At 51.2% G+C, this 70213-nt stretch overlaps 2 protein-coding genes across 2 annotated transcripts in view; one reads left to right on the top strand and one right to left on the bottom strand.

Annotated features, from left to right (window-relative positions):
* SEC22C (SEC22 homolog C, vesicle trafficking protein) overlaps positions 1-17283 on the top strand; it is a 30917-nt gene extending 13634 nt beyond the window's left edge. Inside the window, exons 2-7 of the mRNA XM_058555806.1 lie at positions 621-829; positions 4270-4433; positions 6396-6575; positions 9140-9258; positions 10502-10567; positions 12256-17283. Of these exons, the coding sequence (XP_058411789.1) occupies positions 648-829; positions 4270-4433; positions 6396-6575; positions 9140-9258; positions 10502-10567; positions 12256-12456 (912 nt within the window). The 5' untranslated portion in view covers positions 621-647 and the 3' untranslated portion in view covers positions 12457-17283. The remainder of the gene's footprint in view (positions 1-620; positions 830-4269; positions 4434-6395; positions 6576-9139; positions 9259-10501; positions 10568-12255) is intronic.
* An 11303-nt stretch (positions 17284-28586) lies between these two features.
* On the bottom strand, positions 28587-61750 carry VIPR1 (vasoactive intestinal peptide receptor 1). The gene is made up of 13 exons (XM_058555791.1): positions 61669-61750; positions 50832-50940; positions 45829-45936; positions 39475-39581; positions 37955-38058; positions 37346-37478; positions 34827-34980; positions 34219-34279; positions 33946-34012; positions 33481-33572; positions 30800-30929; positions 30521-30562; positions 28587-29872 (listed from the first exon to the last, which is right to left on the bottom strand). The coding sequence occupies exons 1-13, from the start codon at positions 61744-61746 to the stop codon at positions 29681-29683; spliced, it is 1377 nt and encodes a 458-aa protein (XP_058411774.1). The 5' UTR covers positions 61747-61750; the 3' UTR covers positions 28587-29680.
* Positions 61751-70213: the final 8463 nt, after the last annotated feature.

Here is a 70213-nt window from a genome sequence, read left to right as displayed (position 1 = left end):
AGCTCAGTCATCATTTTGAAGACTGGCTCTGTATCAAACATTTGCAGAAATTCTAGAGGACATACTATACTATCTCAGTTTCATTTTTGCCTTCTGCTGTCCTTGCCACCAGCTTTAGATTAGGTGCTCAGAATCTCTCCACTGCAGGTGAGGATATGGCAGTTAAACTGCTCAGCACCTACTTCCCTGGGTGGCCTGAAAGGCGTGGGTCACTGGACCCCATCCCTGCTGCTTCAGTGTCAGGCTCATCCTGTCCCTTTGTGCCCATCTTACTTCCTGCATCTCGCTATCCACTGTCATTGCTGAATCATTTCGGTCCTGCTTCCTTGCTTCTCTATTCCTTTCTCCCTCATCCCAGTTGGTTTAATTCTGGAAAAGGAGAGGTTCCTCACAGAGAAGGAAAAGGACGACTACGAGTGAAGAAGAGACAGGGAGGATGATGAAGGGAAGACAATTGGGAGTGACGAAGCAATAGAGGGCAGGGAAATGATAATAAAAGCAACATTTGCAATTATAGTGGAGGTGAGGGTGAAATAACCCAGAGTGGACGTGTAGAGGGCAGGGGTGGCTCTGGCGCCATCATCTGGCCCTCAGTAACAAGGTGACCTTGCTCTCCTCAGGTGTCCTCATGACTTCTCTTGTGGACCATGTCCATGATCCTTTTTGCCTGTGTGGTAAGGGTGAGGGATGGACTGCCCCTCTCGGCCTCCACTGACTTTTACCACACCCAAGATTTTCTGGAATGCAGGAGACGGCTCAAGACCTTAGCCTTGCGACTGGCCCAGTATCCAGGTCGAGGTTCTGCAGAAGGATGTGACTTCAGTATACAGTAAGCAAGCGTGTTCTCTTTTCCAGAACGTTGGCTAAATTTGGGTTACTTTTAACCATATGTTGAGGTAACATTATGCTAATCACATTGTGTGTTAAAAGAAGATCTGACCTCAGCAGTCTGAGTTTGTGTGTATTTATAAGAGAATCCAGGGGACCTCAAACATTGCTGCTTCACGTCCTGCCTTTGTGTTAGTGGAGTGCTTGTGAGCATTGAGAGACCCGGGTTCTACCAGTTTTCTGCTGTTAGTTTGGTAGTGTTTTCTGTATTAAATGCAGAGGTGGAAAAAAGGTGAGGAGGGAGGAGATGCTAGATTAAAGTGTGGGGGAAGGAAAAGGATGAGAGTGAGAAAGCCAAGAAAATACGAAAAAAGACTTGACTTAGAGTTCTTGCTTTCAGTTTTTGCTTTTTTAATTTTTTCATTTTTTAAAAAAATTTTTATTATGTGACAGGAGCGAGGGAGTGAAAAATGAGCAGAAGTAGGTACTTCTTCTCAAGGAACTTAAAGTCTAATGAGGGAACAAGAGAAATATTAATTGAATATAAGGCAGTGGGGAAAATGCTCCAATGGAAGTAGGAATCAAGTGGTTACAATAATCATAGTAATAATAGCTAATGTTATTGAGTGTTTTCTATATGTCAGACACTATTCTAAGAGCTTTTTCTGGCTTATGAGGTAGGTAATAGTATTATGCCTGTTATACAGAGGAAAAAACTGAAGCTAAGTGACTTAGCTAAGGTTGTACTGTCAGTAAGTGGTAGAGCCAGGATTTGAATGCTGGCAACCAGGCACCAAGCTCTGCTCCTCATGTGTTATATCATTTCTTGTTCTAGGGCTTACAGCAAGAAGCCATTCTACAGAGGGATCAGGGCAAGGCAGGTTTTGAAATATCAAAATGGCTTGTTATAGATTTTACATCATTGTGTTCCAGTATTTAGGCCTTCACTTACCAAGTCCCTTTTGCTCCCCTTGAATAATAAATTTTTAGTTGACCTGATAAAGTGGGGTCCTTTTAGGGGAAGTCAGTCTCAGAATCAAAAACAAAAGGACAAGTCCGGGCCTGACTCCAGGCTCCGTGTTGTTGTCTGGCGAGGAGGGATGTGGCCTGAAAGGGGTGTCAGACGGCAGGCACATGTAGCTGTCACCCTGTGGTGTGGGCCCCGGGTGCTCAGGAGCAAAAGCTGAGCCTCATCTGCCCACGTCTGCAACTCCTTTCTCCGGGTGCCTGATACCACCTTCCTTGATGGTCCCATCCTCATTATGCTGTGATTATCTAACATTCTGTGTGAACCTTGTACTGTTCCTCAAATAGGAAACATTTTGTCTTAAAGAAAGAAAAAGTCTATGACTGCAAATGAAATTCTGGGTACTTCAGTAGTTTTTTGAAAAGTGAAATATAAAATGTTCTACTCATTTGTATTTTTAATTAAATATTCACCATTATTTTCACAGAGGAAACGGAGGTTTTTTTTTTTTCTTACAGGTGAGCAATACCATAGCTTATTTTATGATTAAGGAGTTGAATTATGTTTCTAGGGCTGCCATAACAAATTACCACAAACTGCCCTAAAACAACAGAAATTTTTTCTCTCACATTTCTGGAGGTCAGAAGTCCGAAATCAAGGTATTGACAGGGCCATGCTTCCTCTGGGGCTCTAAGGAAGGATCCTTCCATGCCTCTCTACTACCTTATGGTGGTTGCCAGCAGTCCTTGTCATTCCATGGCTTGTAGAAGCATTAATCCAGTCTCTGCTCCTTGGTTACATGGCCTTTTTCTCTCTGTCTCTGGGACCAAATTTCACATCAGTCATGGACGAAGGCCCACCCTAATACATTATGACCTCATTTTATCTTGATTACATCTGCAAAGACTGCTTCCAAACAAGGTCATATTCACGGGTACTGGGAGATCTTTTTGGGGGACACAATTCATCCCAAAAATAGGGGTCCGCTTTCAAATAGAAACACCTCCATTCTGGACAGACTTAGGCCCTTCTGGGAAATTCCTTATATAAGGAGGAAGTCATTATTTTATTTTATTTTTTTATCCTTTTTAATTTTTATAATCCTCATAATTTTTTAAAATTATGAAAGTTTTTATATAGAACCTTCCAATTACAAAAAGGTGCTGGATCACTATAACCTAAAAACACTACCCTCCTGCCAGAAACACCCAGAAGTATGGGTAAATATATAAAAAATTATTTTAAATGTGTAGCTGAGCCTGAAAGAAATCGCAAGGCGCCAGAAATGAAGGGAAAACAGAATATCAGGTGGTAAATGGGTGAGCTGATGTTGAGGCTCATGGGTAATCAATCATAGTAAACTTGGGGCTTGAAGGAAGAGGGCTTTGGACTTATGTAGGGTGAGGTTTCGGAACAAGACCCATGCATAAAGGAAGGATTCTTGTCAGGCTCCAGTGCTAGTGGAATGACGATAATCTGCCCACCAATATAGGGGTGACTCATCTCTGCTTGGCTTTGGATGGGAAGGAAAACTAAAATCTTACCTAAGAAATTGAAACCCTGCCCCTGTGTAGGATTGGAGTTTGAGTTTGTACTCCCCACAGTCCAGGAATTCCCAAGCCAAGGTTCAAATATCAGCATTGATTCCAGACTGATGACACTCTTGGAGTAGCTGGCCAAAGCAAATGCAGAACCACTCTGGAAGAAGTGTGCTGCAACTCAGGCCTTCAGAGATTCTTACTAAAAAAAAAAATACAGCTCCACAGTAATGAGCTCTCGGCAAAAAATGACAAACACTAGAGGAAATACTCCACAATGAATGGGAGTCAGTAGACACCACAGGCAGGAGAACTAGAGTCCCCAGAACTTGAAATGATAGCATGACAGTCTGAAAAGGAGTAGAAAAGGAAGAAAAACCCTGCATTTATTTTGTGAGACCAGAATAACCTTAATACCACAACTAGATGAAGACAGTACAAGAAAGGAAAGTTATAAGCCAGTCTTACTTTGCATAGACACAAAAGTCCTAAACAAAATATTAGCAAACTAAATCCAGCAGTTGTGATGTATATAAATATGTAGAAACTCACAACCAAGAAGGTTTTATTCAGGATGCCAGGATGATTTAATGTGAGAAAAGCTATTGATGTAGATTAAAGAAGAAAAACATTTTCCTTAATAGGTGCAGAGAAGCCTAAGGCTACTTCCCTAATGGAACATGCATCCCTCATGCATGAAACAATAAGAGTGATCACACACTGTCAGTGGCAAATACTGCTATACGTGTTAGAGCAAGTATAAGGAAGGCCCAGTCCCAGGTAGGTCTAGCCCGAGAGACAATATATATGCAACAAACAGCTACAGGACTGTTCGAGGCCAAGCAAGTACAGAGCGAGGCAAGGTTGTATCTGGGTGTGGGATGGGAATAGGTGGGTCTGTTCCCTGGTAATGTAGATGTCGCCCTTTTGTTTCAGTTTTTCTTCTTTGGGGGATGTGGCCTGCATGGCTATCTGCTCCTGCCAGTGTCCAGCTGCCATGGCCTTCTGCTTTCTGGAGACCTTGTGGTGGGAATTCACAGCTTCCTATGACATCACCTGCATTGGCCTAGCCTCCAGGCCATACGCCTTTCTTGAATTTGGTTTGTAACCCTCTTTCATACTAATTGTTCTCTCTTATGGCATGGTATGTGCAGAATTTACAATTTAGATTTGGTTTTGACCATGAGGGAAAACCATTGGAGGTGCAATAACATGTCACTGGAGAACAGCCTTGTACCACGAGATTTCACAGCACTTGAAGTGGCCTGGAAAGCTTCGAGATGTAATGATCTGGCTTTTCGTCTCCTCAGAGCTGGGGGCAGGGTGGAGGAATGGTGAAACCTGTGTAGGTTATTCAGCACAGCCCTTTGGAGCAGGGGTCTGCAAACTGTGGCCTAAGTGCCAGCCGCCTCTTTTTGTAAATAAAGTGGGACCCAGCCATGCTCGTTCTTGTACACCTTGTCTTGGCTGCTTTTGCTCTCCACTGGCAGAGCTGAGTAGTTGTGACAGAGAGCATATGGGGCCTGTCAGCCTAAAATGTTGACTCTCTGGCACTTGAAGGAATTTTGCCGACCCCTGCTGTAGAGCAGTACTACTCACAGGGTGGTATGCGAACTTGTTCTTCCATCAGGAGATAAGTACAGAAAGTGCGAATAAGTGTTTAGAAATTCGTGTAGTAATTTGACATTCCTGCGATATTGTTTATTGTACTTTATCAGAGTATCAATCAGCAACAGTTTGGAAACAAGAAAAAGCTGGTCTTTCACTCAGAGGTTTGAGAAGCACTGCTCTGGAAGAGGATACTTCTTTTCTAGAAGTTGCCAGGGAGGCCTTGTAGAGGCTCAGGGGCTTTGGAACACAGCATGATAATTATAGTGGATGCACTGTTTTTCTCAGGTGTGATTCAAGTCATTTTGAGCTCTTGGGAGAACGGGAGTAGAGGTGGGAGTTGGGGACGCTCTGTGGTCTCTTTGTAAACAGCCACTGTCTCTGTGATGCTCTTGAACAAGGGGCTGGCAGCATTTGGTCCTAAGGGTCAGGTGCAGGGCCAGCCCCTAGAAGTGTTGCTGCTTATGCTTTCTGGCAACGACTGCCATAGCTCTCACATTCCCTCGTGTAGTCTACTGGCTGGCCCATCAGGGATGGGCCAGCACCCTCTTTTGTTGTCAGTCAAAGGCACTGGGGAGCTCCCTGGTGTGCAGGCCCCAGCCTGGTAGACCTGACATAGACGGCGAGTTCTGCCCCGGAGTGTCCCTGTGAGGCCCTCATCAAACTGCTGCTCTCAGCCCCACTTCTTCCTAGGAAGAGGGCGTGCTGTCCCCAGACAGATCACAGCTGTGCATCCCTGGGCTGTCCGTGGATTTGCAGCTGGTGGACCTGTGTTCTTCTCTCCCCTCCTCTCTGCATGTGCCTTTCTTGTAAGGCGATGTGCTTGACCTGACAAGAGAGCCATCCCCAGCATCGAGTTTGCTCATTATTGGGTGAGAGTAGATGTTAGAATTATACATGATTTTGCTTTGCCAATATCTGTGAAACCTCATTTCAAACGCTTATTAAAACTTGGTAATGGATTAATACTAACATAAATAAACGAATTAAAACCAATACCTTTCAAATATATAATCCTAGTTTGTACAACATATTCACATTCATTTGTAATTTTTTTCTCACATGCCTTTTCTTGAGATAATCAGGTCAAGAATAACTGTCCCCATTTTTCAAGCTTATAAATACTTTGTGAATTACCCAGGATTGTACTATCAGTAGTGGCTGAACTAAGGCTCAAGCCCCTGTCCCCTGACTCCTTCATCACTGAGGTTCTGGAAGGCATTATTGCTTTCTCTGTAGACAGGCTATCACATTTTAATTATTCTGCTTTGAAGAGATTGATGAGACTGGTAATGATATGTAGTAATCATTTGACTTCTGTGTATAGCTTGACACTCTTTAGAATCTGGCTGACTTATTAGCTTGCTTAGAAATGTAAACTTAATTTTGAACATATTATCTTATAACATCCATTGTGATGAAAATGCTCGACTTGAGTTGCTCTCTTTTTGCAGACAGCGTCATTCAGAAAGTGAAGTGGCATTTTAACTATGTAAGTTCCACTCAGATGGAGAGCAGCTTAGAAAAAATTCAGGAGGAGCTCCAGTTCCAGCCTCCAGTGGTTCTCACTCTGGAGGACACAGATGTGGCAAATGGGGTGATGAATGGTCACACACACATGTACTTGGAGCCTGGTAAGTGGCCTGCTGTTGTCTGATGTTGATGAGGTGATGTTACGTATTTCAAATGGACATTGATTTTTTTTACTAGTAAGGTATTTTAGAGGGGTAGGGGCATATAAAATATGTGGGGGAAAATATGGACTGATCTTGTTTCTAGGTGGCTGTTAAACTTGACTTTTGTGAGTTGATCTGAGGGGAGATGGCTCTTATGATGACATTCAGGGGAAGAGTCCCTTGGCAGGTTATTTTCTTAACCAGAGTGAAGTCTGTAAGTTTAAATGTTGTAAAGGAGATTCATTCTCTTTTGTTGGAAGTCACTTATTGAACTGTACAGATTTGTACATTCTCTCTCTCTCTCACCATATATACACATACACACACATACATACATATAGAGATATATATGTATATAATTTTTGTATATATATATAATGTATACATATGTATATAATTTTTGTGTATATGTATATAATTTTTCTATATGTATATAATTTTTGTATATGTATATAATTTTTATATGTATATAATGTATACACATATATATGTAAATAATTTTTTATATTGTATATGTATACGTATATAATTTTTATATGTGTATGTATATGTGTATATAATTTTTTGTATATGTATATAATTTTTGTATGTATATAATGTATATACATATATGTCTAATTTTTTATATTTTTATATATGTATATGTATATAATTTTTTTATATATGTATATAATGTTTTTTCCTTTGACAGTGAATCCTCATCTCATCTTATCTCTTAGTGAAACATTGCATATCTCCGTTCATTGAGAAACTCTTGCCCTCCTTGATGGAGGGAGGGGGAGGCCTATGGGGATGAAAGTGGACAGGAGCCAGAGCCAGGGCTTCTAGTGCTCTCAGTCTTTGATTCTCATGAGACCTGGGGACATCCCTCTATCCTTGTGGATTTCCTTATCCTGTGGAGTACTTATCTAAGAATGAGGTGTTAATGAACATGATCACAATGCCCTGCCTTCCATGACTTAGTCTGGCATTAACACCATTAGCCACTCAATGCCTGGCACATAAGGAAGCATGATTTTTTGCATTCTTTGTTTGCAACTACACACAATTAAATCAATTTTTAATTGAAGTGGATATTTACATTCTAAGAATTCTGTAATGGTGTTAAGAGCTGAATCCTTCTCTGAAAGATAGGGCTGTCTACACTATAGCAGTCTATTTTGTTTTAACTTTTATACTAAACTCATTGCTTGAATTTTAAAAGTGGTGTATTAAAAATGTTCAAGTTTTGGGCTTAACTTTGTGTTTTGATTTAATCTATTTCAACCAATAAATTCCTGGATTGGCTCTCATGCCGATCAATAAGTGTTTGTAATTTATATTGGGAATGAACTTAACTTTTGTGAAAGGAAGACTGGGGTAATTGAACCACAAGCTTCTCCTTTGCCATATCTGAAGACAGAGTAACTTTGTAATATATGTTTTGTTTTTTAACCAATTAGACAATAGGAGCAAATCAGAAAGTGTCAACTTGCCTATCTTTCTCGGACGTTTTACTGTGGTTTGACTCACCCTATTGTCCTGAATCTTTACAGGTAGCATGTTCTGTTCTAACAGGAACTTTGAATTGCTCAGTGGAAACTAGCACACTAACAATAGGCAATCAGTTGGGTTGCAGCTAGATATTTGTGTGTGCGCATGTGTGTGTATGTGGGAAATGTAAGGACAAGAAAGGATGATTTAGAAAGAGTGTAGCAAGAGAATGGGTGGGACACCATATAATTGTGTGACCACCACCAGAACCAGTTTCAGTAACTATCTTTAAAGAGAGAATGATCATTTGTTCTAATTAGAGTTCCAGAAATGGCTTATAGCTTAGATAATCAATGTTTCCCTCCTCTTCCCAGTTATTTTGTAATTTAAAAAATTGCATTTGCTGTGAATTGCTCTAGAAGCACACATGACACTGAATATTGTCCTTGTCGGAGAAAGAGTGGAGCGTTTTTCAAGCTGAGGGTTGAGGTATATGATAGAAATGCTTTCAGAATTTGACAACCGATTTACAAGTAAAGCTATAAATTGCTTTAAATCAGGATTTTTCAACCTAAGCCCCATTGACTTTTGTACTGGATAATTCTTTGTTGTGGGGGCTGTCTTGTGCATTGGAGGATGTTTAGAAGCATTCATGGCCTCTATCCGCTGGAAGCCAGTACCACCCTGTTCCCAGCTGTAACAACCCAAAATATCTCTAGACACTGCCAAACGTCCATAGAGGGGCTGTATAGACCCTGGCTGAGAACCATCACTTTAAGGAGAAAGGAAATTAAGCACTTGAAAAACTTGTGCTTGCTCAGAGTTGGGCCTCTTTCTTGAAGAAACTCACCTTGGATTCACAGATTCATTCTGTCCTTCATTTTTTGCCTTTTTTCCCCTCTAACTACAGCTGCTTTTTAAATTAATGTGGTTATAATTGTGTGTTTAACATAATGAACCTATCATTAGTGGAGGTCTAGTTAATGTCTTTATTTTTCTTTTGTATAGAAATGATTTTCACTAGACACTTGTTTTTTCTCATTGTGAAGCTCCTAATTTCCGAATGGAACCCGTGACAGCCGTGGGCGTGCTCTCCCTTGTTCTCAACATCATGTGTGCTGCTCTGAATCTCATTCGTGGAATTCACCTCGCAGAACATTCTTTACAGGTAACCTTTCCTTTATAGTTTAAATGGAAGGTCACATGACGGAAGAAACTGATGGGCATATATTTTGTTTATAAGGGTATTATGCACTAAGGCTTTAAAATTTTAAAAATTCAAATAAAATTTTTATTTCTAATTTTATTCTTTGTGGTAAGTTACACAAATATGAAACTTGCTCTTTTGTGTCTGTTGTCCTAAGAAGTGAAAGGGGCCTGCTGGGATATTGATGAGAAATGGACAACTTGCTGCAAGGACATCAGACTACCCCATGGCCCTTGGGACCCCAAGGGTCACTCCGGGGGCTAGATTGCTCACCCAGGGCAAAAGTTGGATTCTCAGACTTTAAGGTTCAGGCTGTTTTTCCCCTGGGAAAAGTTGTCTCATAGTCTGGTTCATATCACGCGGATACCACCTTCCCTGTGTCTTTGTCAAAGAACTGTATCACTAGAAGATTGATTTGCCAGCCTGCTCATCTCAAAGCAACTTTCTATTTCAGTGCTTTTTAAATATTATTTTTTAACTTTGAGGTATTTCAAACACTTTTAAAAAGTATAGAACCGTTATGAGCATAAACAGATAGATATTACTTTTAAAAATAGAGCCATAATGCTCACACTGTTGTGTGCAATGGCTAAAGCCTGAAGTACGCAGATGTTGACTCTCAGGAGACTAACGTAGACTGACCTGTTTGGAGAATGGCAGCAGGCCTGTGCTATAAGAGGGTAACCACCTGTTACCACAGCCCATCTGCGGCCACTGTGTGGTGTGGTTCCCACTTTTATTGCTTATGATTACTCACAGCCAGATACTTACCAAGTGTCTCTTTGCACTAGAACAGGTGCCTGGCCAACAGATGGTTAAGACATGGTCCCTGCCTTGGGAGCACAAAGCAGAGTGTGATGACATCCCTAAGGAGGTGGCAGTACCTGGGGGTGGGAGGAATTAGGGAAAGCTTTGTATTGACAGCTGAGTAGGATTTTGAGAGGTAGCAGGGTTGGTTGGGGCATTCCAGGTTGAGGGCTTAGCGCAGATGCACGGGGACAGGAGTGCGCATGGTGTGTCCAGGCCATTGAAACTAGTTGTATGTCAACCCCTGATGTAGTACGTAAACAGGGACTTGCATCTTACTCACCCAGGGATTTTGTACTGTCAACCATACCAGACCAAATGAGGAATCAAGTGCTTCATGTTAGTGTTTCCTTTCATCTAAATATTCCTTTTCTTGTGTTCCTCATGTTTGTTGTAGGTTGCCCACGAGGAAATTGGAAATATTCTGGCTTTTTTTATTCCTTTTATAGCCTGCATTTTTCAGGTAGGTGAAACGTTGATATTTTGGTGAGTGGGTTAAACCCATGGCCTTATTTTGTTCTTCTTCTGGAACAGTTGACAAGTTTCTAGATCTTATTTTTGTTCCACCAAGACTTTGGTTCAAATCATGGACAATACCAAGCTCTCAGTGGAAGTTCCTTAGACCTGTCCTGCCCAATCGTCTCATTTCACACAGAAAGAACTTTGGACTCAGAAAAGGAAAGCCACTTCCTCTAGGCCACAGGGCTTTTGACAGCGGCAGAACAGAAACCAGGAATTTGGACTTGACTCCCAACAAGGGAGGGATGAGATTGGTGTGGGGGTTGGGTTGGGCCTGACTAGTGTGAGGCAGGGTCTTGCCTGGTGCTATTGTCAGGGCAGCCCAAGTACAGAAATGTCCTTCTACAGAAGTAACACATTGTATGTGTGTATTTTTTAAATGCAGGACTAGGTTAAAAAGTTGTTTTTAATAGTGATACTGTCTGACTCAAATCTGTCTTTAGGAAATGAAACAAAAATTATAACATTAACTAGACGGCTTTGATTGTTATTTAGTTATTTTCAAATAAGCTGCATACTTAAAGGGTGGAGTAAAAAGGAGCTTTTGAATCCTCTATAGGCAGAGTTAATTCTAGTAAAAACCTGACGCTGATTCTCTTTCTTCATCCTCCACATGGGCTAGGATTTTAGTACCTTCTCTGCGTGCTTAACCTTTTTTTTTTTTTTAATTAAAATTTCTGTTCTTAGGGCACTTCCTCTCTCTTCCACATACATCCTACAATGGTCGATTTTTAAGAATTACATGATTGTGCAAAAAGAAATTTTCAACTCAAGATTGAAAATGCATTCGTTTATTAGAAAACAAATCTCAAAAACCTGGGGTGTTGCCAGTGGAAGTTTCCTAGAGCCTGCATTTCAGGGCTGCAGGGATCTTACAGCCCCACCTTCATTCCCTCAACTGTGTTCTTACTTGGATAGCTCTTTCGATGGGGGGCTCTCTCCTTCCCACTGGAGCCGTTGTTGGATTGCTCTGTGTTTTGAGAATGTGCTTTTTTCCTTTTCAAACATTGAACCAAAAAGCTGTTTCCACCTTTTGCAGAACAAGAATGACCTCTTTTCTGTGTGATAGCCCTACACAAAATACCACTCTCCCTGCTGTAAGATCTTTTCCCATCTCATGCTTTTGAAGACATGATAAGGAGGATATCTAGGGAATAGTGGTTCCCTATGTAGTAGTAACTCAGGAAAAACTAAGATAGTAAAAGTACAGCTTCTCTCACCGGCTTCCTCACCTGTCGTGACTCCCCTGAAGGAAAAAAATAGTTGGAGGCCAGGCAGTTTTTTAGCATATCCCAGCCTGGCTGTCTGCCCCTTACCTACATCTCTTCTTTCTCTACAGCCCGCAACCTGGCATTTCTGTCTATATTTCTTAAATTTTTTCAAGAGTGCCATGTTCTAATTCCTCCTGTAACATCTATTTCACTTTTCTAAATCTCCACTTTCATCCAATGATTAATAGTGAGTCCAGCTATTATCCAGCAAGTCCAAGCTTCATTGTAATGAATTCAATTTAATAAGCTAATGTGTGTGACATGACACTGTGCATGGCAGGTACAAGAAGTGAATATTTCATCTGACATTGTGGCCATTTTATTATCTCTGACCGGACTTCCTCTTATGGTGTCATTTCAGTGTTATTTGTACCTGTTCTACAGTCCAGCCAGGACTATGAAGGTGGTGCTGATGCTACTCTTTATTTGCCTGGGCAACATGTACCTGCATGGGCTGAGGAACCTCTGGCAAATCCTTTTCCACATAGGAGTGGCTTTTCTGTCTTCCTATCAGATACTGACGAGGCAGCTTCAGGAGAAGCAGTCTGACTGTGGAGTGTGAGGATCGTGTGATGAATGGATCCTTTGATTATCTCATGAGGGTCATCTGTGTTTCCCTTTTCACTTCTTGACTTGACCTCAAGTTTCCATGCTTGAAGTTCCTTTCAACCAAACTAACTGATAACAAGCATTGGAGATTTTTAACAGGTGCAGCTGAAGGCATGAGGTCGCTTGATCCCGAGTCCTGGTTTTGTGCCGAGCGTCAGTGCAGAATCTCCAATTCAGCACATTTACCTAGGACAGCAGAATCTGGGGCCTCATTCAGAAAGAGCATTATTGGAAGATCAGAATGGAATTATTTTTGTCTTTTAAGTTGAATGATGCAATAATCCACCAGATTCAATAGCACTAGTTTTAGTAATTGGCAGTTGTCTCTGAGGAACCACTGTAAAATCCTTATCAGCTTTTCAGTCTAAATGTGACTTGGTTAGTTTTCTTTAGAGGGTCAGCACAGGATGAATTAAAAACTTAAAAATGTGGTTCATAAATATAAGCTAGACATATTTTGTTTACATTTTTTGATAACTTAGGTCCAATATGATACCTTTAGAATATTTAAATATATTTTGGATATAAATTTAACTTATCTTCTTTTAGGGTAAGGACAAACTTAAGTTCAGAAAATGGTTAAGAAAGCTGAGTTTATTTAATTTGTATATAATCTTTTATGGTGGTGGGACTGTGTGGGTACAGAAATGTTTTGTATTTATTTGCAGGGTATATCTGAATATTTTAAAAATTAATTGAGTAACCAATGCTACTGGATCATAAGGTTATAAGCATGAGCAGAAATGAGAATTTTAGGATTCCTTTCAGTGAGCCACAAACTGGAGTAGGTGAGTCATGAGGATTCACACAGTGGCACTCTGCAGACACAGCGGGGAGAGGCTGCTGTCATCAGCCTTGTACGTGGCAGCTGAGTGCGTGTCATTTTAATGATGATGAATACGTGACCCTGTGTACCTGTTCCCAGAAGACCTCCCAAATTAATTACTCCTCTACACCTTTCCTAGTCATCTTAATTAGATCAAGGGCCTCATTTTTTTATGAACGAGAGTTAAGTAGGTATTAACTTTTTTAAAGCTTTATAAAAACATAATTAACCCTCTGCTCTGAAAAGTTACTTTTCTTTCTCTCATTGTCAAAATATTGACTGATCATAGTTTTCCAAAATGTGGATCTGAATAAGATCCCTTGGTCTCCAGAAATGTCAGCCTGGGTTGTCCCGTACCATTCAGGAGGCCACTGTGGGAGTTTGCCCTTTGGATTGTTCTTAGTAGAAGTCTGGAATCTGAATAGCTCAACTACAATCGCATAGAATACTTTGCATTGAATTATGTGGTCTTAATAAATTTAAAAAATCCTATTTCGATAGTTTCTAAAAGTTGAAAACTGTTGCGAGAGTTATTGAACAGATGGGGAAAGCAAGGATGTCATTTTATGGATTCAGTTGTACTTGGTTATTACTGGTGGTGTGTTGTTACTGAGCTACCTTGGTATCAATTTGAAAAAAACAAGTCGATGCGACTAGAAACTGTGTTGGGAAAATGTTGCCATGGTAATTTTATTTTCTTATAATAGAATTTTCTATTTTTAATCAAACAAAATATCTGGATATGAAACTTATATTGGCAGCATCCTCAGATGTAAACTTCAAAATTGTCTCTCAAAGTCATCATTGATCTTGCATCTGCATAATTTTCTGCATACCCAGCAGGTGAATTTTCAGGCTTTCTGGGAGATAATTTAGAAGAGATGGTAAAATAGCTTGCGAAGCCAAGGAGGGGAGAGAAATCCTTTTACATTAGAAGCACACACACAAAAACGCTTTAAAAGTTGGTAAGAACAGCTTTCAGGTATATTGTTTTCTTTTCAAGCCGATGTGTTATTGGTGTTGCCATGTAGCCCTGTACCCCAGATAATCTGGGGGTCTGAGCCTGGGATCCGCATTCAGTAAGTAGTAGAGAACAGTTCTTGAAGAGGAGTCCCTCCTGGTGAATGTTTCCTGCACTGGTGGAGATGTTATCCACACTTGGTTGAATGTGGTCTTAATTAATATCCCCATGGGGTTTGAGATTTACATTTGCAAACAAAAGGGAAAAGATGTACTAGACACACAGTACCAAATAATGACCACATAAACATTGTTTAACCTAAATTTAGCTAAAAGAAGCCTCAGCTCACTGGAGGAAGAGACTAATGATAGGAAAGAAGTTCTGGAGATTTCATCCAAGGGAAGTCCCAGGCTCAGGCTTGACTTGGTTCAGGCCTGGAGTTTTGTAACGCCCTGTGTCATCCTTGGTGCCAGAAATCTGGCTGCTCGTTGCACAAGTTTTCCTCACCCTACCATGGACTCACTGCTGGTCTAGCTCCTGTGTTTCCCGGTGGTTAAATACTACCTGCCCTACTGACCTCATAGGGCTAGATCTGGGTATAGATGAAATAATGTTGACAACAAAACCTTAAAAGTACCTTCTGGTATCAGATGCTGCAAGATCTTGAGCATCAGAGTGTGTTATGTCCCATCCACTGCATCCGAGTGGGAATGGGGCTCAGTGCTCTTGGGCCGAGTTTCCCAACCAAGGGGCCTAAGCCCAAAAGGTTTCCCCTTCCCCAAGTATGCTAGTGAAGGAGACCTGGAGACTGTGGTTTTCTTTCCCCCAGGCTAGCATTACTGTGAAGAGGACCATTCCTGGGTTTCTTTTTTCTGGGTGGAGACAGTTGGAGCATATTTGGGTTGGTATTCCCTCTCGATACTAGAGCCCCCACTGCCTGCGGTGGGAGGACTGTCACCACGGGCTCCCGGATTTGCTTCTCAGTCTTGCACCCCTGTTATCTGTGAATCAAGGCCCAAAATTTTAAACTTCTTTAAGGAGTGGGAAAAGGGTGTTAGGAGGAGAGCTGAAATTATTAATCATGTTTTCTATCGACCTCACCTTGAGCTCCCTGTTCTTTTCCTAGGCGCCCGCATTCTCCAGGTCTCGCCTGCCTCTTTCCACCTCTGCCCCATGCACTCCAGTCCTGGGGACAGAGGCCAAAATTGGAGTCTCTGGAGGAATGGGAAAGCCACCTTTAATTTTAATCGATAGGGTGGATACAGGCGCTTCAGAGAAGGAGCAGATGGCACTGAGGCCCACCCTCTCCCCCGTGCACCCCTAGGAGCTCCAGCACACTTGGGAGTCGGGTCTCGGAGGGGAGTAGCACTTCAGTGGTCAGCACTGCTCAGAGTCAAAGATGACCGCCAGCAGGGCCGGCTGTTTAGGGCACGGGAAGCAGGGGATAGGTGGGGAGCAGAGCTGAGGGCGCTCTGTCTGCTGGAAGACAGCAGCTGCCTCTTAGCATGTGAGGGCTGCATGCTGCATCTTCATCCAGGGCTGCCATTTGCTATTCCTTGGAGGAGTAGGCCACTCATTGTAACATGTAATATTGTAACTGTAACATGCAGGAGACGTGGCCCTTGGAGAACCTGCTGTTTGCACAGTGCAGTGCAGGTGAGGACCGGCAGGGATGGGAGTGTTTATGGCGACTAGATGTGCATGGCAAACCCCTACTCTGACATTGCTCACATTCCAAACGTTCCTACACAGAATCCTGCCCTGGTACAGGGAAGCTCTACCTGTGCACTGTGAGTGTTAATGGTGGTGGGAGAAGAGAGAGTAGACGTGCCCTTGAGAGAGAAGGCGGGAGAAGGAGCGCACTGGTCAGCTGGCCAGAAGGCCTAGAGATCAGCTTGGCTCTTTCACTGGTTCTGTGCCACAGTGAGCAAGTCACTGCCCGTCGGCCCAGTGTTCTCATCTGGGAAATGGTGATAACATCAACCTGCTCCGCTGGCATGCTGTCGTGAGGATAAAAGCGGCAGTGGAGGGGAATACTGGGTGAATCCATTGTTCATGTGCAGGAGAAGAAAGACTTGGAGTTCACCCGATACAGGGAGGTTTTTCTGCATGCTTCAGGCAGCACAGCAGAGCCATGTCTTCTGGCCCTTACAAAAAAGGACATTTTATGATGCTGCAGTGTAAACGGCCTTATTCTACACTCCAGAAAGGTAGCAGTCTCCCTTTCTCCCCCTGGACCTGCCTCCTGCCTTCCTGGCACAGAGCCCTTGGTACCATTGGCATTGGGTTCTCCAGGATCCAGAGAGGCTGGTTCTGCTGGTTGGACCAAACCTCACTGTCCATCCCTGACCTGAATGAGGAGAGCTCTGATTCTCCTGTCTGGGAGCAGTGATGTCAAACTTCTGTTGCTGGGGAAACGTCTTTCGCTGGGAACCTGTGGAAAAGGGCTTGTCAGTAAAATCTGGGAATGGCCGGATATGGAAACATCTGCCCATGTGTACCCATGGCAGAGCTATTGCCCACAAGCGCCTTTTATTTAGGGTAAAATGATCAAATCCATTCTGTTCCTCTAACCTGATATGCTTGGTACATATGACCTTCTTTAACCCTTATGTGGTTCTGAAATTGCTTCAGAAGTGTTATTTAATGGATTATTCATATAACTTAACCCCCAGGATTCTATCTTGTTTAATGGACTTTTCTACTAAGAGAGTAAAAGATTGAGGCTGCTTTAGCCAGAGCAAAACCATTTACTTCATGTATTCATTCTGAATGCTTCCTGTCCATGTTATACAAGTGTCTTACTGTTTCATGTAATAACAAAGATCTATTTTGAGTAAATTATGGGTACATTTTAATAAACTTTCACGCAGTAGTAAAGCCTAAACTTGTGTTAATGTTTGTAAAGAATGTTGTATAGCCATTTATATACTATGTATATATAAATTAAATGAGGTGGCTTCAGAAGCGGGGGGAGAATAAATCTAAGGTGCTTATTAACTTGTGTGTGTGTATTTGTGTGAAAAGTTCTCAGTTATGGGTCCATTTTCCTAGATGGTATGATATGGGCCTGGCATAATGCAGCGTTGGCGGGGGAGGGGGGGGTGGCGTGGGACTGGGGGGTGGGTGGAGGTTGTTGAGAGAATTGAAATTCAGGTCCTCTTGTCCAAAGAGGTCGACAGGTGCAAGGGCTCCAAATAGTCTTCAGCACTAATCCCCAGTTTCTGGAATGCAGTCATCAGTCCAAGAAAGACCTTGGAAAAACCAAATTAGTTGCAGTGCCACCCTGGGGGCTGGGAGGCCTGCCTTCTATGCAGCCTCTGCCTCTGCCTGGCTGTGTACCCCTAGGCAGGCACTTTCCCTGCTCTGGGCTCCTGTCCATACTCAGGGTGATGAAGTTTTCATCTCCCAGGACCAGACTTGTCATGAAATGGCCACCAGGAGGCGTGGCTGCCAGCCACATTGTCAGGTTCCCAGCCCAGGGGACTGTGCTCTTCCGTAGAGCTCTTTCCTGTAGCAGCTGATAAAGTTCCCAGAAAGGAAACAAATTACCAACGTCTCCTGACCATGCTCTAAGCACATTGGGGAATGCATGCTCCAAGCTTCTCTCCACCATCTGTCCTGAATGAAACTCTCTTGAAGGAGGGCAAAGACCTCAAAAATAAACATCTGAGTTATTGAGTTCTGGGATTTGGGAGTTGGCAGAGCCTTTAAATGTCATCTGGTTCAACCCTCTGGTTGCTCAGTTGGGGAAATTGAGGCCTGTCCTAGGGAGCCAGGGACAATGTAGCCCAGATCTCTGTACCCTGGACTGGGTACTAGGTGCTGTCTACCACTTGGCAGTACCCACAAAGAATAAAGGGGGATCTTGGCCCATGAAGGGTGCCCTTTCTGTGCCAGGAGGGCTCGGTGCCAGCCCAGGCTGATGAATTGCCTTCCTTTTTCTTGAGCTCTACCTCCTGATGGGGCCAGGTAGCAGAAGTGCAGCCTGACAGCTGCCAAACATCCTTGAGCAGTGCCAGTGGAGGTCACAGTGAGGCTCAGAGAGAAGGGGGCCATAGCTGGTAGGGAGGCACTGCCTGGCTCTGCGGAGTCAGCTGTAAGATGTCGCTGAATTGGATGTGCAAGGCAAAACCTATAAAGTTCACTGAAGAACGTGAAGGAGAGTATCTTTGTGACCTGGAATATTAAAGTGCTTCTTAAATAAAAATATCACTGGCACAACCTTAAGCAAAACGATTGATGAATTTGATTACACACAAATAAGGATTTCATGGGCAAAGTTAAAAGACTGGGAGAAATTACTACAATGTCTGAAACCAATAAGGGATTAATATACAAGCAATTCCTCTAAATCAGCAAGAAAGCAACCTCAATAGAAAAATGAGCAGACAGTTTGCAGAAAAGAAAACCTGCAAAGCTAATAAGCATATGGAGATTAAAATCATTAGAAATACAGAGAAATACATATTAAAACAACAATAAGCTATCACATTATGCCTATTATTTTGGCAAAACTTAGAAAGCTGGATGGCACCAAGTGTTGGAGTGAACGTGGGAATATATGACTTTGCGCAGCCAGTCTGAAGAGCAAGGCTGTTATGGGCTGAAGTGTGTCCTCCCCAAATCCATGTGTTGAAGTCCTAACCCCTAGTACCTCAGAATGTGACATTTGGAGATGGGGTCTTTAAAGAGGTGAGATGGGGTCTTTAAAGAGGTAAAATGAGGTCATATGGGTGGGCTCAATCCAATATGAGTGGTGTCCTTATAAGAAGAGATTAGGACATGTAGAGAGAGAAGACTGTGGGAAAGCACAGGGAAGGCAGCCATCTGCAAACCAAGGAGAGAGGCCTCAGAAGAAACCAACCCTGCCGACACTGTGATCTCTGACTTCCAGCCTCCAGAAATGTGTGAAAATAAGTTTCTGTTGTTTAATCTGCTCCGTCTCTGGTACTTTGCTAGGGTACTCTGGCCCTAGCAAACTAATAACAGTTACCTACCCAAATTTAGTGTGTACATACCTCATGATGTGGACACTTCACTCCTGGTTATATGTCCCTGGGAAATTCTTCCACAGATCCTTAAGGGGACATGTATGAAGAGAAATGTTTACTGAAGCATTATTTGTTTTGGCAGAAAGCAATCTGTGTGTCTGTCATGGCCAGAGTGTGTAGGCTCACCATGGAGCACCATGCAGCAGGCAGAAGTACCAGATTTAGATGTAACAAAGCAGCATGGATGGATCTTCCAAAGGTAGAACTGAGTGAAAAATAACATTTATATGATTAGAAATATATGCACACAAAATGATAAAATATTTTGTAACAATATATTGAAAAAAGATACATGTTAAATACATTTGAATGGTTGCCTGCAAGGGGCCAGGACCATGGGAGTTAGGTATAGAGATAGTAAGGAATTAAAAAAAAAAAAGAGGACTTGCTGTAGTCAGCAGTCAGGTCTGAGAGCCCTGCGACAAGCAGGGGACATGCATTGTCCCTGGAGATCTTGCCCCGAGTGTGCCAGCCCTGACTGGACTTGATGAGGATGAGAAGGCCTGCCTCTGGAGGCTCTAAAGCCCCATGTGCTGCCAGAGTGTTTGAGCCTCCAGGGCTTCTCCAGTGGGTGAGGGGAGTGGGCACTGAAGCCGAGGCCAGGGGCTATAATGGTCAGGGAGGGCTTCTGGAACCCGTGTAGGAGGGGGAGGGGAAAAAGCAGAGAGGAGGGAATGCCAGACAGGAAAGCAGGTGGGTGGCAGCTGGCTGTAGCCACCGGGGACTTTCTACTTCCCAGATTCAGGCTGTCTGACCAGTAGTTTCCTGGCGGAGACTCTTTCCCACATGAGGCACTCAGCTGAAGGGCTCTCACAGGGAGAAGGAACACAGCTGCAGGGGGGGACAGAGGTGCCGGCAAGGCAAGGCCTTCCTCCCACTCCAGAAATAGCCTGTTCTGGCCCCAGAGCTGACTGTACAAGCCCGGGGAAGTGAAGCCACAGGGGACGGGGACGGGAGGGGTGAAGGTGACCAGGACCACCATTGCCCTGAGGGCTTGTTTCAGGCATATTTTCTGAGGCCCCAGGGATCAGAGCAAGGACCAGGGGCAAGGAACACAGGGCCAACACTGGGATGAACTTTCTCACAGTGCTGTCCAGCAGGGCTTGGGGAGGTAGTGAGTGCTCACCGTGAAGGTGTGCAAGCACAGATGAGATATGTCTGATGGGACCTTGGAACTCACTGTCCCCGTCTCAAAGACATTGTCTCGTCCTGGGTGCTGGTGTCCGCAGGGACATCTGCCTGTCTCCCAGAGTGCCTCCTCCTGTAGTGTCCATCCCACGGGGCAAGCCAGACGCCAGTTGCAGGAAACAGCTTGTGCCAGCTCCCATTTGAAGAGTAAATATTAGTCTTTTCAAGAGCTGCCTGTTCTCTGTCACTCGGCACCGAGGACACTGAGCCGGGGGTGACCTCTTGGTCCCCATGCCCAGATGGAGTCTGTGGGCCCGGATCACTGCTGCAGTAGAGGGTCCTAGAAACAAGCCTCACCACGTCCAGGCGGGCATCCCCTCCCAGTCACCCAAGTCCCCGAGGCCCTGAGCCTCTACGCAGGAGAGAGTCAGATGGCACTGAGGCCCCAAATCCCCAGAATGTGGCTCTCCTCACACACTGGCCAGGCTGCTGCTGCAGAGGCAGGGGACTGCATGTTTTGACCTGGACCTCAAGATCTCTGGGCCCCAGCTCTGACGTGTATGGTTTAAAATCCTCTGATTATCAGGAAGGGGAAATGACCTGCTCCTGCTCCACTGTCACCCCCTTAGGGAGGCCTCCTCTGACCGCCCCAACTAACAGCACCCCCTTACTCTAGCCCCTCATCCTGTTGTCTTTTTTCTGTATTTCTCTCCTTTATCCGACTCCGCCGTGAAAGAGTCAGCTCCGTGAGGGCAGGCCCTCTGCCTTGGTCACTGCTGTGTCCTCCAACTGCGCGCACAGGAAGTGCTCAGTAACTATTTGCTGAATGAATATAATGACGTTAATACTTTGAAAATGTTAAACCAATATAATTCTCATCCTCTAACTGCTGAAATTGTATTCCTCTGAAGCCACTCCACCATTATGCCCCTGATGAGGGGTTGAGGCAGGTGAGTGCCCTCTCAGGCAGAAGGAAGGGAGGCTGGAGGGGGAGGGAGGAAAGCCCACCGGCAGCTGGTGAGTGGTGGGAAGGAGAAGGGGAAGAATCTGTCACACAGGTGTCCGGGTCTCATCCTCTGGGATGAAATCTTGGGGGGAAAATAACTGAAAGCTGAAAACAGAGGGGAACGTGTGTCCCACTCTGCATTTGGAAGACAGCCTGTGCCTCTTTGGTGGCCCTGCTGGGTAAAAATGGTGGAGCTATGGATTTGATGGCAAGAAGGTCTGAGTGAGCACCAGCAAGCCTCCCTCAGCTCCCAGTGGCCTGTAAGGGATCCAAAAGTTCCTGCATGCTCCACAGGGCATGAGGTAGGCGGCTGAGTTGGAACTGGTGGGCCTGTCACCGTGCTGCATGGTCTGTGGTGAGGTGAGCCCGTCACAGAGGCCATGGTGAGGGCAGCTCACACCCAAGGCTGGATGCAGGCATGGCGAGACTGGAGGGGTTTGAGGGGCCAGAGTGAGCCGAGGTGGGGCTGAGTCAACTGTGGCAGGCCCTGGGGCCCCACCAAGAGAACAGGCTATGAGTATCCCAGTCGCAGACTTCAGCCGCAGGGGCCAATGAGTGTCTACGAAGACCCTAGCGCAGAGGGCAGCACAAGGACCTTTGTGTGAGGCTCCTTTTCTCTGCCACCAGGAGGCCATCTGTATGGGACCCTCTGCTTCATATCCTATTAACCTACCTTTGCCAGCTCCTACAGGAATAACCAGATAGTTCCTCACCTCAGCTGTACCACACAGCTATCACTTTCTGCCACCGAGTTCCTCTAAAGCTATGGTGTGGGATGCCTGCAAGAACCAGCTTGACGCTCATGCATGCCAAGCCTGGAAGTATGAGGTCATTGACATGGGCAGACCTTGAGCGATAGATGGTGGGAGCCAGCGGTTAATGCTCTCCTGTCCCTCAGGAGGACGATTCAGGGGTGTGTTCTGCCCACTCCTCAGAGAGGCCCAGTGGAAAGGAGTGTCCGTTGCCACAGCAGTGACCAGCTCAATAACCCTCCTTTCCCCACTTCCTTGTTTCACACTTCTGTGTTCTCCTTTCCTGTTTCCTGGTTGCAGGTCCTTGTCTCAGGCTTTAGGGTTTCTGTTTTCTGGGGACTCAGGTTACAAGGCCACTTGAGCCTCTGTGCTAGAAATTATCTCTTGGCACTCGTCATCCCTCTCTGGCCCCTTCCGTAGTCCCCTGTGTTGCAGGGGCTGGAAGGCTAAAGACTACCTTTCCCAGACCCCTTGCTGCTGGGGATCTGGATGCAACTTAGGCTCTGCCAGAGGGAAGCACTGCGGGAGAGACTTCGAAGGCAGAAGGGAAGAGGAGGCCATTCTTCCTGCAGTGTGGTGGCTGATGGGTGGGATCTGGCAGACACGAGTTTTTGCAGTAGTAGGACACTGTGTTCCTTCCACTTTCCTGTCCCCAGCTTAATGGATGTGCAACTAGGACATGGGCAATAATTTCTTGCAAGGCGGCAGCTGGGGTGGTGTGACCATGAAGCATAGAAGTGTGCCCTAACTTCCATTTCTCCAACTCTTTCTATGTTTAATTTCCACATTAAATCTCTTTCTGCACAAAATACCTAGAGTGTTTTCTGTTTCCCACACTGAACCATCACTGATTTGGCTTCCTCGCCTCCACCATATACTACACCACCAGGCTCAGGTGGAGGGAATCTGAAAGGCCACACATTTACCCAAATAGACATCCAAAAAGAGACTGCGAGTCAAACTCTATTGGTTGCCTACTCAACATCCATCACCACTTCTTCCTTTTCAGGTCAGCTTCCCTTCTGTAAGCCCGGTCTCTCTTGCAGCCAGGGCTTGGGTATGTGACCTAGTCCTGCCAAGGAGCCTGAGGAAAGTGTGCAGAAGGTGGGTTCTGGGATAGCTTATTTTCCCTGATAAAAGGAGACACACAGGAAACATTCTCCTCCCTGCCAGTGGATGGGCTTCTGTGAGAATATGATGCTTGGGGCAGTGACAGCCATCTTGCAATTGTGAGGGGGTAAGTCTGCAGATGAAAGTTCACATACCGAGGATAGTAGAGTGGACAGAGAGAAAATACCTAGGTCTATGAAGACATCGTTGAGCCACTGCATTAACCCTGGAGCTGCCTGCTTCTAGTGGGCATCACTCTGGCAGGACCCTTTCCCTCTGAGCCCCATAGAGGCCGATTCAGAGCTCTTCAAAGTTTTTTCCAGGCCAATATGCTGGGGCTCAGGGATGCTGGGACCTCTGGGAGCTGGGCTGGGACTAGGGTGAGGCAAGTGAGGCACTTGCCTTGGGTGCAAAATTTAAGGAGGTGGCAAAAAAACTCAGTAATCAGGATAAATAATATTTTAACGAAATATTTAAAAAAATCAAAACTAATGCAAAAAATACACAATTAAAAAAAATCAAGATTTTTAAATAAAGAGACTAAAGAATCAGTGTCGCCAACTAGGTCTTTACTTGTTTCCACACAGGGCACTCCCAATGAACCACACCTGTGGCAATCCGTATAATGAAGCAGGACTCTGAGTTTGAGAACTGGGTTCAAGCCTGGATTCTACCAATGATTTGCTGGTGATCCCAAGCAAATCCCTTCCCTTCTCTAGATTTTGGTTACCCCGTCTGTCCTGCATGGGGGCTGGGGTATTGCCAGGATGGCCTCCTGACCCATCCTCCTCATCCCCATGGCCTGCCGAGGTTATTGTCCCTCTTCCTGGGAGGCTGTGTCTCCAGGGCCATCGAATCCTGGCTATTAATATCTCGGCCATCCCTGGCCTGATCAGGGTGTTTAATGACTGCCAGCTGTGGCTCGGGCCCCCTCCCCCAGGAGAGATAAGAGCAGTTCCTGTTCCCACATGGGGGGAGGTGGGGGGAGGCAGGGTCACTGCTCATTAAAACAGGCCCTGGGTGAATGGTGGGAATGGAGGAGCTGACACTGACTCCTCACCCCACCCTGGCCCAGCACGCCAGATGGAGGTGCCTGGAGATACAGACTTCCTGTGCACCCCTCCCTCATGGGGGGCTGTCCTGGTCTCTCTACCCTCTGCCTGGGCCTTATATGTATACATGTATATTTTTTTTGGTGAGGAAGACCAGCCCTGAGCTAACATCTGTCGCCAATCTTCCTCTTTTTTCTGAGGGAGACTGGCCCTGGGCTAACATCTGTGCCCATCTTCCTCTACTTTATATGGGACGCCGCCACAGCATGGCTTGACAAGCGGTGTGTCGGTGTGCGCCCGGGATCCGAAACTGTGAGCCCCAGGCCGCCAAAGCAGAGCACGCACACTTAACCACTGTGCCACCGGGCCGGCACCCTCTGCCTGGGCCTTGGACTTGTCACTTTAAATCTCCCTTTCAATAGCCTGGGGGCTTCTCCCCAGATGTCCCACAGACATTACATTCGGCATGTCCCAAATCAGGTCATCATGTCCCCAAACCCTCTCCTCCTCCTCCCTTACCTGGATGATGGACTGGCAGCTTTTCCTAGGCCTGCCCCTGGGGCCCTTCTCAGCAGCCAGAATGGCCTGCCCCAAACCCACCCTCATCCCCTTAGCCTCATTTAAGAAACCTTTCCTGGTTCCTGCTGCAAAGGGCCCCAGGCACTTGCTCACCTGGATTCAGGTGTCCCTGGCACCTGTCCTGCACCCTTGGGATCCAGAGACCCCTACCTAGTCCTCAGAGACTACCCTGATGTCTCCTCACCTGGGAAGCTGCTCCCTATCCATTCTGCTGGCAGACTGGCTGCCCTCCTTGGGCAGCCTGGGCTCTGGAGTGGCAGGAATCATCCATGTGGTGGCCTCTGTCATCGACTCAATGGTGGTCCTCTGTGCCAGGATGGTGGGGGGCTCCTTGCCCTTGTGTTTCCAGGAGGTGCCCAGCTGAGTGAACTGGGCTTTGCCCTCAGGGACTGGGGTCAGGGCTCGGTTGAGGGCCAGGGCCTAACCTCTGGCCAACCAGAGTCCTGGCTCTACCTGGGGTCACAGCTGGGTCTGGAGCAGGGATCACTGTGTGCCACAGAGGTCAAGAGCCTGGGTCTGAGTCTTAATCCCAGGCTGCCCTGGGGTCACCAGTGCTGTGGCCTCACCATGTCCTCCCTTTTGTATCTTGCTCTGAAATGGAGCTGAAGAGAGAAGCCTGCCCTCTGTGTCACTTGGCCTCCTGGGAAGGGGCCTGCACCCAGGTGTTTGGGGCCCTAAGGCCAACCTTGGTGAAGTCCTTGAGGTACCCACCAGGTGGCGATAGAGATGAGCTGGTATAGCCTGACAATTGCCCTACAAGGCAGGAGAGGGATGTGGGGAGCTGGAGGGAGGAGGGGTGCAGGAGAAATCCTGCTCATGGTCACCCCCACTCCACCCCCACTCCATAGGCAGCCTGAGATGTCTGCTCATGGCCTCTGCTGGCCCAAGGCAGTGTTTCGGCTTCTCCCCATTCCTGAATGCCCACCACTGGGCTTTTCACCTCCTACCACCTCTCAGGGCAGGGCCCCACCTATGTCCTCTCTTTTCTTGCCTGTGTCTTGGGTCTCTTTGTGTTCCATTTACTTTCCACCCTCCTGGCTGATAACTCTGCTCCTCTCTCCAGGGCTCTCTCCTTACCCTGAAGCCATGACTCACTAATGGTGGGATTTCAGGCACTGTGGTGGATGGGCCGGGTCCAGCTTGGTCTGGGGGCCCCTCCTGGCCTTCACACCCTCAGGCAGCCCATAGGGTTCCGGGTCTGGAAGGCAGGGTGCTGCCTTTCCTCTGCAAACACCTTGCTTCTAGGATTTGTTGGCTCCTCCCATTTCTGTTACTCCTCCTCCTCGCCCCCTCTTCTACCAGCCTGGGCTCATCCCTCAGTTCCCTGACCTTGTTCTCTGCACAGCCTCCATTCTCTGTGTATCCCTCAGCCCCCAGACTGCTTGGGGCTCCCCCTCCAGTTGCTATCCTCCTCCTGAGCCCAGAGGACAGAGCAGGTGGCAGAAGGCTCTGGACTGTCCCCTCCTTGTTAGCCACTCATGCCTTAGCCAGGAGGTAAGCTAAGCCATCCAGCACTCTCCCCTATTGTGCAGGTGGAGAAACTGAGGCCCAGAGAGAGACAGAGACCTGCTCATGACCTCTGAGAAAGTCTGAATCAAAATTGGTACTAAAAGTCTAGGGCTGGGTCTTCTGGACCTTAGTGAGGTCTTCTGGACCTTACTTGTGGGCCAGGTCTCTGCAACCAGTTCAGGGAGGCATCGAGTAGGGAAGGTGAGGAGGAAAATCAAAGCAGTGAGTGACATGCCCCAGCTGTGTGAGAGGAGCATGGACTTATTGCCTGTTCCCTATCTCTCATCCTCCATGCCTTGAAGTAGTAAGTAGGCGCGAGTTCAGGGAAGAATGAAACAAGTCCAAGGTGCCCAAATGCCCCAGCCCGGCTCTCCACCACGAACACCTCATTGGTGGTCACCACTGTTGGCCTGGGCAGGGGGTAGGGAGGGAGAGTGCTGAGAATGCTCTCTCCGGCAGGCCGGGAGTACCTGAAGTCACAGCTAGGGGCACCGCCACCCTCTCTGTCCAACAGCTGATGTGCACAGGGCAGGCATGGAGTGTGAATCTACATGGAGAGAGTTTGCCACTCCTGGATATGCTGGACCACTGATCAAAGGGTATTTGCCTGGGGCTGCCCTTGCCCTAGGTTAACAGTCACTCATTCTGGCATCACCACCCCTGACTTGGGCCTCTGCAGGGTGCTGGCTGGGGACTGTCATTTGGTGATGGGTCCTGGGATAGTACTGAGTAGGACAAGGCTTTGAAGGAGCCTTGCAGGCAGATCTGATTTGCCAGCCCATCCTGGCCTCTTTTTACCAGCTTGGCATCCCTCTCCTGCTCCTGCAGCAAGACAAGCTCCTTGCAGGTTTGTAGGAAGTGCAAGTCAAGGAGCACAGCTCAGGCCACGGCTTTGGAGACATCTCTTGCTGCCTGACCTCATCGACTTCACCATACAGCCTCTGCGTCTAAACTTTTCTATGAGTTGTATTCGATCTGCTCACTCACTTGTTTTGGTGACATTTATTCTGTCCTCTATCCACCTCCTCCTGTCTGAACCCTGGGCCATGGCAACACAGTCATCTCATACCCTATGTGCTCCTTGTCTACAGGAATGACTGTGGCCTGTGAAACGCTCACACTTAACCATTTATGGGACTGCAGGCAGCTCTGTCAGCTGTTTTGTATTGATCCAAGAATAGAACTGTCCCCTCTTTGCTGGATTTAGGGGGTATGGGGACACAGTGAGGACCTGGTATAACGTCATCACACTCAGAAGATAGAGGATACCACTCAACGAGATATGAGTTGAAGGCCCTTAGAAGTGTGCGCGCCTCACATGGAAATGTAAAATTCCCATCCAAAGCCAGAGGGGTGGTGGCATCTGGCTTCAGTGATGTTTTCAACCACCCCAAATGGGGGGAGACGGCCGCAAGTTGGAAGCTGGTCCCCATTTTAGGCCACACGGAAACATCAACCACCAGGGAAACCAAGCCACTCCAACCCAACATTCATTGTTGCCTGAGCCTGGTGGCAGTCCTGGGGGATCTTCTGGCTGGGGCATGGGCTGGAAGCCATGTGGCCACAGGGGTGCAAGGTAGGTGCAGGATGCTACAACCACCAGGCTCTTGTCCAGATGATACACAGGCCAGTGGACTTCTCAGCCACACTCCAGGGAGGGTCAGGTGGGAATGGGGTTGCAGGGATGGTCGTAATACAGTGGTCCCTCTTCATCTGTGGAGCATACGTCCCAAGACCCCCAATGGATGCCTGAAACCACAGATAGTACTGAAGCCTATACTATGTTTTTTCCTATACACACATACCTATGATAAAGTTTAATTTATAAATTAGGCACAGTAAGAGATTAACAACAGTAACTAATAATAAAATAGAACAATTATAACAATATACTGTAATAAAAGTTATGTGAATGTGGTCTCTCTCAAAATATCTTATTGTACTGTACCCATCCTTCTTCTTATGATGATATGAGATGATAAAATGCCTACATGATGAGATGAAGTGAGGTGAATGATGTAGGGCATTGTGACATAGCGTGCCAGGCAGGACGGAGCAGGAGGGAGTGAGATTTCATCACACTACTCAGAAAAGCATATAATTTAACACTTATGAATTGTTTATTTCTAGAATTTTCTATTTAATATTTTTGGGCAGCAGTTGACCTAGAATAACTGAAACTATTGAAAGTGAAACCGTGAATAAGGGTGGACTACTGTAATAATCAGCAGTGATACAAATAACCAAGAGGATCCAGCTTGTTACAATATATAAAAGGCAGCAGTTAAGAGTCTGTGCTTTCACTTTCCCACCAGCCAGATCTGAGTTCAAATCCTCCTGTGTGACATGGAGTGGCACCTGGTCTCTTGGAGTGATCTGTGAAAAAGAGATCCCACCTTGCTGGGTTGATGTGAGGAATAAGGGGCCTATGAGTGCACATCTCTGAGCCTGGTTCCAATAGCTGGCACACAGGTGGGTAGCCAAGGGCAGCTCCCACAGCCCATAGGGAGGTAGGGCTAGTGGCAGCCTCCTTGAATTGTTCTGGCCATCCTGGGGCCATTCCACTTGAAAATAGCTGTGCTTCCCAAACTAAAGCTCCGTATCACAACCTTGAAGAGCTGGCAGCTAAGAGGAGGGCACTGGGGCGCGGAGACTGCATCTTCGGAGAGATGCCTGAATGGCAATGCTTAACCCAAAGGAACTTGACGGCAATGGTGGAACTTCAGGCACTGTCTAGGTGGTGGTGGCGGGTGACCTTTCGGTGCAAGACCTTTGTCCCTTCAGATCACACCTTGTTCCCGCATTGTTTAGGGATGCGCGGTTGCCTTCCTCCCCTGGGTCAGGAGAGCTACCAGAGGACGGAGTCAGGTGAGAGTATGCGGACGTCTTGCCCTTGATTGGCGGAGGAGGCCTTTAGGGGAGGAGTCTGATGACTGAGCTCCACCCCACATCCTCCACGGTAGGAGCTCCCAGCGCTCCAACGTGCAGAGAACCAGCTCCCCGATCTATGTACCCTCCTTTCCCCAGGCAGGCGCAAGGGCAGCGTTCTCCAGGGGCGTCTGGACAGTGACCTGGGGGTCTGAGCAGCCTCCGAGCCCAGGGTTGGGGCTGGCCTCGCCCGGGCAGACCTCTGCCCCCGGTGCCGCCCGGAGTGGGGGTGCGGGCGGGAGGGGCCGCCCTGGGCCCCTGGCGCCTGGAGGTCACACCAGGGAGACTTCGGCCTGGAAGCTGGAGGAGCGGCGCGCGCCCGGGCTGACGCGGGTCAGCATGGAGACCTGCGTGCTGCATGTGGCCCCGTTGCTGCCTCCTGACGGGTGGTGGTATTTGGGGTCCGAGCCCAAGACGCCCTGCAGGTGCCAGCGCCGCCACTTCCGCCGCAGCTCCGCCTGCACCTGGGAGAAGGAGAGGTGGTCAGGCCCGCCCCCACGAAGCCTCCTCCACTGCTGATTAGGCTGCTCTCGATGTAGGGTGCTGAGCCAGCCAGTCATATCCTATTGGGAATCTAAATTGAGAGATCCGGATGCTACCTTGGGCGGTGCACATTTGGGACCGTGTAGGGGCCAGGGTCAAATAAAGGCCATGAAGTGGGGGGAAGTGGGAGGCAGAGATCAGAGAATGCAGTCCAGGAAGGGAGAGGGATGCTGCCTGGGGGTGGCTGTGTCCCCGTTCTTCTGATCTCTGCCCTCCAGCTCACTTGAGCTCATCCAAGTGGATTTCTGTCTCTGTAACCAGGGCTCCACAGTAACTCAGCCTTCACTCGCTGCCCCTACCCATCCCAACTCACTCTACACACAGCCACTAACATAGCCACTTCTCAAACTCTGATGTGCACAAGGATCCCCTGGGGGGTTTTCTTGAAATGCAGATTTTAAGTCAGCAGGTCTGGGGTGGGCCCAGAAATCAGCATTTTTAACAATGTCCTAGGTGCCACCAGATTTACTAGTCTGAGGACCACACTTGGAGTAGCAAGGTTTAACCCATCCTTGCTCTGCACATCAGTGTTTCTGTTCCCTGGCCCCCAAGGTCTAGGAGGGGCTTACCTCGCCATTGAGGAAGCAGTAGAGGATGGCCACCACAAAACCCTAGGGAGGGAGTGGGCAGGAGAGGTGAGGCAGACAGACCCAGGGAGCCCCCAACCCTGCCCCACCCCTGGCCCTGGCCCTGGTGTTCCCCTGGTTAAGCAAATGGTTAAGCACACAGTAGATACCTAATCAATATTTATTACAAAAGATTGGAACCCAATGGCAAGAGACCAAGGCTCCAGGCTGAATTCCCTTAAAGCCCAGAGGAGAACATAGCCTTAAGTCAACAGTTCATACCTGGAAAGACCCCACGACGAGCTCAAAGACCATTTTCACTTCAGCCTTAAAGTTGTCGGGGAAGAAGGCGAACATGATGTAGTGCACTCCAAACAGGGGGATCAGCAGAAGGGTGGACTTGGCCAGCCTCCTGGGGATGGGGACAGGGGAGGCAGTGGGTGTGTGTGTCCACACATGTGCCTCTGGCGTAGAGGCAGCTGGGGCACAGAAGATGGGGACAACGACCAGGATGTGTGAGGATGGACGGTTGGCTCCCACAAATATTACGTCCACATCTGCTCCTGTCCCATATCTGCAGTGCCTATACCCTCATGCCCCCTGGCCCTCCTAGCATGGAGGGAAGGATGAGGGAGAAAGAAACCCTGTATTCTCACCCTTCTGGAGGAGAGAGTATAAAGGAGGGCCAGTGCTGAACCCCGAGGATGATGCATAATAGTGGTATTTCAGGCTCTATGGCAGCTAATGGGGAGATGTTCTCGAGCAACCAGGATCTCGAGGTCCTGGTTTTCCTTCTCCTGGTCTCAGTTTCCCAGATCTGTACAATGGGATGTAGGTAAGCTCAACATGGTCAAATTACAGAAATGGGGCCCACTGTAAACTCAGAAGTGCTTTGGGTACTATAAAGGGCAGTACATCCATGAAAGACCAATTCTGCACTGGGAGTGATGGCATTTAGGAAGGAAGTCTTTCTAATCGGGGTGCTGACCACATATACCCAAGGCCACTTGGGAGGATGGTGGGTGCAAAAGTTTGTGCCTGGTCACCAAGGATGACCCAGGGTCTACTAATAGTCCAGCCCGCTGTCTTGGGCATATCTGCTGTGTCCACTTCTCCAGGAGTTATCACCTTTTCTGGGATTGCATCCCTCTCCCCCTTCCTCTCCACAGCAATACACACACTCCCAGCATACCCTGAAGGACCAGTTCCTTCTCCACCAGCCTTGTGTGCTTGGCAGGGTCCACATTCGCTCTAAAGGACTCGCCCCTCTCCCATGCAGCAGGGCTTATCCTGGTTCAGGCCTCCCAGCCACCTGACCTTATAGCTGGTCCAGGTGTGTGAGCCCATGCTTCCCTGGCTGGGAGAGGTCTGAGGGGTGGGGTCGGGGGGTCTCTGCCTCTATCTCTCCTGCCTTGGCAGTCAGCCCAGGGAAGCCTAGCTTTGGGCCTAAAGTCCCACAGCAAATTGGGGTCAGAGAAGCTGGCCTTGCCCCTCCTACTCCTTCCTGGACCCGGTTCCCAGCCATGCCAAAATCCTGAGCGCTGCCCACCTCTCCTTGGCTGCAAACCTATCCCACTCGCCCGAGGCTGACAGATGGAGGCTTTCTTTAAATTGAAGGCTTATGGGGAGGTGGAGAGTGGGAGCTGACAGCCCCTCCGCAGGACGTTCCATCTCCTACTCCCCGCCCCCACTTCTGCCTGCTGACAGCTGTTCCGTTTCCATCTCACTTACGTGGACCTGGCGATGACCAGCTCTCTTTGCCTCAGATTCAAGCCCTTTTGAGTAGTTGTACATTGGGGGAAACAAGGCCCCACAGGCAAAGTGGAAGATGAGAGCACACAGGCCTGATGTGCTGCCCCTTGACAGACCGCAGAGCCCCGCAGAGCCTTCCCATCTCAAACTGGAAGGGAAGCTCCGCCTACACACCCAGCAGGAGAGAATGCTGTCATACCAGGAACGTGAGTCTTAGTTTCATCAGAGAGAATCACAGGATTCCAGAATAGAATCCTAAATCCAGCAGCTCGTGACATTCTAGCCAGGAATCTTAGAACCACAGCAAAGACTCCCCAGAGAGAAGCTAGGTCAAGAAGAACATTCTAGAATCCCAGGACTGGAAGGCCCTTGTGGGAGCCCCACGTTTGTCTTGTCTGTGCAGCACTGATCATCACTCTCCTGTCCCCATCTGTGGGCATGCAGACCCCTACTCACCTTCCCACAGCCACCCTTTTCATGTCTCTTTAGTTCTGTCTTCAAGCCTTGCTGTCTCATGAAACCCTGCCTGTTTCTCCTGTCCTCCGGAGCACAGGGAGCAGCGCTCACACCTTTCCAAACAAGGAGCACGACCACTGTCCCATGGATGCTGTGCCCTCCCCCTGCCATGGCGATGTGCTCCCAAACCCCTTTGGGAGGAGGAGGGGTGCGTGTCAGTTTCCTCACCTGTAAAATGGGGACAATTTTGGGGGGACTGTGTGGATGAAATGAGATGATGCATGGAAACCCCTTAGCATATGCCTGGCATGTAAACTGCAGATGTTATTATTATTATTGGGGAGTACCAAGTCCTGGATATAGCTGTCTTGTTGGTAGACTGGGGGATCCCCCAGGGCATTCATCTACTGTGCATTTATCGTGCCCCGTTCCTGTGCCAGGCACATGGTGTGAACAAGACACAGGTTATCTACTGTCTTCTCGAGCAACCTGCCTTGGCAGCAGATACACACATGGGTCAGATCTCCTGCTAGGTGAGTGACTGCAGGAGAAGCAGACATGGGGCTCACGAGCCTGGTGCAGGTGGGGCTGGGGCAGGGGACACTCGTGGGCTGAGCCTGGCCATGGGGGTGGAGGTGGGCAAGAGCAAGGTGGCTTTTTGGTGACTCTGGAGGGGGACTTCAAGAGGATATGGGATGGTTTGAGGACTACGGATGGGGATACTGGGAGGGCCAGGGTACTGGACCCACACTCACGAATATGGGCTGCTGTCACTCTTCCCGACATCTGGGGGCCGCAGTTTCTGAACCAGGATTCGGATGATGCGTATAAATAGGATGAAGTTCACCTGGAGGGTGGGGGCCAAGGTCAGGTGGTCAGAGAGGGGAGGCAGGGTGTCCAGCCCCCTGGGCTGATGGCCTGCCTTCTTCCCCGGGGCCCTGCTGCCCTTCCATCTTACCTCTCCCCTAGCTCTTCCCCTTTGGACAGGTCACCTGGGAACTCTACTTCACATCCCTGAGGATTGGGCCTCCCAATCCATTTTCTCTACTCTAGAGGAAGAACTGGTGGGAGAAGGGAGGGGGATGATCCTGCGTTGGGCATTGGGAAGCCTAGCTTTCAGTTCTGAGCTAGACGCGAATTTCCTGTGGGACCTGAGGTAAATTGTCTACCCTATGTGGGCCTCAGTTTCCCCATCTCTGAGTGGTGGGAGGAGGCCTTACCAAGATGGAGGTGAGGATGGGGGCCTTTATGATCCACCACAATGAGGAGTTGATGGTGTCCCAGCATCTGGGCAGGGTATGGTGGGGGAGAATGAGAGAGGTTGTCCTCAGCCAGAGGGAGTCAGTGGTCCTCCCAGTTGTTCCCGGCTCTGCCCTCTAACCCTTTAGAGATCACAGGCCCAGAGTCTGTTGCTCCCATGTCCCCCTCATTCCACCCAGGGGATCTGCCCCCAGTGACGGCAGCCAGGAGGAGGGAGTGGGGTGATAGCTCACCCATAATCCTCAAAATGGATCCTGATGATGGTCCACACCATGATGAATGTGCTGGGCACCCCTGTTACGGCCAAAGGAGAGAAAAAGAGAGGAGACGGCAGGAGAGGCAGGGATAGAGGGCATGGGGGAGAGATTGAGGAGAAAGAGCCAGAGAGAGGGAGGGAGAGAGAAAAGGGTGGGTTTCCAGCTGCCACCTATGGTTGCATAGGTTGTTCATTGTGCAAAGATGCTCCACTGAGGGGGTGAAACTGTATGCCTGAGAGGCTGTGTCCACCTAAAGGGAGAGTCTTTTTCTAATTTTGGTAGAGGTAATTCATAGATTAGCAGTGGCCCTATGTGTTTCAAGGGCTGAAGGGCAAATGGAAGGATGTTGGTAGAAACTGTCTGTCCCACAGATCAGCCCTAGGTACAGCTGCAGCCTGAGGGCACCTGCCCTGGGGTCAGACATTGGGGCAAGTTTTATCAACCCTTGGCTGAGAGCCTTGCAGGCAGGACCTGCAGCCCAGCAAGACCTAAGACTGCAGGCTGGGCTGGCACCCGCCCCCTAGCGAGCTCCCCAGGCCTTGTCCCCCCTGTCCCCAGCCTGGTAGCCCTCCCTGGTACCATACCCCAGCCGATGAGTATGTACCCCCAGAAGTATTTCCGCTCGGAGAAGAAGGAGACGGCCAGCAGGGTGTGCAGGTAGAGGCCCTCCACCAGCAGCCAGAAGAAGTTGGCCATGACACAGTACTGGAACAAGACCACAGCTGCCTTACAACCCACCTGCAGGAGGAGGAACAGAGAGGGGGCTCACTGGGGCTAGCAGGGGTCCCTGCCTGCCCACATCTCTGTCTGGGGTGACAAACAGGGTTGTGGTGCAGCCAACTTAATCTCTGTTATTTTTGCATTATCACCTTAAAAATGTACTCAGTCGTTTTCCCATTTTCCCTGATTTTAGATCATCTGATGCTTTGGAATAAGCTTGCGATTTTAATTATCCATCCATCAATTTATCATCTATTCATCTTCCTATCTATATATTTATCCACACACCTACCCATCTGATCATCCACCTACCTACCTATCCATTTATTCATTTATTTACCCACCCACTCCTTAGACATCCACTACCAACTCACCCATCTATCCATCTACCATCCTTCATCTATTCGTCTTCCCATCTATCAATCCATCCACACACTCACCTATCTCTCCATTCATCTTACCTTCTAACATCTACCACCAATCCACACACCTAGCCATCTATCCATCCATTCCTCTATCCATCTGTCCATCAATCTGCTCACCCATCCTTCTACCTATCTACCCACTCACTCCTCTACTCATCATCTATCCAATTTTTCTTATTTTATCCATCTATCCCTCCACCTACTCAGCCATCCATCTACCTACCCATCCACTTAACCCCATCTCCCCATTCGTCTTATTCCAGTTAGGATTGAAGGCAGCTGGAAGACATACGAGGGAGAATTCTTGCTTGTTTGCAAGAGTCACTTGAATGTGTCGGGGTGTGGGCTGTGGACTGTAGAGTGTGGCCCAGATGGAAGTGTTGAAGAGAGACAGGCACTGATAAGAGGGAAGAGGAAGGAGAAACACAAATGAGGGAAAAAAGGAGAGGAGAGAGATGGCCATTCTTCCTGGGAGCCAGAGAAACTAGCAGAAGAATGGGTTCACCAGGCAGGTAAGGACAATGGAGGAGTCAGGGAGACCCCTGAGTAGGGCAATCAGGGGTTCTGGGCGGCCCACTTGGCATCATTAGGTTGTCTGGGCCCTCCATCCTCTCCCATTTCAGATCAAACCCAGATACCTGTGACCCAGAGCTTAAAGTCACCCTCCTCCAGGAAGCCTTCCAGCTTCCCCTCCTCCCTGTACCCAGAACACAGGTTCCCACCCTTCCTTCCTGTGCCCTTGACTTCGAGACATCCTCAGAGAGCAGCGCCTATCCTCCTCTCCCTGTGGCTGGCAAGTCCTTCCTCAGGTCCCACTTCAGTCCCCCTAGCTGTAGGCATGCCTGTTTCCCCCATCCTCCTTTGCTGTACAGCAGGGGTAACTCAGCTCTGTAACAGGACAATTATCTGTGCTTCTCTTTGCCTTAGAAAAGCTTCACAGAGCTGCTAATGAGTGGGGAAGCCAGTCTCCACAATTATCTGTAACAAGCGCGCTGGAGGCTGCAGGCTGCTCCCAAGCTCTGCGGCTCACACTGCGCAGGTCTGACTCAGCCCCAGCTCCTGGGCGGGACCCTCTGAGGAGCTCTGGGAACAGTCAGGGGGGATCCTCTGGGTTTTCTCTCCCTCTTGTTGAGATGCCTGAGATTCCACCATTCTAGGTTCACTCTCTGGGGAGAAGGTACTGATGACCCCTGAAATAATGCACTGCTTCCGTGGTCACTCATGAGGCAATGAGTCACTAACCGCGAGGAATGGCTGGGAGCCAGGGCTGGTCTCGTGCTCTCTGTCCTAGCTCGGGGGCACTCAAGGAGGGGGCCCTGAGCTCAGAATCACCTGGAGATGGACCCCTTAGTGCTGAATGATGAATTCTTTCAACGCTCTCTTAACCTCTCTTCCCTAAGGTGGCCCAGAACTGACTGAAGGCAGGGGAAGAACAGAAGGGGAGGGCTGTATGCCTTTGGACTGGCTCCAGATGGCAAGGGGGGAAAGTAGGAAGGGTGACAAGGTGAGCCAAGCCTAGGTATGCAGATGGCAGAGGGCAGAGTTGGAAGGAAGCCTGGAAGTCCTTGCACAGATGGAGAAAGTGAGGCAGGGAGTTCCCAAAGGTCACATGGGAAGTTAGCAAGAAAGGTAGGATGGGGCTGTGGGCTTTGGCCATGAAGTAAACCATTTCCGCAAGGACAGGCATTTCTCATTGGCAGGAGCAGGGTCTGTGAACTCCTAGGTGGTTGAGCACCACCTCCTGTTGCTGGGAGGGGGTGGGATTCAAGCAGCTGCCAAGTGGGGTCGATGGGGTTTGGCCATCCTTGGAGAGAGACAGAGAAAAAAGGAGAGAGAGACAGGGAGACAGAGAGAGGGAAGGGGAAACGAGAAAGTGAGGAGAGAGGAGGGAGAAGGAGACTCAGGTAGGAGAAGAGGAAGGAGAGACAGAGGGAGGTGGGCCTGGGCGGGGTCCTCACCGAGCCCTCAGAGCAGTGATCCGACTCCCCGCTGTGGAAGAGGGCCAAGTCTTTGATGAAGACCGCGGCAGCCCTCAGGATGAAGGATATGAAGAGGTGCATGTGGATGTAGTTCCGCGTGCAGTGGAGTTTCCTGTGTGAGGCAGGCGGCCAGATCTGGGAGGCGGAAGGGGCCTCCTGCCCCCATCCCAACCAACACTGTCCAGTGCTCCGAGCAAGGGTAGGGCAGGGGGAGCATGTGGCCTCCAAGTGCAGGCCGTGCCCCGAAGTGGAGGTCCTGCTCCTGGGCATCCCATCCCCGTGTGCAGCTCTCAGCTCCCAGTCTGGCCTCCAGGTGCCTCATTCCAGAGCACAGGCCCCACCCTCTGGTGCCTCATTCCCAGGTGCAGGGCCATCCTGTGGGGGCCTAGGGTGCGACAGGTGGAATACTCTGAGCAACCTGCTGTCTCTAGGGGAGGCTGGCTTGGCAAGGGGCCTGGGGCAGGGACTGTGTGCTGCCTGGGGGATGACAGTGGAAGCGGGCAGAGCATGCCTGGGCCAGGCTGGGCTTCAGCACGGCAGTGACCTGGCAGGGCTGCTTTGATGCCTGTTGCTGGGGCTGGACCTCACCTGAACAGGCTCAAGATGGCTGTGGCGACCAGAAGGGCAGCAAGGGACAGGCTGTAGCCGATGGTGTAGCCGGTCTTCACAGAACTGTAGAACACTGTCTGCTGCTGCTAGAGGGAGGTGGGTGAGGATCCCGGGTAGGGGATGAGATGGGCTCACCTAGGGGGTGTTGGCAGAGGCGGGATGCCCTACACACCCTGCCTCTCATCCCTGCCTTGGCAGATGAGGAGGCTGAGGCCCAAGGCTCCCAAGAGCAGCTGAGCAGCCCCCTTCGGTCCCCAGACCCCTTGATCCCCCAGTTTCCACACACGGGACAGGACTGCTTCCCAGGGTGGGGGCAGGGGTTGAATCAACCCCCTCTCTCTGCTTCTTCATGAGGGAAACAGTGAGGGAAGGAGCAAAGACCTCACAGTTTCTATTTGTCCATTTGTTCATTCTTCAGTCATGTGTCTGCACCCCTTCTGTGCCAACCCTGGGCTCAGCATCCTAGAGGACCAAGACTGCTTGCCCTTCAGACCCCGACAGGAGGGTCCCTCACCGTGTGGTTAGGGGAGGCACACAAGGAATGGAGAAGGGTAAAGAAGACACTGGGGGTAATTTCCCATTTGGGGCTCTCATCAGCAGGATGAGGGCAATCTGGCCTTTCTGGGGAGGCAGGACAAAGCTGGAACCAAGGGCTTCCTGCTGGCCCCCTCCGGATGCCCTCCCCAGGGACACACACGCAGAGCAACGGTCACTGGGCAGGCCCCTCCTTCCTCTCTACCTCCCATGCCCTGCTGGAAGAGAGGCAAGTGGTGAAGCAGGATTTAGGGGATTAGGTTCTGCCTGAGGATCTGGTGGGCTCTGAAGGCCTCTGAGGCAATGCCTGTTCTCTTGAGAGGAGTGAAAGCCCTGTCTGAGAGGGGTGGCTGGGGGTGGGACAGGAGTCGTCTCAGACAGACAGACAGACACACGTGCATTCGCACACCAAAGCAGCGAGGGGCTCCAGCTGAGGACTCCAATTACACTCCAGCCTCCCCATCAGTATCCCTACCTGGCTTCTGGCCCCACATCCTTACAGTGATCACCTATGCTTCACCTGCTTTGGGGCAGATCCCTGTCCTGGGGCTGAGGACCTGCCCCTGTCCCTATCTCTGACTGGCTGTTGGGTATCTGCGGCTGGTTCCTTCCGAGATCGGCACCTCAGTTTCCCCTCTGCACATGACAGGGAGGATGGTATCTGCCAGCCTTGCCATCTCCAGGGCTGGAGCAAGGCTCCCCCCTGGCAGTGGGGTGGCCTGGCCTGGGGGTGCTGCTTCAGCTTTTGCTGCTGTGAGCCTCCTCATGAAAGCTCCCTCCTGTATCCTGTCGGGGGAGCCAGGGGATGAGCCCCCAGAAATGCAGGCCTGGAGACGGAGGAGGCACGAGGAGGGCAGAGCCCGGGAGTCCTAACTCCCACGCAGACGGCAACCTCACCCCTGGGTGGGAGAGAGCGGAAGGAGCCTAGCAGGCTAAGGGGGGCGGGGGGTTGCACTAAGGCCCACCTCGTCCAAACCCGATGCCTTGTCATCCAAGCCACAGGCAAGGGAGTAGGGGCCAGGCTCCAGGGGGGTCCAGCCCTCGTCGGTGCAGCTGCGGCTCACGTTGCGGCCTGGGCAGAGGGCAAGGGCAGAGGGGAGAGAGTTTGAGGCTGGGGGCAGGGCACATCCGTGGAGTAGGCATGGTCTCAGACCTACGCCCACCAACCCCTGCTGCGTCAGGGTCCAGCTGCCCTGACCTAGAGACCCAGGGCATCCCAGGGGAACCTGGGGCAGGGAGCAGCCCCTCCAGGGCTGCCAGGGGACCCTCTGTCACAGATGACAGTCAGAGCAGACATTTCTGGGCTCAGTCCTGCCCCTTGTCACATCTGAACCTGGACCCAGGTGCAACAGAAATGGATTCTCGTCACAGACTGCCTGGATCGTTGGCATAGAATGATCCCTGACCCTTGCCATGAGCTAAACGCTGACCCTTGTCACTGGGCCACAGGAGCTGGTGTGGCAGATGGTTTCTTTGTCCTGTGGGTACAGACAGCAGCCCTCTGGCTGAGGTGAGGGGCCCAGGCCTACCCAGTCCTCCTCGGTCAGCCTGCCTGGGCCTATGGGCCTGGGTTTCCTTCCACACCCGGTGGGGCTCAGATATGCTGTTGGAGAGGGACCAAAGGTGAGGCATGAGGTGGGTGGGTGTTGGAGGACACCCAGTAAGGGCACAGATCTGAAATCCTCATAATGGAGAAGCAGGGAGTTCCTGGCAGGGGAATCTGCCCGGGCAAAGGCATGTGCAAGCGGAATCAGGCAGCACAGCATGGCAGGATCTTGGGGCTGAGCCACATTGAGGCTGGGGCTCCCGGGCACGTCACTCTCCCCTGTTCTTGGAGGCCCAAAGCTGCAGCAAAGGGACAGGACCAATATGGGGCCATGTGAGGGGAGGGGTACCCCCAAGGATCCCCACTCTCCAGCCCTGGGGAGGTGTCCTCTTCCCTGAGAGGGAGGGAGGTTTAATAGAAAATGGGTGTGCCAGAGAAGATCCGCATTCCCCGATCACAGGACTCAGTCAAGAGGCCCTGAGTCCAGGAGAAAGCTGGCCGGCCAGGCTTGCTGAGGTGGGAGGAAGGGAGGAGGAGGAAAGAGGAGGGGAAGAGCAGGCAGGAAAGGAGAGGGAGAGAGGAGGAGGCAGAGAGGAGAAGAGGTAAGAGGAGGAGGTAAGGGGATGGAGGAAGAAGGAGGGGGAGGGAGAGAGAAGCAGAGAAAGAGATATGGTGAGGAGTGAGGAAGAGACAAGAAAGAAGATGGGTCCCAACATCCTTGCCCCTAGCTCCTTTCTTACTGGCACCATCACCACCATCACCATCATCAGCTTCGTCACAACAAGTTTGGAGAACTTTTCACGTGTCAGTACTGTACAGAGCACTTCAGGCCGGTATCTTATTGAATCCCCTCAACCATCCAATGAGGAAGGTAATCCCATTTCACAGCTAAGTGAGGCTCCAAGAGGTTGGTTCCCTTGCCCAAGGCCAGACAGAGAGGACGGGGTAGAGCAGGTGTGGTCCCCAGAGTCTTCCCAGGCAACCTTGCCCTCACCTGCACTGAGGTGACTTGTTTCGGGCATCCAGGTACAGAGCTGTAGGAGGAGTCAAGCTGTCCTGTGAGCTCGCGGAGGGTCACTGTGCATGTTCATTTAATATTTCCAAACTCTGCTGTGTGCTCAGAATATACCAAGTGATCCCATAGTCACTATTTCTGTAAATCCTTCTGGCCACCCTTTGAAAGAGGTTCTTACCTCTCTATTTTACGGATGAGGAACTGAGGGACAGCTAGAGGTTGGGGGGACAGCCAGGAAGGAGCAGCTGGGGCTCTTTGTACTGTGAGGTCCCGGAGGAGGGCAGGAGGGACTTTGCTAGGAATGGGTACTGGGCTGGGCCACTTTCCTGCCCTGGCAGCCCTTTCCTGCACAGGCCTACCAACCACACTGCTGCAAGAGGCTCCCAGCACACGAGAAGAGAAAAGTCTTCACGCTGCCCCTACTCAGCCCCTCAGCTTTCCCTCATTGCGGCTGGGGTTGGCCGGCCTGGAGGCTTCAACTAGCCCCTTATCAAACTGCAGGCCCGCCTCAGTCCCAGATCTAAGGAGCTCACTGTGGGCCCTGAGGCCATGTCCCCTCCCAGGATCTGATTCTTGTGGGGACTGCCCCACTAGGCTGGGGCAAGTTGGAAAAGGGCCAAGGCCGAATCAGCCAGCCTTGAAGCTGGGACACTAACACCTCAGGCTTTGGGCTCCCCACTCGCCAGAGAGACTAGGGCTCCATGAGGTCATGCCCAGGACATAGTGGGCACCTGGTATCATCATGAATTAAGCTAGTGAACCTGAGTGTCCCATCAGCGTCTACACAGCAGCTTCACATGCTGTGTTTGTTGGGAGCAAACATTAATGTGTTCAGACTAGTGATCAGGAGTTATCATTAGTCCCACTAAAAGACGAGGATGCCAAGACTGAGAGAGGTTGAGTGACTCATCCGTGGTCACACAACAAGGAAGCAGCAGGCCTGGGATGCAGACCTAGGTCAGCCTGACTCCAGACCTTTCTGGGCTCCCAGCAGTGGCTGAAGGGGCACCCTGTCCCCTGGAGCCCTGGCTGCCCTGAAGGGAACTACTCTTGAGTAGATCTCAAAGGCAGTCACCATGGGACCCCAAGAAGCAGCCAAGAGCCTCTCCCCAGTCTGGGCCTGGGAACTGGCAGACCTTGTGTGTGTAGAGGGGGACATGGAGGGTGGGAGGGAGGGGCAAGGCACTTTAACCCCGTGCTGGGAGGACTGCCCCATTCTCTCAGTCTCTTCTCGCTCACCATGTCTCAAAAAGAAGTCATGGCCTCCCCACCCCACCACTCCTCCCTGGCTTCTCTGTGTGAAAAGCACCACTCAGAGACTGGAGGTAGAAATCGGGGTATCATTTTCTCCCCACTCTCCTCTCTCCTCTCCCCCATCAGTCGCCAGTCCTGTCCCAGCCTCTCTTTCCTCAACACCACCACCATCTCATCTCCCCTGAATTAGGGAGGAACCTCCTGATGGGTCTTCCTGCTTTCCTGCCCGCTCCAACCTGCTCCCCACCCTGAGATAGCTGGAAGGATTGTTCTAAAACCTAGACCTACCCATGGCGCCCTCCTGCTGAAATCCCGTCAATGGCGCCCCGTCCCAGCCAGCCAGGGTCAATGTCTTAGGGTGGCATCAAGACTTTCTTATTTATGGCTTCATGATGCAGGTGGGGGGGTGGGGGAGGTGGGGGTGGGGGGGAAGGTGTCCCATAGACCCCACAGACACAGTTAACGTAGACTGTATGTTGAGTTTTCTCAACCAAAATAGCTACCCTATTTTTTATTCTAAAAAAAGTCTCTTCATATATTTGAAGGTAAAAAGACCACAGATGAAACACACACAGACCACGAATTAAAGGACTGGGCCCCACAAACGCTTTGGCACTTTGATAAGCAATCCTTTCCCTGGCTAACCCCCTTCCCCTGGGCTTTTACCTAGTCTGGGTAGATGACTTCTTACTCTGTACCATCTTTATCTTCTACAAAGTTTCTTCAGCTTTCCCTGTAGGTCCCTTCCAGCCCTTCCAGGAAGGACACTCCTTTCCCCAGTTCTGTTACTCAAGGAGTTGGGGTTGGCATCATCCCTACCCTGCACTTCCTTTACTTGCAAACGTCCCTCTTTGAAATTTAAGGTCAGTTGCTCACACTTTCTTCATCTAGTTGCCCAGGAAAACACATCCTCTTTCCCTTACTTTTTCAGCCCCTAACCCACTCTCCTATTTCTCTCCATCATTTTCAGAAACTAGGGCTGTCGAGTATAGCTGTGCAGGTTGTTCACTGCACAAGGGCAGCTGGCTGATGGACAGCGGGGGCAAAAATTTACTTCATATTCATTCGGCCACTGGGTGGGTTCTGGTGAGAGGTTGACTCCGCCTGAGGAAGGGCTGCCTTTTTCTCATCTGTACGAAGGCATTGTGTGGGCCCATTGAGGCTGGCAGCCTCAGGGTTAGCCAGACAGTGGGCTGGAGTCCAGGTTCTCAAGTGAAGGAGCTGCCTCGACAATTCCAGCAGGGCCAGAAGGATGAGCCGTCAAGGAGGAATGCAATTAGCAGAGTGTCAGGGAGGAACACAATTAGCAGGAGCTTCCAGGGATCCAAGAGAAGGCTAGTTGCCAGGCTCTGCTGACGGGATACACTAGGAGACCTGCCAGAGGAACTCATCTCCTGCCCGCTCAGGTGCTGGGTTCCCCTAGAGGAGGGCTGGGCTAGATGGGTGCCGGCCTGGAATATGGCACCCTGGTGACTGCTCCCAGATTCCTCGGGGAGGGCATCAGGGTCTCTCCTTCACTGCTGAGGTCGCAACACCGAGCACTGGGGGCAAAACTGGCCTATCCCAAAGAAACCATTTGGTCTACTACCTGTGCCCACTTTACAAACAGGGAAACTGAGGTCCAGGGAAGAAAAGGCCACCTGGAGTGAGAGATACCCAAGAGTCTAGAAAGACTCACCCTCTGAATCCTTATCTAGCTTCTGCTGCTCCCTCCGTCCTCCCCACCCCAGACCTGCTTCTCCCTCTATCCTCCCCACCCCAGACCTGCTCCTCCCTCAATTCTCCTCACCCCAGACCTGCTCCTCCCTCCATCCTCCCCACCCCAGCCTGCTCCTCCCTCCATCCTCCCCACCCCAGACCTGCTCCTCCTTCCATCCTCCCCACCCCAGCTCTGCTCCTCCCTCAGTTGTCCCCACCCCAGCCCTGCTCCTCATCAATCCTCCCCACCCCAGCCTGCTCCTCCCTCAGTTCTCCCCACCCCAGCTCTGCTCCTCATCAATCCTCCCCACCCCAGCTTGCTCCTTAGCAATCCTCCCCACCCCAGCCCTGCTCCTTCCTCAATCCTCCCCACCCCAGCCTGCTCCTCATCAACCCTCCCCACCCCAGATCTGCTCCTCCCTCAAACTTCCCCACCCCAGACCTGTTCCTCCCTTAGTCCTCCCCACCCCAGACCTGCTGCTCCCTAGGTTCTTCCCACCACATCCAGCTTTCTCTTCCCCCCAGCTCATCAAACCTAGACCTGAGGTGGGGCACGTGTGATTCCTCCCTCCCCCTTGCACCCCCCACCACCTCCATAGGCCAGTCTCCCACTTCTCTCCTCTGCCATGCTTTCTCCCAAGTTCAAATCACCATCATCTCTCACCTGCCTTGTAGTTGGGTCTTCCCATTTGCATTCCTAGAATACTTTCTTCTCACAGAAACCAGTTATCAGTGAAAAACCTTAATTGGACTATGTCAGGTCCCTGCTTAAAACCCCCAGGGGCTTCTCAGTGAACTTGGGAAAAAGCCGGAGTCCTCAGTCAGTCCTCAAGGCCTGCACAGTCTGGCCCCCGCCCACCTGTCCCTCCCTTCCCTGAGCGCTCTGCTCCAGACACAGCTGGCCTCCATTGAGTTTCCTTAGGTCTCATCCCGGGGGGGCGGGGGGAGTGGATTCTCTCTCTCAATGATCCCCCCACCCAGGATCTTTGCGTGGTGGCTCTTTCCCACCCCAGGTCTTCAGACAGCAGCTGAAGTATCACCTCCTCAGAGAGGCCGTCCCTGAACACCTGCCTTATGTTGCACCCCCCCCCCACTCCCTCCCAGCACTGCTTACCATTTATGATACCTGTGTTTGTTTTCTTGCTAAATGTCTCTCCAACTAGAACGTTAGCTCTGAGCTGGCAGACAGCGTGGCTGTTTTATCCCCCCGCCCGACCCCAGGTTTATGTGGCCCAGTGCCTGTCGTACTAGTAGGAGTGTAATGAACATTCAGGGAATGAAAGAATGGCTGAATAGATTAAGCTGCAAGACTCTTTAATCACTCAGTAGCAGAAAAGCCCACTTCCTCAAGAGGCTCCCCCCTTTCTCTTCTGCCCTCTATATGAAAGTTCATTTAGGCAGAACATGACAAGGTGTTTACATAAGCAAAGCCATGCAGTGGTTTCACGGAACCGGAAAGGCCATCAGCTCCAGGTAACGAAAGACTCAATCACGATCGGCCCAAGACAATGGGAACACAGGAGCCATAATTCAATCAAGTGTCTGTCAGTCAATCAGTTATCAATTGCTGAGCAAATATTTAGTGAGCCCTTCCCACATGCTTATCTCTAGGTGAAGAGCTGATTAAATCCCATGAGTCCTTCAAAGACCTCGTGCCAGCGCATCCTCTTTCAGGAAGCCTCCTTGATGGCTCCAGCCCCTCTGACCACTTTCCTTTGCTTTCTCACTTTCTTGAGAGGCAGGTCCCCACTCCAGCTGGCCCCACTTGGGCCACCCAGCTCCCTTGCTTCAACTTAGGGCTCTTACCTTGAATGGGGGAGAAGATCTTAAAGATGACAGGGCAGGCCAAGACGACCACCTGGCCCCGAGGGGTGGCCGGCCAGCAGGTGAGGTTGTCCCACATCTTGCTGCAGCCTGTGCGGTAAAGGCAGAGGACACATGGGTCAGCACAGCCACCAGGTGCCTCCAGTCTTGGGGCTTCAGCCACAGGCACCCACTCTCTTTCTCCTCCTCCAGGCTCCCACCTCTAGGAGCTTTTAGTCTGGGGGTGGGGGGCACTGCCCTGCCCAGGCTGTCCAGGGCCCGTCCTGACAGAGACGGGGGAGAAGAAGGCATGACTGCAGCTCCATGGTCCTCAGTGAGGGACAGAGCGCCCCCTGGGGGTGTGTCAAGCAGTGGTGGGGGTTTGGTCTGCTGCAGAGATTGGGGACCTCACCCTGCATTTGATGGGCAGGTACGGGGATGCCAGGCAGACTGGCTGCAGGTTCCCGCATGATGATAAACTGCAAGGCTTTCGAATGAGCCGCTGGGCATTCGTGTAGGTGAAAACCTTTTGTAATGATCAGAGCGTAGACTCTTACTCCACTTTACATATAAACACAAGGTCCTTATTGCACAGGTTTAACATACATGCATTTCCCAGGAATGCAACTACTGAGTACAAGGAGAGGAGGCTGGGCTTGTTTGTGCTCTGAACTTTACTAAGAGTTGTTTAATGTTTTGGAAAATCACGTAACCTACAGTAATGCTGCCCGTGACACCTGAGTCAGTGATGCAACCATGGTGTATATCAATCCACATTTATAGCTCTCACCTTCCCAGGATTTATATTTATAGGTACAACCTTCAGACTATGTCTTCTTATCTTTGAGTGTAATTGTGCCTGAATATGTACAGAGTATTTTATTATAAATTGCTTTCTTTTTCTTTTACAACTAGAACAGCATTTTAAAAAAATGCATGCGTGTATCCTGAATTTCATTTTATCATGGTAAAGGAGGCATTAGGAAATGTTTGTTATAAAAAGGAAGTGTTGGGTATGATGGGGTGATGGGTATATTGGGGTTTATCTAGTTCTTGAGGAGTCTTCACAAAACTCACAAAGCAACCCAGAGACCCCAACTCAGTCGAATTGTGAATTGTGACGGGATGGCGGTTGGAGGGGGCCGGTTCAGAGAAAACCCTGCATTGCAGGCTGTGTTCTCCGCTGTGTACCTACTAGTCTTGAGGGTCCGGCTGGTGAAGGGGGCACAGTGGGGTTCCTAGGGGTCTGCTTTAATAGGCAAATGCAAATGCCATGGTTTTGCCTGTTCAGAGGTCCCAGAGTGACTAGGACTCTTCTGGATCCCCTTCCCTGAGGGAAGTTTAATTGTCTCTTTGCAACCCTGCCAGTCCCATAGATTTGCTCAGGAAACCCAACCCCTGAGCCAAAGTCAACGGCATCTGGGCCAAGCCCAGCCCAGCCCAGGTCCGAAGGTTCATGAGTTCCCAAGAAGGGGGCCTGGGAAGAAGAGGTGAAAGGATGTCCCCACTTAGGAAAGAGCCTGTGGACTCTAGCACTTGAGTGGGCCCACAGCGGGGAGGTGTATCTTTTGGGGCTGCAGCAGCCAGGTGGCACCCGCAGCTGAAGGCTGAGAACACCTGGATCCCTGGGGCCTGGTCAGAGAGCACAGCCTCCCTTCCTCAGGGACCCCAACACTTCCGCCCCACCTGTCCTGAGGCTTCTGTGGCTCACTCTGGCTCCCAGTCCCTCCTCCATTCCCGTGCCAGCCTCTCTAGAGGCCACGTCGGGGCCCTTCAGGCCAGTCAAATCCTGCTAGCGGTTCAAGACCCTGTTAATAATATCAGCAAACACTTACGTAACCGTTGTATGTGGCAGGCTCTGTTCTACTCTCTTTAAATAAATAACTTCTTTAACCCTCCCATTTTATAGATGGGTAACTGAGGCACAGAGCAATTAGGTAACGAGCCCAGGGACACACTGCTGGCGAGTGGTGCAGCCTGTTCACATGCTCCCTCTCCAGCTTTTACTCCTCCATGCTGGAGGCTGGGCTTGACGCTGTTTCTCTGGGAATTTTGCTCTGCTGGACTCTGTTTACCCCTCTCTGACAGCGCTGGGCACACCCTATTTTGTAGGCCGGCTGTTGTGCCAGGGTCCTCGCCAGACTTTGAGCTCTCTGGATCTCTAACTGCAGCACAGTTCGGGGAGTAAATTTGGGGTTGGATGTCTGGCCCTGAGCTCCGCTTCACCGGCGATGGCACAGAGAAGAGAGAGACGGGGCCCTGCCCTCGGGGAGGCCACATTTGTCCTCAAGGAATCTCAGCACCACTAGGGCTGGGCTGAGAACTGGTGCTGGGGTGCAAGCCAGCGAGCAGGGCAGGGGAGCCAGGGGAGAGAGGCCAGGAGGGCCACATGGTCAGGGAAGCTTCCTGCAGGAGGCAGCAGGGTTAGGAAGCCGAGGAGGGGGTGACAGCCGAGAAAATGCTAGTCATCTGGAGGGTCTGTTGTCTTGGGCTGGGCCCTGGGAGTATTTTCTGTGTGCCTACCCCAGGCCCCACAGGTCCCACCCCCCGTGTCACCAGGCCCACAGAGACACAGAGCCCAGGCTGGCTGTGTGTGCCTACTAGGGGCTGCCACCTCAACAGGAAAGAAAGCCCAAGCTAGAGCCTGGGGTGGGGGATGGCGAGGCAGGGTGGGGGCCTCTGCTGTGTCATTTTATATACGTGTGTGTGCAGAGACACACACTGACAAGCACTCCCAGGCACACAGAACCACAGACACATGTGCAAACATACAGACATGTATGCTTACTTGGACATGGAAAGACCAGACACAAACACAGGCACAGAGATACACACAACTCACAGACACACACACAGAGACATGACTGGGCATACCATAGACACTCACACTCATAGATACAAGCACACACAAACCATCACACAGAGACACAGCAGGCAGACACCTCCAGGCATGTCTAGGCTTACACAGACACAGGCTTCTGACACACAAAGACACTCAGAGTCAGACACGGAGCTATAGACCCCAGAGGCACAGAAACAGCCCCGGACAGACATGGGCCAGGAGCACACACCTGGATGTGTGTGAACATGCACAGAGCCCCACACAAGGTCATGGGCAGACTCACGGTCCACAGACCCATACCTGCCCTCCTCTGGATCCCAGGCTGGCTGCCTGGTGACAGGGTGTTGGCACCTGACAGGTACCCTGTGCCAGTAATGACCTCATTGGGATCACGAGGGTGGCCTGCCCTGGGGGCCTGGGAGGCGCCGCAGTGGGACCTAGAGTCTGGGGTCTGGGCCTCTTTAGGCTGCCCACGATCCCGCCATTGGGGCCTGCCGAGGCCTATCTGCAGCCTGGCCCTGCCTCCCTGCCCTGGTGAGTTGAGGTGGGGCATAGGAACAGTAGGCAGGTTTGGCCACCCCTGGACCCAGGCCTCGGTCTCAGGGCCCCAAGAGACAGGAGGCCTTCCCTCCTTGAGAGCCGAGCTCGGGAGGTGAAGCCCATCTGTGAGGGTACACACACTCACTTATGGTGCAGGAGGCAGAGAGCCTGGGCACCAGGGCCAAGAAGGAGGGACCTGGTAGGGGTTACATAACTGTCTGTCTCAGAGAGGTGGCAGGAGACTGGGGAGCCAGGAGGACATAAAGATGCTCCTTGCTCCTGAGTGAGGCTGTTATGTAACTGTAAACTCAGCCTCAGGGGGGTGACCTGGGAGGGAGGCCCAGAGCAGGCACAGCCTCCTCACTGCCTCCAGCCCTCCCCCTCCCTCTCAGTTAGCCTCGAGCCCTATACCCACCCCCCACTCCCAAGAGGGCAGTCTGCCTTGGCGCCTCCCACCTTCCCAGCCTCTCTGCTTCTCCGAATCCTGTCCGCCCCTTCCGAGTCTGGCTCAAGCGGCACCTTTGGAAGGAAGCCCTCTGTAATTCCTCCCATTCTCACCCCAGAACTGCTGAGCCAGGTGTGGGCACATAGAGGGTGGGGGTGAAGAGGAGCGGGTGTTGTCATTTGATCTGACGGCCAGGCCAAGTCACCTAACAGTGCCCCTGGCACCACCCTCACACTGCCATGCTGGAGCTCCCTCAGACCCCCTGAGCAAAAGCTGGGCCCCCATATGCTCAGCCTCTGAGTCTGACCTTGACTTGTGTAATCAGCAGGATGAAGAGCTGATGGTTCATCTGGCCTGCTGAGGGTAGGTTGGGTTGGGGAGGTCAGTGTGTGTGCCACATCACTTCTGGGTGTTGTGGTGGCTGGCAGAACCTAGGGTTGGGAGGAAGGAGCTAGGCCTCAGTTTCTCCCTCCTGTGGGGAGTATTCCAGACCTGTGCAGATTAGCCTGGTGCCCCTTCTTGCTCTAGGCTGCCAAGATGGCTTTGAGCTTCCATGTGGTCCCTTTGACGGTCACATACTGTCACCGAAAGTCCTCCGCTCTCCCTCTGAGATGCTAAGACAGTACAATGCCTATTCCTGGAGTGTGGTGTTCTGGGGCCAGTTCTCCCCATCTCAGCTCCAACTACGTCAGGGGCTGAGACACCGGACCCAGGAGTGCTCCCACCAGAGAGCTATCCCAACCCTTCTTTGGCCTGGGTCAGAGGACCTCATTGTCACAGGCCCCCACCATGCAGTGCCTTGGCCTCCCATCCTGGATGGGCTGGCAGCCATGGACATCATCTTCACTCTTCCTGGAGAAGAGGGGTAGGGATCCCCAAAGACAGAGTTCACTCCACTCACTTTTCAGAACCCTAACTTAGTATGTTCTCCTCAGCTAACAGCTGGGAGCTCCCCAGACCTGGAGTGGGTGATGGGAACGTGGAGGCCTGTTAGCTGCTTCTTTCTTCCATCTGGCTCCCCAACTTCTCCCAGCATCCTTTCCTTACCACCCAGCAGCTCCTTAGTGCTGTCCCCCTCCAACAAATGTGGAATGAATGTGACCTGGATCTGGGCTCGTGACATGAGGAAAAATGGGGCTCTTTGGGTCTGCAGCACCTCTCTTCCCACTGGGGCCTCACCTGCTGTTTCGTTCTCCAGCTGGGCCTCCTCCAGGCACTGCTTGTGCTGTACCTCGATCATCTGCAGATAGTCACACTCCTCCCGCTGCAGCCCAGCTGCCCAGCTGCCCTGGGGGACAGAGACAGGGAGGGGACCTGTCAGCCTCGTCCATGGCTCACATCTCGTCCACAGACTCCAGGAGCGTGGGGCCCTTGCTTGGCCCCGTCCCTGGACTGATCCAACTTCCAGAGTGAATCCCAATCCCAGCCCCAGACTGAAGCCTGACCCTGACCTGGATCTAACCCAAAACTTGTCCATTATCCCCCAAAGCTTGGTCTGCCTTGAAGACCCTGTCACGGCTTCTTGGGGGCTCCCCCAGCACTGCTGCGGCTGTAACAACTTTATCTCTTTGTGGGTAGCATGACCCTGGACAGATGGGAGAGGGCCTCTCCTTAGAGCCCAGAACTGGCCCACTGGACTCTGCCATTCACCAGCTTGATGGGAGGGTTGGGAGTTGTCTGTCCCTGCCTCAGTCTCCAGGATGGGTGGGGCCCAGCTGTGCTACCTCATTATGGGAGTTGGACCCTGGCCTCCAGTTCCTGGGGCCAGGCTTGGGAGGAATCCACGAGTCTGGCTGCATCTTCCAGCCTCTGCCCCCATTCTAAGAGCCTGTGCTCAGTCCCCTGGGTCACTAGCTGGGAAGGGGACATTGGCCTCTTCCCAGACCTCACCTGCCTCCGTCTTAGCTTCTGAATAACTCAAGCTATAGCAGATCTGATAAGCAGGGGAAGTTTAAGGAAGTAAGAGAAGCCCCTCTAGAATGTCTTGTGATCCCACCAGGGCTCCTGTGCCTCTGGAAGGTGGTGAGAAAGGATGGGAAAGACCAAGTTTCTCCCCTCACCTCCCTTTCACCCTGGCCAGGGATCAGGGGTGGGGCCAGACCTGTGTGCCAGGGTGACATTGGCACTGGGGCTGACACGTGAGTAGGGGTGATGACTGCCTAGGAACAGCCAAGAAAAAAAAAAAAAAACAGGTCTGGAAGCCACTGAGTGGGGAAGGATGGGTGAAGGCTCCATGGAGGAACCACTGGGCTGGAGGCAGCTTCTGTCTCTTTGGCTGTAGGAAAATGGTTGCCACTCCTGGCAACCCCACATCAGTTTCCTTTTCTCTGCTAGGGAAGAGAACATCACAGTCGTGAGGGAGAGTCCAGCAAGACTGCTCCGGCATCTGAGAATCTCAGTGTCTATTCCAACTTGTCCTTCCCACCCTGGGACAAGGTCCTAGCTTCCCTGGGCCTCAGTTTCCCTGTAGGCTACATGGGCCTCAACCACTTTCCCTGCTGACTTAAAGCGCTCTTGCAATAGGGCTGTGGGGAGAGCATAAGTGGAGGGGTTTCCCCTTATTTCCTTCCTTTAAGGGGGTCCCTGTCTGGCTTGCAGTCACTAAGGGTGTGACTTTGACCAGTGTTCTAGGTGAGTTGACCCCATTGAAGTGCCAGTGAGCTCTCCACTGCTGTGGAAGGAGGAGAGTCCAAGCTGAAGCTGGACAATTCAGTGCCCAAGAGGCCACACAGCTGAGTCTCTTCCACCTCGACGGCTCTCTCATCCCTTGTTGAAGGCTTTCGTGGAGGCTCATTGTCACAGCGGTCCCCATAGTCCAACTTTCCCATCTGCAGCTAAGCATCACAGCTGACCTAGCCCAGGTCCAAGGGGAGGCCTCCTCGTCCAGGATGTCTTTCAGACTCCCGGCACCCAGACCTCACTCACTCACATGCCATGGGCCTGGAAGTCACACAGTGAACATGGGTTCCATCTTGGACCATTAACTTTACCAGCCAATTGGGGTAAAGACATTAGCTGGTAAGTCATTTAAAACTCGTATATTGAAAGTAACACAGATCTATTATGGAGCAGGATGCAGTTATTTGTATAACTGTTTAAAAGAAAGGATATGAGACTTCAAGGAAATGTTGTACTGTGGTTTCTCTTTGGGGTCACGTGCTTCCCTCTTGTCCATTAGGGTTATCCAGACCAAAACACTCAAGATGCTCTGTCTTAAGGGATCTGTGGCTGGCTCATCCTGCTCAAGAATGGAAAGAAGGGTGGCCAGAAGGATCCCAGAGGTGGCCTCTGAAAGAGGAATCTGGGGACTGGCCGCCCCGGCTTATGTCACGCTATTGGCCTGTCTTGCTTACTTGGAGCATGCTTCTCCCCAGGGTACATTCTCAGCCCCACTGTCCTCCAACAACAGGGTTCACTCTGCCTTCTGGCCCCTTCCCAGCCTTGCCTGGCTCTCCTGCCCATTCTTACCTCTTATCACCCAACGGCATGAAAGGAGGATGGATGGTTGTAGACATCTGTTGTTGCTGTCTTCTACCATCCTTTACCCTCCTCTGGTGCCAAGTCCTCATCTCTACCTTGGAAACCACCTCCTTCCCCACTCCTAGTTCATGGGGTTCCGATGAACCCTCTTCCTGGAGATCAGACTTGAGCCAGTCAGAGCATTCCTGGCCATAGTGTCTGGCACATGGCCCAAGTCAGGCTACTCAGAGCCAGGAGCCTCATTCCTGGGACTTTGGATTAAGCAATTAGGCAAGAGGATTTGTTCTTTCCCACTGGACTGGAAACCTCAAAGGATGCAGGGGCTGGAGCTACTGCTGCCATCTTGTTGCCAAGTGGAACACAATGATGAAGGCCACACAGCTAAAGGCAGAATAGAGAGATGGAGTAAAACTGGGTCCTCTTGACATTGTCTGAGCCCCTGAATGCAGCCATGTCTGAAACCAGCCCTGCTTCCAGCAACATGAGTCTATATCTTTCTTTACGGCTTGAGCCAGTTGAGTTTTCTGTCCCTGTAACTAAAAGAGTCCAGACTTGTGCCCTGAGGACAGGACAAGAGATCCCCTCACTTGCTAGGCCCTCTTAAGCCAGGGCTGTGGCCATGCTGTATGCCAAGAGATATTTCTTTTCCAATCACTGAGGGCATTGTAGGGTTCCTGGCAGCTTCCCTCTGCCGTTCTCTGAGGGTGGAAGGGTGTTGGGTCAACTTCTCTAGCCAACTCTGCTCCCCCAGCAGCACAGCCACAAAGCCTTTCCTGATAGGCAGTTTACAGAGGAGGGGCAGGAGCCCTCGGGGTAAGCCAGGAGCCTGGAGTGCCTCTGAATAAAGTGAGGGTGGCCTGGAAGACGAGCTCTGTCTTCAGCACAATTTAGTTGAGTGCTGGGCCCCGTCTGGAGAAGAGTAGAGGAAACAGAGACGCAAAGAGGGCCTTGAAGTCACCCAGAAATGCACATTCCCAGGAGGGACCTGGGTCTCTGACCACTAGTCTGGACGGCATCAATCCCTCTCCACAGCCTCGCCTTGGGTCATCAGGTGAACCATTGCCCTTTGGGGGACGACGCCAGGGCAGCTCCCTCTAGCCCTTATCACTGAGGAATTCAGACAGACTTTGGACTTCCTCTTCCACTTATTTCCCTATTCTAAACACCCTCATTATCCCTCTGGACTCCAGACACATCAAGTCGGAAAATTCCCAGCCAGATCCAGGGAAGGGTTCCAGGGTAGGATATAGCTGGGGTGTGGGCTTCATAGAGAATGGTAATAGAGGCGGGCCTTTGAGGATGTGTAAGAGTTTGACAATTAGAGGTGGAGTAAGAGCATTCCAGAAAGTAGGAGCAGTGTGTACAGAAGCATGGAGGCATGAAAATGCCTAATACATTCAAGGTTGCAAGAAGCCTGGTGTGGCTGCAGCAGAGGGCGCTGGAGGCACCAGGAGATAAGTTGGGAGACGTAGGCAGGGGCTAGGCCTCATCAGCTCCTGCCTGGACTGGTGCAGTAGATTTCAGCCCCACCACCTGCAACCTGAGAGATCTTTGTAAGATGTGTACCCCCATCCTCACTCTCCTGCTTCAAATCTCTGATGGTCCCCATGGCCTAGGAATCAAAGCACACACTTCAAAACTGGTGTTCAAGGCCCTTCCTAATCCCTCTACTGCTCGCTTCTCCCAACTTGTCTTCTGACGCCCCACGTGGAGAAAAGAAAACAGGGCTTTCTCCCAAACCCTCACCAGTTCTTGTGCTGGGCTGAGCTTCAAGTGAGCTTACAATCAGCTGACCTTGCAGTTGGGTTGAAGTGAGAATTTCAGGCCAGGTTGGGCCCCCAACACCTTCTCTATGACAGGAGTTCCTGAGCCTGGAAGAAGGGACCTGGCAAGAGCGAGGAAGTCCATAGCATCCCTCAGCCCTGGTCCTCTTGTTTCCCCTGCCGTGGTGTTGGCTGGATGTGGAGGTGACTGGCTGAGAGTTGGCAGGAGAATCCTGGGTCTCTGGTAGGTGCAGGGATCAACCAAGGCTTGTCAATTCCACCTGCTTGGTTGGGCCCCCTCCTCTCTATCCCCACTGTGAGGGGCTGGGAGAAAACCCTGTGTTCTCTCCATGTGGGGCTCCCAAGATCTGGGGCAAAGCCTAGGGTTGCGGGGGGAAGGGTGAAGATGCTGAGAGCTGTAGCTCTTAGACGCTAGGGGCTCTGCAAGGCAGGGTGGGCCTGGCTCAGGTTGTGGGCCATACCCAATCCCCTCAAGAGAAGTCTGAGGCCACAGCTACTGGCCTCAAATCAGAACACCCCAGCCTCATCCGGGGCCAGAGAACTATGGCAGGAGGAGCAGAGGGAGACAGAAGCGGTGCAGTAGGAGCACGTGAGTCCCTCTGAGAAACAGCTCGTCTCTGAGAGGGCTCTAAAATGCAGCAGGCTGGATTAGGTGAGACAGGAGAAAGAACTTCCTGTCTGCAAATTACTGAGCACTGGGAGTTACTGTGGATGATTTGTGCTTCCGAGGTTTGTCAAAGGAGGGCTCTTTTTTCCTGCTGGGGATGGTTGGAGGAGGCCGGCGAATGGGAAGTAGAGGAGAGGGGACTCAGGAGTGCTCCCACTTAACATTCCCCCATTACCATCTCATATTCCAAGGTTTATTTAAGCGCCCCCCCATTGAAATAACAGGGCAACAAAAAGACACAGGGGGAAACTGAGGACCCAGAGAGAAAGCAGTGTGATCAAAGTCACACAGGACCACAACCTAGCTTCCCAGCTACCCCTTTCATTCTGGCATTTGTGTTTGAATTGGTAAGGAGATGGATTTTGTAGTCCAGGAGGCAGACAGGGAGGAGAGAAGGAGTAAAGGAGAAAAGGGCAGGGGGGAGGGGTGGGGGCATAGGAGGATAAGGTAGCTCATGGGATCCAGAAGTCACAGAAAAGAGGAGAAACATGCTCCCAGCTCCGCAGAGGGCACTAAAGAAGTTGAAATAAGACCTCATCTTATTGGGCAGCGGCATGTGGGAGCCTGCTGGAGTGACAGGGATGTGTAAAAGCTTGATCGGGGTAGTAGCTACATAGGTGTACATGTGAGTGACAATTCTGTGAGCTGTCACTTCAGATTTGTCAGTTTACTAATTAAAAGCTATCTCTAACGTGCTAGAGCAGCACGTGGCATGCCACGGCCCCTTTGGAAGAAGCAGCTCTTCTTAGTGAGACAGCAGAGCCTAGTTAAGTCCACAGGTTCCAGAATCAGCCCATCTGCCACTTCCTGGCTGGGTGACCTTGGGCAAATGGGGACAACGACAGCACCACCTACTTCCAGGGTTGTGTTGAGGGTCACATGTAAAGGACACTAACTGACTGCCAACAAAGGTTAGCAGTAATTGCCAAAGCCCTGGCCCAGCCCCTCATGCCAGGCTCATTGCCGTCAATGCCCAGACCCCAGTCTAGACGCAGCCTTAACGCCCTGCATAACCCCGGCCAGCCTGAATGCCCTACCCCCTAACAAGTGGCAGCCATGCCCACCAGAGAACAGGCTTGGGTCTCGCAGTTTCCCTCACCCCCTACTGCAGTCTAATTTCTCTTCCTTTTCCTATATTTTTACATCCTTTTGCCAATAGTCCAAAACCTCCCCTCTCTGCAAATCCAAATTTTGCCAACCACACCCCGCCTTGGAGAAGGCTGAGCTCTGGGTAGTAGGAAGGTAGAATGAGAACTGGTTTTTAGTGGGTGAAAAAGCGGGGAAGACCTGGGGATACAGGTTTGGGTTGGGGCAAGAGAGAACCTTCTACAGCTCAGAGTGGTACCCGGACAGTGGCTCTTATTAGGAGAATATGTGCAAAGACGGTCAGCCTGGGGTTAAGCCTGATGCCACTAAGGGCCCTTCTTGGTTCCAAGGGTAAGTGAACCCTTGGAAGGTTTACTTAGGGTCACGAAGGCTTTCAGGGTTTCTCTGCAGAGGATCACTGTGGGGATAGTCAGCAAAGCAGGGACAGTAGGCACTCAGGTTTAAATCCTCTGCCCCTTGAAAGTCATGCTGGGCACCCCGGGGGAAAGAGGATTCAGTTTACAAACACGGTGTCTGTGGGTGGTTTTGGTGTTGGGGCCACCTGCAGAGGGCTGGGCACTAGCACAGGGAGCCACGAGGCTGTGAGTTCTTGCTACACAGGGGTTGGTTGGTGAACTGTTTCCCTCTGATGACCTCTGATGACCAGATGTGCAGGAAGAACTTGTTGCAGATAGCAGGAGGCACTTCCTGAGAGATATGGACCTCACATCATGAGCCACATGAGAGGAGGTGCAAATACAGACTGGGCCCTGTCCTGTGAAGCCCAGCTAGAGGCTCACCCACCCTGCTCAAGGCCCCTGCTCTCCTCGCCCACCCTGCCAGCTCACTGTACAGTCCCACCACGACACAGGCAAGAAAGCTCCTTGCAATAAGACCAAAAGTCCTGATAATATCACCACTCATCTTGTGGTGCTTGATTAAATGCTGCTTGGGGATATCTGAATATTAGACATTAAGGAAGCTCGGTTAATTTTTTTAGTTGTGATGATGGTACCATAGTTAAAAAGAAAATGTCCTTTGGTTTTAGGGATGCATCTTAAAATAATTTGGCGTAAAAGGTCATGATGTCTATAATTTATTTTAAAATACTTCGGCCAGAAAAGCAAATGATGCAAATATTAATTGTTAAGGTTAATAATTGTCAAACCTAGAAATTGGAAAGGAACGAGTACTAGAAATTCCTGTACTGCCATTTTGCTGATGTTACTCCAAGGAATGGGTATGGCCATCTTAGTCATACCAGTCTACAGTTTTTTTAATATGTTGGAAAATTTTCAAAATAAAAAACCTATAATGTGGTGGAGAGATTAAACCGTGTTTCTTTTTCTTCTGAAATACGCCTAAGGGATGTGAGAGTTTGCACATGTTGGATATTTTCCCAGGTGCAGGGAGAACTGCTCTGTGCTGGGAAGTCAGACGGCAGAGGGCAGAGTCTGGGAGGTTGAGCAGAAGGGGCAGGGAGAAGGGGACAGGGCTTCATCTAGTGCCCTGGCCCCATTCCCGCATCCATGGCCACAGAGGCCACAGTGAGGGGCCCAGGCGAGTGGCAGGCTGGGCCCAGGCTGGACTGCCACTGAAGCTCTGACCACGTGAGAAGGCCCATCACCTATCACCCAGCTCTCTCTGAGAGGACCCATTGCCCTGGGCCTGGAGCTTCAACCCCCAAATTGCCTGGCTACCTCATGAGGACACTGCCATGTCCCTAGGACTCCTGCCTGCCTTGGGGACCCCTGGGCAGGTGGGGACAAGAGAGGGCTGAATAGTGATCCACAGGGCTCCCGAGCCGGGGATCAAGAGGAAGGAACGCCCTGTCACACAGTTCACACAACACTTTCACCTCCTTCCAGTCTCGCAGAATTCCTGACAGGAAGACTAAGCCTGTTTCAGAGTTGTGAGGCTCAGGGGGACGATGATGCCCGTCAGGGGGTGGAGCTGGCCTCCAGCCAGCCCTCTCTTCCCATTTCTCCTGCATGTTGGGAAAAGGGTTCTCACCCTGACTTTTGTGATGAGGAAACTGAGGCTCTTCCACGGACAGGCAACACGTTCTCAAGTGCAACTGGCCATTGCCACGGAGCGGGGTGAGCCCCAGCTCAGGCTTCTCCGGGAAGCTCCAGAAGCATCAGGGAAGGCTGAGACTCAGGGCACCGGGGAGGGCGGGTGCACACCTCCGAGGGGAGCTCGCTCTTCTTGCACAGTCCCTGGGGAGCCCTGGGCAGGCCTACGTGAGGTCGTCCCTTCACTAGGGGAGGAGGTCTGACCCCGGTGCAGCCGTATTTTCTAAAGCCCACAGGGGGGCCTGGGCAGCTGTGGACAGCCTCTGGAGAGGCTGGAAGCAGATGGCCAGGGCGGGATGCCTATAGCAAGGTGAGGCCTTCAGGAGCAGGTGGCCAGCAACCCGCCTCAGAGAGGAGTTAGAGAAGCCAAGCCTCCCGACCTCTAGGCCACCCCAGTCTCTGGGGGGAGCTGGGGCTTCCTCCTCCTTTGGGGGTCAGGCCCATTAGTCCTGCCAACTGAGGGTGTTTATGGTCTCAGGGGGAAAGTCGGCCTATTCGGCTGAACTCTTCAGGGCATTGTCCTGCCTCCTTCAGGGAGCCTTCCCTGACTGCTCCTCTCTGTGACTCTTGCTCCAGTTCTGGGAGGCTGCACCCCACACAGCCCTGGGCTTTTGAGTCGCTGGCTCTGCTCTACCCCAGAGCCTGAGAATCTTCCCAGGGCAGGGCCTGGGTCTGCTCCTCCCCCGTGACACCCCTCCCTCCACCCCAGGGTTGGGCATTGCCCTGAGCAGTTCTCCTACCAATGACGAGCCCCAGTGCCTGCTGTCCAGGGGGTAGGGGCAGTGGAAGGCCAGACAGGTGGCCTTGGGGCACACTTCCTCTTCTGAGACACTGGAGGTTTTCTTTCCTTTTTTTTGCTTCCCTGTTCAGAGATTTCCCCTTCCCATGCTGAGGTCAGGGCACCATAAACAGCAGTGATAAGGCCTTGGGCCTTCAAACTGAACTTTGCAGCTGCCATTTTATGACTCTGATAACACCAGCCCCCCTCCAACCCCCGAGTCCGGCTGGAGCAGGATTGCCTGGTGTCCATTCAGTGTGGGAGCAAGTGGTGGCTGGTGGGGAGGAGAGAGCAGTAGAGAGGGAAATGGGGGCCCCTCATCCTAGCCTGCCCTCACCCAGTCCTGAGTGAGTCTCCTCCCTCTGGGCCCAGCCCTGCACTGGGCTGTGGGGGACACAGGAGGGTGAGGGACCTCAGCCTCTGATCCCACGGGATGGTCAGAAGAGCCAAGGCTGGGAGGTGAGTAGGGCTGAAGGGTGGGGTCAGAAGGGGGAGGGCTGAGTGGGCTGGAGCAATCAGGGAAGGCTGTCTGGAGGAGGAGCTGGAGCTGGGAACTAAATAAGATGTGGAAAGACACGGGAGGGTAGGGATTGGAGGAGCCAGCCTTGGACTGTCTCAGGAGGTAGGGGGCAGATGTGACTTAGCAGGAGAGGAGGCCCCGTTGAAACCACTCTGCCCCTGGGCTGAGAAGCCTGCAGGGATGGAGGATTGGGGTGCCAATGGTGGTCTCAAGGTCCCTGGCTCATCCAAGGAGAATTTGAGGGGTTGGAGCCCAGGGTTGGGAGAACCAGAGGGTTGTGGGAGACTCCAGAGGCCTGGAGGCTCGGTGACACTCAGGGGCTGTACATGGTGCCAGAGCTGTGGCCTCAGGGCCAGAACTTGGTGAGGCTTCCAGTGCTCAGGAGGTGGGTCCCATGGTTCTCTGTGGGAGGAGGGGAGGCTCCTGCCAATTGTCAAAAGGTCTGCTTCCAGGACAGACAATGAGCTCCTCATCCCCAGGGTGTGCAAGACATTAGCTAGATGGAAACAGATTCCTGGCCTGGTGGAGGTGATGGTAAGAGAGGTAATCATGGAATAGAAGAGACTAAATCATCAATATGCTGCACCCACCCACCAGCAGCAACCCCAGATTCCTCAAGTCCTAGGATAGGGGTAGAGAGAAAATCAACCTCAGTCCAGGTCTGACTGGTGGGGGGCAGGTGTCTTTGGGCCTCACTTTGCCCATCTATAAAATGGGCCTGGGTAGACTCAGTGAGTCTTGAGGTCTTCTCTAATCTTATAGGGAGATGATCCAGCCATCTCCCGCCTCAACCAAGATCTGCCCTGCAGCCCAGGTGAGCCATCCACAAACACACACATGGGCACACCCACACATGGGGCACACTAGCACACATGGGTCAGGGGCATACACATACCCATGTGGGGATGAAGCAGAAGTGGGAGGAAGAGGGAGGCCACTGCTTTTTGGCTGTTTGCTCCCTGTTCAGCTTTTCCCAAGCACATGTCTGGCTCTTCCTTATAAGCACCATCCCCTACCCCTCCCTGCCCACCACCTTCCACCGTGAGCTCCGTACATTTCAGCTCTGCTCAGTGAAAGGGCACAGGAAGGGTCTGCCTGTCAGCCACCTGATCCCAAAAGCCCCTTCCCAGGTCTGGAGGTCCCCAGCGCTGGGTCTGCTGCTGAGACGTCACTCCCACACGTAACACACAACGCCCCACAGACACCTCCAGAGGGGCACAGCACACAACGACGACCCTCACAGCCTCCCTCCCTCCCACCCACTGTCTACTAGACCTTCCATTTCATCCGACCACAGTCCTCGGCCCTGACTTCCCCACCCCACGCACACCCGCAACCACGACATAGAAGGCGGGTTTGGAGCCCCCTCTCTCCCGCCACCCCTCCGCGAGTGCCCCAGATCGCGGAGCGGAGCCGGCTCCGGGCTGCGCTGGGAGCGACTAGGCGCGACCGAGACCCCACCCCTCGGGTCTAGATCCGGTCCGAGGCGGAGCGGGGAGGCGAGACCCGGTGCTCCGCGCTCCTTATTCCCCTTACACAGACGTGCGCACAGACGGCCGGGCTCCCGCCGCCCCCACTCCACCCCCAGCTGCCGGGGCTCCGGGTGGCCCAGCGAGCAACACTCACCGTGGGCCCGAGGGCGCAGGCGAGGGCGCCGGCCAACACGCATAGCCAGCGGGCTGGCGGCGGAGTCGGCGGGCGCATGGTCCGCCCCGAGCCCGCTGCGGGCGGCCCGGCGCCCGTAATGGGCGGACGGGCGGCGCACCGCGCGGTCGACGGCGGGGAGCCTGGCAGAGTGGCGCTGCCGCGGTGGCCCCAGCGCTAAGAGTCGCCGCTCGGGGCGGGCCCCGGGGGCTCGTCTGACGGGCGGCGGGTCTAGCCAATGGATCCACAGAGGCGGGGCCGCCGAGCAGGTGTGGGGCGGGGCTGGGGGCGCCCCAGCGGGAGTCCGTGCACTCCCTCCGCCACTCCCACACGTCAGTCCTCAGTCGCCAGGCATTGCCAAGCCTTCGCCCCCTCGGACCGCATCCCCGGGAATCTCGATCCCCAATACGCCCCATCCTTCCTTGCTGGGCTGACGACGTTTCCAAGCGCCTGGCTGCGATCCCCCACTCCCGCACGCCCCCTCACTCCCACCGCAGGGCGCTCTTTACGTCTACCTTCAGAGCCACCGCCTCCAGGAGGCCTCCCCGCCAGGCTCCCCATTTCCCACTTCTGCGCCTGAGAGGGCTGGTGCGGGCGGGCTGGACTAGGAGACAGGACATGTCACTTATCCCCCAGGCTGGGGGCTGCGGCCTGCGTAGGGTCCTGTGCTGCAAATGACCCAGAGTAGTTGGGGCGCGTTGTTGGATCCGTTTTCAATCGCCCCAACTCATTCCTCGCTCCCGAGAGGCCCGGCGAGAGAAGCGAGGGCGCGAGTGAGGCCTGACTCTGGGTCCCTCGGTGCCTCCCCTGAGCTCAGGCGACCTGGCAGGGCGCACTCTGCACCGGCTGGGCTCCCCAGTCCTTCACGACCCGGGGGATCGTGCTCCGAGGAGGATGGCGCGTCCGCGCCCTCGCGCGTCTCGGCCCGGGCACCTCCCGAGGGAGGCTGGGCCGCGGTTCCAGCGCCCCCACGCGGGTAGGGAAGGTGTGTTCTTAGCGCGCGGGACCAGACTGCGCATCCGACCTAAAAGGAACCGGAGACTTCCTCCTCCGCCTGCCTTGCCTATTTTGCAGCCTGGCAAACTGAGGTCCAGGGAAAGGTTGGACCCGGGCCGCCTGCTTCTGGTATCTCGCTTACAAGGCTCGGCGGGTCGGCCCCTGGGTGACATCGGGCCAGCCTGCCTCCACTGCGCGTCCTAAGGGCTCATTCGTCCCTAGAATGAGGCGCGGGTTCGGCGCCGCACGCCGGGAGCGCGTCTTCTTGTGGACCAAGCGTAGGTGGCTGCCTGGCCCTCTTTCCAGCGGCTGGAGACGGTGCAACCGAGACTGGAGTGATGGCGGTGGCGGCGGTGATAAGGTGGATGGTGGGTGAATGTGACAGGGGAATGGGGGAGGGCGGTGTTCAGTGGAAAGGCTGAGAGGGCTGCGCGTCCCGGGGCGCCTATCGGGATGTGCGGCCGCTTGAAGGGGGTCCAACTCCAGGCGCTAGCTGACCAGCAGGTGCGTCCGAGTTCCCTGCGGACCCACCCGGACTTCCCTCCCTACCGCGCGGGAAACTCGAGCCACTGGCCTTCTGGAGTGGGATGGAGTTATGGGGAGTCAGGGGAATGCCGGGAAGGGATGAGCGCCCAGCCTCCATCCATTTCTGCTTATTTGGGGTGCTAGCATTTGCTTTCTACTCTTCTTTCCTCCTCCCCTTCCTTCTTCCCTTCCATCCTTTCCTCCTCCTTCCCATCCCTCTCTTATATCTCCCTCCCTCCGTCCCTCCCTCCCTTCCTTCCTCACACATTTATTAATAGCTTGCTGTGTGCCAGGCTCTGTGCTGTGCACTGGGGCACAGAGGAGGATAAGACAGCAGCACCTCTTGCCAGAGAAAGACCTGGAGAGCTATTGTACTCCCCACAATTTCCACCTCCTTCCAGATATAATCAGTGAACCCGGATTTAGGTCCTCCCCCAGATATGGGAACTGTGCAGATGCCTCTGCTCTGGCCATTCTGGGGTTTGGGCCCAACTCCTCAGTGGAGGAAGTGTTTGAAGAATCACCAGCCATCTTCTCAGCCGTCCTCACTTCTGGTGGCCAGGTTAGGCTCAGGAACCAGCAGTCCTTGCCTCCCCTTGTGACACTGACAGTTCTCCGGCAGGGCAGTGGAATCATGTCCTCATTCTGGGGAGTCACCTCTGCTGGCAGTGTCCTAGGAGTCCTAGATGTGAATGGCAAATCCATGGGCTTTGGCTCTCATAAACCCTTGCCCTCTCTACCTCTACACACAGACACACACACACACATGCTACCTAGTCAGCTGCAGAATGCTGAAATCCCACCATTAATGCTTGTCCCCCTGGACTGTTGAAGTTCTACTCTCTCTGATGACAGGGATCTTGGGTACCTGAGAGTGCATTGACGGGGGCGAGGGTTGGGGAATAAAAGGGAGCCAGACACCACTTTGCCCGGCCCAGTAGGGGGCCCATGGGAAAGTGGGGAGGGAATTTTAAGGCTCCTAGCTGGGGATGGGCTGCCTCACCCCTTGTTCTGGAGGGCAGTCCACAAGAAACCCCCTCCTTAGCTCCAGGGCCGTGTGGGCAGGCTGGAGGCAATGAGAATGACTGGCAAGGCCTCTTGATGCCCTTGCAGTCCTCAGGCTCCCAGGAAGGCGGAGGGTGACTAAGGGAGAATAGTTTTCCTGCAGATTCTTTGCAATGAAAATTACTTCTTTGTTCTTTCAGAATTATTCTCCTGGGGGACCCACCCTTTCTTACCTATCAAAAGGCACAAAACATATTCAGAAGTGAAAGAAGGAGCAGAAAAAAGAAAACAGTAAAAATAAAAAAAAACCTAAAAAATTCAACCAGAGTTAAATTTGATCATGTTTCAGCTAATTGTTCCTGCACGCACAGTCCTGTGTTCTGAGGCACTGGGAGATCACCGGTTGGCCCACTCCTGGGGAGTCCTGTGGGATCTGATGAGGAAGCCATCCTTTCACCTGTCGGATGATCTGGGAAGGCTTCTGGGGTGGGGGAGGGATACCAGAAGCAGGAGATGGGGGGAGGCAGGCTACCTGAGGGGGTGGGAAGCAGTGACTTGGATCTCTGTCTCCCCATCCCCTACCCCATCTAAAGCCCCAGCTCCTCTGGAGTTGGCCTTTGCCTCACCAGTCCTGGCTTGGGGAGGGGGCCACAGCCACCCCCTGCTCTCTGTTCCCCATGTTCTCTTGTGTGGATTCCTCCCTGATGTATTCTTTTTTTTTTTTTTTTTGTGAGTAAGATCAGCCCTGAGCTAACATCCATGCCAATCCTCCTCTTTTTGCTGAGGAAGACTGGCCCTGGGCTAACATCTGTGCCTGTCTTCCTCCACTTTATATGGGACACCGCCACAGCATGGCCTGACAAGCGGTGCATCAGGTGTGCGCCCAGGATCCGAACCCGGACCGCCAGCAGCGGAGCGCGCACACTTAACTGCTACGCCACGGGGCTGGCCCCCTCCCTGGTGTATTCTGTCCTGAGGTCTCCCCTCCTGGATCCCTGGAACCTGTCCCCAGGCTCTGGCCCACGTTCCACCTCCCTCCTGGATGCTGGGAATCACAGGGGTGCAGAAGGTAGTGGGGAAAGGGAGAGAGAGGCAGAGCCACCTGCTATCTCCAGGCAGGGCAGGAAAGAATCTGCAGTTACTCATCTGGAGCCTGCCTAGCTTCCTGGCTGCCTGTCTCATCCCTGCAGCTGGCGCCACCCTTGCCTCCCCCATCCTTCCCCCACCTCTCTGCATCGTGTACTCACTGTTCAAGTCTCCTAGCTCAGGAACTCGACGGTGGGGAGGTTCTGCGGTAGAGTGGGAAGGGCACCTGGGGATCACAGTGTGGTCTTAGCTTGCATGGTGGGGGCGAGGCAGGGACTTGGCCTGGGGAGTCACTGCTCTAGGACTCCCCTTCCAGAGCCATCCACTTGCTGTGTGGATGCAGGCAAGCTTGGCCCTCTCTGGGCTTCTGAGTTGAAGGGGTCTTTATCCATTGAGTGGGGCTGGCAGCTCCAGGGATATGACGTGCTCACCACCTACCCAGGCTGCTCCTTCTTTGGGGCCAATTCTTCCATGAGAAGCTGCATCTTAACTCCAAGCTGTGGTTTGGTGGAGGGCAGGAGAGGCCCAGGCAGGTATTCAAAGAAGAAACGTTCCTTTCATTCTTCTGTAACAGCACACAGAGAAAATCATTCCTTCATCCTGCATGTTTCACCAGCTACGCTGGCCTGGCCCTGTGATGGCACTGGGGATTTCACAGTGACTTAGACATGGGCTGCCCTCCAGGGGAACCTAGCACTGCTTGAGTGGGGCACGAGGGGTTCTTCTGGTGGTGCCGCAGCTGTGCCTAGGAGGAAAACAAAGTTCATGGGAGTGCAGGTGATGGAGGGAGAATCGTCCTGACTTGATGAATGGGGAAATGAAGGCCAGGGACTGGTTCTGAAATGGCCTACACCATCCCCTGGTCCTGGAGGCTATGGCTTAGAGCTCGGGAGGGAGAGGGTGGGAGAGGGCATGGTACCAACTCTAGGTGTGTAAGTTCAGGTCCTCCAGAGCAGATGCTAAGATGGAGTTAGGACTGTGGAACTTTATTGGTTGGCAGGGGGACCCTCTGAAAGAGAAAGGAGGAGAAAGCAGGAGCGGGCATGGAGAAACTCAGACTGTGATGCAGCTCCGACAGACCCTCTGCCAACCTGGCAGTGAGCTCCAGAGCAAAGATGGCACATGGATGCCTTAGTCACCCTGCTGTGCTCGGTCAGTGGCTGTCTGGGAAGCTGTCTGGGAAGAGCAGGGCCTCAGCTCAAATGCCGCGGTGGATCCTGAAGGCGCTACTGCTAGAGGCTGTCAGAGCGCTGCCTGTCTCACAGCTGAACAGCAAGTTCTCTACTGAGGGGAAATCCAAGTGATGCATGTCTGTGGCTACCACAGAGGGGAAACTGAGGCACGGAAAATGAAGGGAGTGGGAGAGCTCCTGCTCCAGGAGACAGAGGAAGAGGAGACTTAGGTCCTACCCTTGGAGAGCACCTATTCTGGGCACAGAGAGGGATGACTTGAGAAGGAACTCCTTTCCTCAAAATCCCAGGGCTCAGTTTGGTCCAGGGGGTCAGAAGTCTGTCATTGTGCAGCTTGGCATGGGGGGCATGGTGTAGCAAGTCTGGGAGACTCTAGAGGAGAGGACCCTTCCCTCCTATTTTTGCTCCAACAGCAGCCACAGTCTCTTGGTCAAGTGCTTACCGCAGCATCTGTGTGTGTGTGTGTGTGTGTGTGTGTGTGTGTGTGTGCACGTGCACGCATGTGTATGCGTGTGTGTGTGTATGAGTCCACGTATAAGAGCATGTGAGTGTGTGTCCTTGTGTATGGGCATGAGTCAGTACAGACACGTCTACTCCCAGCTGGGGTCTGAGAGCAGGGCTTGGCCAATGTGTATTGGGAGGAGGTGGAGTTAGCAGCAAGGTTCTGGGTAACTAAGGGCAGAGAGAGGAAGAGTCTCAGGGAGGGTGCCCAGGACCACAGACAGCACCAGGCCATCTCTCAGAGCTTATTCCTGAGGCAGTGGACTCCTGTGGGGGTTGTGGGGTGCTTCCCACCCCAGGGAGAGCTCAGACTAACTCCACAGGAGATCTAAGTTTGAAAGCTCCCCTACCCCACTCCCAGCCCTGGGTTTCCATGAATTGGTGTGTAGCTGACTTTGGGCAGAGATTCTGGAAAAGGAAGATAATGTGGGTAGGACAAAATAGATATGGCCTTTGAATAACATAATTGATGCCATCAGGGATTAGTGTGTGTATTAAAAATTTAAGGCTATCAACTGAAAAACATGGAAGTCTCTATGTAACTCCCAAACAACTAGAAGAAGGAAAATAAAACTGAATAAAACATCACCAATCCAATACAAGATTGTATGTATGTGCGGGTATTAGAGACAAGAATACATGATAAGTAGAAACATAAAATCAGATATCGGGAATAATTAAAAACATTGATCATTACAGTCAATGTGAATGAAGGAGAATCTAAGACAGGAATTTAAGAGGAATAGTTCATATTATTAGAACATTCAGTCTATCAAAAAGATGTAATAATTCCAAACATCTATACATTTAATGATATAGCCTCAAGATGTATAAAAAGGACATATAAAAAAAGGAGGAATTGTCAAGTCTACAGTCACAGCGGAGGACTGGAATACTCTTCCTTCAGGAATTCCTTTCAGCCATCAAAATAAATGAACTACAGCCACATCTCCTGGCAGAGATATATATCTCAAAATACGGTGTTGAGCAACCAAAGCAGGTTGCAGAATAATGTGTACAGCACAGTGTTACTTACATAGAACTTAAAACCTGCAAAGAATACTATGTACCTTTTATGGATGCATAAATACGTAGCAAAAGCTTAAAAAATGTCCACGAAGGATGAACACCCAAGTCACGTTTTATCTCTGCAAAGAGAGGGAGGGGAGTGGAATAAGGGAACTGTATTAGTTTTCTATTGCTGTGTAACAAATTACCACAAACTTAGAGGCTTAAACACCCATTTATTAGCTCACATTTTCCGTAGGTCAGAAGTCCGGATATGGGTTGGCTGGGTCCTCTGCTGTGGCTGGGGCTGTGGTCTCTTCTAAGTTCCTTCAAATAGTTGGCAGGATTGAATTCTTTGCAGCTGTATGACTAAGTCCCTGCTTTTTGGCTAGTGGTTGGCTGAGGGGGTCACTCTCAGCTCCTGGAGTCTCTCCTCAGGTTCTAGACACATGAACCGCTCCATAGGCAGTTCACAGCATAGACATTTGCTTTTTACCTAGGCCAGCAAGAGAGCATCTGCTGTAGCTTTTCACTTTGACTTCTTCTGTCTCTGAACTATAGATCCTCTTTAAAAAGGGCTCACCTGATTAGGTCAGGCTCACCACACTCAAGGGGGGCGGTTAACAGGGTGGGCCCAAGAGGGGCCGGAAATCTTGGGGGCCATTTTAGAATTCTGCTAACCACAAGAGGAATACACAAGGGGTCCTCAATTTCACTGAATCTCTACAGCAAATATGGCATTATGTTAAGGTGTAATAAAACTAGGTGATGAATAGATTAGGTTTGATTTTCTTATTCTTTTTCTCCTATGTTTGAAATATTTCACATACACATATACAATTAATAATTTAAAAAATCACCGTCAAAAATCATTTTTCTAGGTAAATCTTGTGTTAAAGATGTCACAATCGAAGTTATAAATTATTTTGAAATGAATAACAATGAATATTAAAACCTGAAAGATATAGACATTATAGCAATTAGATGAAAATTTGTAGCCTTAATTACATATATTATGAACAAGAAAGACTGAAAATTAGCAAAATAAGTTAACTAAATATACTAGAAAAGAAACAACAAAATAAATCTAAATAAAGAAGGAATTAGTAAAGAGAAAAGCAGAAAATAATAAAATAGAAATAAAATATTGAATTAACAAAGGAAATAAACTTGCCCATTGAACAATAAATAGACAAAGGTTTAGCAAGCCTGATCTAGAGTTAAAGTGGAAACATATAAGAAAAGAGACATCGTTCCAGGAATAGACAATATTAGAAACTATAAGAGAATACTATCTTTATGCCAATATATTTGTAGATCTAGGTGAAACTGATGCTTTTCTAGAGATATATAAGTTATTATGTTTACTCACCAAAAAAGATACCAGGCCCAGATAGTTTTACAGGAGAATTCTATAACCTTTAAGGAACAGATGATTCCCATGTAATCAAACTGCTCAAGAGCAGCAAAGAGAATAGAATGTTTCCCAAGATATTCTATGAGGTGTCATAATGCTGATAATAAAACAAGGCAAGGATAGCACATTAAAGAAAACTGTAACTCCATTTTATAATTTAATGGACATTAATAAATAAGAAATTATATGAATTAATTTAATATATAATTTAAGTTAACATTTAATGTTTAATTCATGTTCATACATAAACATAGAAGCAAAAATTGAGATAAGGGAGATAAACCATGGCTGCTGCTGTGGGGAAGGGTTGAGGCAGGTCTGTTATCAGCTGATGTGCCTCTGACACAGTGCTGCCAGCCACTGCCTGGTGGGATGAGGGCACTTAGGCCCAGGAGGTGTGTCTGCAGAGGCAGGTCTCACCTGCCAGGTGGGAATTGAGACTGGAGGAGGGGACCTTGGCTGGTAACATGGAGGCTGCTTTTGGTAAACCAGGTGTTCCCGGAAAGGGACGGGCCCAAAGTCTGGGCTGCCACGGGCGGAGAAGGTGGAGTACAGCCCAGCCCTGGGAGACACCAGGCACAGCCATTATCCTGGTCCTTACAGGGCAGAGGCGAGAGCATCCAGATGACTTCATTTTCCCCATCACCAGGACCTGAGATCTGACCTGGGGCCTTTGCAGTGGCCACATTGTGACTTTCCAGACTGAAGGATGGGCTCCAGGACCGGGGCTGGGCTTGTGGCTTGAAGTTGGGCAGACAGAGCAAGAGACATGGGCTGCATTGGGACAGCCTATCTCCGG

The sequence above is a fragment of the Diceros bicornis genome, chromosome 2 (assembly GCF_020826845.1).
Source record: "Diceros bicornis minor isolate mBicDic1 chromosome 2, mDicBic1.mat.cur, whole genome shotgun sequence".
Taxonomy (NCBI): Eukaryota; Metazoa; Chordata; class Mammalia; order Perissodactyla; family Rhinocerotidae; genus Diceros; species Diceros bicornis.
The sequence above is the reverse complement of the archived record's forward strand: the minus strand, read 5'-3'. Positions and strand labels throughout refer to the sequence as shown.

Bases quoted from the DNA above. Each gene is read 5' to 3' on its own strand.
- VIPR1 (XM_058555791.1), bottom strand. From the start codon at position 61,746: ATGCGCCCGCCGACTCCGCCGCCAGCCCGCTGGCTATGCGTGTTGGCC. The intron at 50,941-61,668 runs GTGAGTGTTGCT...TCTGTCCCCCAG, and splicing joins CCTGCGCCCTCGGGCCCACG to GGCAGCTGGGCAGCTGGGCT. The intron at 34,280-34,826 runs GTATGGTACCAG...TGGCCGTAACAG, and splicing joins GTACATACTCATCGGCTGGG to GGGTGCCCAGCACATTCATC.